The 70,881-nt window shown below is 32.0% G+C and overlaps 2 protein-coding genes and 1 non-coding gene across 5 annotated transcripts; 1 reads left to right on the top strand and 2 right to left on the bottom strand.

The window, feature by feature from the left end:
- Positions 1-23,857: 23,857 nt before the first annotated feature.
- LOC119662717 lies at positions 23,858-35,005 on the bottom strand. 2 transcript variants are annotated; one of them, XM_038072426.1, is made up of 3 exons: positions 34,689-35,005; positions 25,064-25,223; positions 23,858-25,011 (listed from the first exon to the last, which is right to left on the bottom strand). In XM_038072426.1, the coding sequence occupies exons 1-3, from the start codon at positions 34,882-34,884 to the stop codon at positions 24,288-24,290; spliced, it is 1,080 nt and encodes a 359-aa protein (XP_037928354.1). In that variant the 5' UTR covers positions 34,885-35,005; the 3' UTR covers positions 23,858-24,287. The 2 variants fall into 2 exon arrangements, with proteins under 2 accessions (XP_037928354.1, XP_037928344.1); XM_038072416.1 differs by lacking the exon at positions 34,689-35,005 and adding an exon at positions 33,334-33,896 and having other exon boundaries at positions 23,874-25,011.
- Positions 35,006-46,413: 11,408 nt separating this feature from the next.
- Positions 46,414-49,596, bottom strand: LOC119662707. Of its 2 annotated transcripts, none has more exons than XM_038072405.1 (3): positions 49,285-49,596; positions 47,259-47,418; positions 46,414-47,206 (listed from the first exon to the last, which is right to left on the bottom strand). In XM_038072405.1, the coding sequence occupies exons 1-3, from the start codon at positions 49,478-49,480 to the stop codon at positions 46,483-46,485; spliced, it is 1,080 nt and encodes a 359-aa protein (XP_037928333.1). In that variant the 5' UTR covers positions 49,481-49,596; the 3' UTR covers positions 46,414-46,482. The 2 variants fall into 2 exon arrangements, with proteins under 2 accessions (XP_037928333.1, XP_037928327.1); XM_038072399.1 differs by lacking the exon at positions 49,285-49,596 and adding an exon at positions 47,932-48,493.
- Positions 49,597-55,388: 5,792 nt separating this feature from the next.
- Trnam-cau lies at positions 55,389-55,460 on the top strand. The gene has a single exon. It is a non-coding gene; the product is annotated as a tRNA-Met (tRNA).
- The last annotated feature ends 15,421 nt before the right edge of the window (positions 55,461-70,881 follow it).

The following is a 70,881-nucleotide window of genomic DNA, read 5'->3' as shown; positions in this document are numbered from 1 at the left end:
AGGTTATCAAGTTTGTCCATTGAGGAAATATGACAATTAAAGACACAATAATGATGGATGAAATCCTGGCATTAATGGACAAAAGAAGTCGGTATAAAAATAAAGGTACTCGGAAATATAAGGATATACACAAATCTATACGTCTTCTTGTTAGACAAGTAAAAGAAGAGTTTCACAAAAAGGAATGTGAGGAGATAGAAGGGTATCAAAGCAGACACGATTTATTTAATTTACACAAGAAAATTAGAAGTAAGACAGCATTTAACAGAAAAAGGAAAAACACACTTATGGATAAGGAAGGTAAAAACATAACAGAAAAAGACGAAACAATTCACATGTGGGAAACCTATGTCCAAACTTTATTTGCGAGCAACCGATCATTAGTGCTATTCGATCTAAGAGCTGGTTCAAGTCCACATATAACTTTGGATGAATTTCAAAAATCAATAAATGGTGTAAAAGTAGAAAAAACAGTAGGTTCTGACCCAATATCAACAGAATTGGTGAAACTATTTAAGTAAATTAAATTTTAAATTTAACAAAATTTTTTTAATTAAATTTACAATACAGGACAGATACCCAACGATCGGCTCCAATCTACATTTATTAGGATTTCAAAAAAAGCCACACCAAAGAACAGTCAGCTTGATGAATCATGTGTTAAAGATATTCCTCCGAATCATGCAAAATAGAACTTTCCCGAAACTCAAGGAACAAATGAGTGATACTCAGTTTGGTTTTCACAAAGGGCTTGGTACAAGAGAAGTCTTGTATGGAATACGAGTACTAATAGTACGATGGCAAGACTATAACAGAGATGTCTTTTTATGTTTTATTGATTTCGAAAAAGCTTTCCATAGAGTTTCTGAAGCACTGTCGATATCCAAATAATAGCAAACTTATACTGAAAACTACGCAAATGTTTGCGTTGTTAGTTATTTCACAGAGGAAGTAGAAATAAAACGCGGGGTTCGCCAAGAATGCTCTCTGTCACGATTACTGTTCAATATATACTCGGAGACCATTTTCAAAGAAGTACTACACGACGAGAGCAGATGGAATTATGGTTTACGGGGTACTCATAAACAATTTGAGGTACGCCGATGATACAGTGCTTATTGCCGATTCACTAGAGGGCTTACAGAATCTTTTAGACGCTGTTGCATTGAAGTGCAGAGAATGCAGCTGAAATTAAATTGCAGTAAAACCCAATATATGGTGGTGAGCAAACGACATATTTCTTAAGGAATACTGACAGTATTTAGCTTAGCCATAAAAAGAACCGATAAGTACAAGTATTTGGGATGCTAGCTGGATGAGCAATAGGAAACAGTAAAGAAATACGCATCCGAATTGAAAAAGCAAGGTCACTTAGGATTGAACTAATATCTCGCAAAAGAAAAACATTAAAATTAAAGCATTTTAGTAATTCAATTAAAGGAAAGCTGTCTTGCTGTTACATTAAGTTAATTAAATAAAATTGTGACTTGCTACTGCAGATGCATGTCTTATACCTAAACCTGGTTTACGAAATTGTTCAGTATTAACTGATTTGGTTCTACTATGTCAAATCGTCCATCAGCTGCTTTGCTTGCCTTGTGTCTTTTGGGCCTGTGGTGTTCAATAATTCATAGTAAATATGGGTATCAACTTCTCGTCTTAAACATTTTTTGTAGGAGTTATTTAATACGAGAGTGAAGATTTAAATTATTGTAGAGTATGTATGGATTGAGTGACCTAAGGTAACTGCAACACTCTACCGGAATTAACGCCAAATTAAGTTGCTAGCGGCCAAGATGTGACCTAAAAATGTTGGTAGCAGCAAACCATTCTCTTTTTTTGCCCATTTTTGATTCTCGATCGTGTGGTCGCTTAAAAATTGGTGATACCGAAAAAACTAATATAATTTTGTATTATTTGCTATTTATCCATATCCCCTCAATGTCGATTAATCGAACAGCAAATTTTATTACTTTTTCTTTATTTCTTTCTTTATTTATATTAGAAAAAGTTTGGAGTTTATATATGTTATTACTTTGAATGTATGAAGTTCATAAAAATTTTCGTACCTTTATTCCATACCTCCACCCCCTTAGTAATTAAGCTTCAAAATAAAGCATTACTTTTGAACTACTTTTAAAAAATGGTACAAATATGAAAAGAAATAAGATATAAAAAAAGTAATTATACAGTTTTATTGCTAATAAGTTAAACTTTCCAAAAACACCGTTAGATTTTTTTATCAAATGCTTCCTTCCGTCTGCACAGATGGTTAAAGTTGAGTGTTCGTATTTATTTTTTTTATTATAGAGTGAACTATAATGCAACGTTATTATAGTCATCGAGTAATAGTTAAAGCAATAAAAGTACGGTAAATACTTATTTTATTGCATTCAGTCGTCAAAAACGAGTGATTTCCTGAATTGATTTCTTTTATTACAGTTTCGATCGCTCTAAATCATAAAAAAATTATAAAAAAAAATTAGAAATTATAAAAAAAAATGTATGTAGTTCTGTATTTGGACGGAGAAACTCTCAGTTGGTCCCATATTATGGTCGTCATTCATGCAAAATGTTTATACGTGGAAAACCAATCCGGTTTTGGCATAAGTTGTGGTGTCTTCGTTCGGAAACTGGTTACTTTTATAGTTGCATTCCATTCGTTGGGTAAGCGGTAAACTTCGATAAGAAACTTGCTTTAGGAACCAATTTGTATTGCGATTATTAGAAAATGTCAATTTCCAAATCAAACATAAAGTATACTTCGACCGGTTTTTCATATCGTTCCACCTCATGTTTGTTCTGTCCTAAAAAGGAAAATATTAAACAGTTACTGTCAGACCAAATACCGGCACATATTCATTTATAATGGAAACGAAAGATCAGAAGTCATCTACTAAAAATAAAGATAGTGGTGCCGATAACAGTGACCTTCCTTCAATTTCTATCTCTAAAATATATCCCGAGTTAGAGGTCATCATTTAATTATAAAAATAGGTGGCCGGCTTTGTCATAAACCATCTTCATATTTATGTGAAATGAAATAATGAAGTAATAATCCTTGTTTCATATTTTGACATTTTACTTTAATTTAAAAATAAAAAACGCATAAATTTTTCAAGTAATTGTTGTTTTTTTTAATGTATTATGTCAAAAACGGAGAGTAAAAAAGTGCGCTTAAGCGCCCACTGATCGATTGTTGCAACATTTTATTAAATTATTAACGTTCTTAATGGCTGTCGAGTTTAAAACCACTGTTAAGGCTTCAAAAATATTGCATTCGATTCTATCTGAAGACTCAACATCATATGCAGATCCATCATTAAACACATCTTCATTCCATCTTTCAATATCTTCAATGTAGATGCTATTGTTGAGATCTATTTCTGCTAAAAGAGATTGAGTGTTATCTGAATAACTTCATTGCATTCCTGAAATGCTTGCAGCAATTGTGCTAGCGACACATCATCATCGCTATCATACTGATTAGAGTCCTGAACAATTTTGACCAAGATTTCTTTATCATTTTTTGTGGTACCTCATCCTAATCTTTTTTCAATAGTATTATCGCATTGCGGGTTAAATGTTTAATAATGTCAAACTTTCGTATGGAAACTGTTGTCTCTGCGTGTTGGTAGTGATTGACGCACTCAAAACCTGTTCGTGGCTAGATAGGCATGCCGGTTTTGGGGAGGTTCTAGTGCCATGCCTATGTTGAATACCATAGGTCCATACTGGTTTTAGCACACTTTTTTATAAAATAAGTTTATTTTTTAGAGATACTGAAGATTTTTTATTTAGTAGATAAAATATTTTTCGGTATTGAATCCTAAGGGATTTTCTTTTGTTAAAAATGTGTGTTTTCCATGTCAGACGTCTATCTAAGTGCATGCCCAGGTATTTAGCGCTGTTTGATTGCGGAATTATTATATTATTAAGTTTAATTTCAGAGCAGGTGTTTTTCTCATTGCGAATGTAACATGAGTAGATTTTGTTCTAGATTTTGCAACCATTTTGATATACGATCAAGACCAGCTTGTAGTTTGAAAGAGGCTACAGAGGGATCGTTTGCACTCGCCAGGATAGGTGTGTCATCTGCACAATTTCTATCGTGTTCGGTAAATCATATGTGAAAAGCAGATAAAGGGTTGGACCGACTACACTGCCTTGTGTTACTCCAGCTCTAATAGAGAAAACATTTTATTCTCATTGTTGACATGAAAGAATCTTTTCAATAGATACGATTTTATGAACGTATAATAGTTAAGTGGCAGAAGCTTTTTACATTTGAAAAGAAGTTCTTGGTGCCATACTCGATCAAACGCTTGAGATATGTCCCAAAACGCTGCTGAGCAGTATTCTTTTCGCTCGAAAGTGGTCTGCATTTTTTAACAATTCTATTAATTTGCTCAATGGTTATGAGGTCAGAACCAGGTGCCTTTTGATTTTTAAGAGATTTAATAGTAGAAATTATTACTCGTTTTTTAAATTTCTAATTGGAAACTCCGTTTGGTAAGTTTCTTCCAAAAATTTGGAAACATTGACATCTATTTCTGGATCGCTAGTCATATCATGTGGAGTAAAAACATTTTTTAGATGGCTTGCAAAAAGTTGAGCTTTTTCAGACCTTTTTTTTGCCCAAGTATTATCTGTTTTTTTAAGTGGGGGTCGATAATCTATTGTATTACTTAATTTTTTATTTGCTTTTCATAGAGATTAGTGGGATAAGTGAGTCGTGTCGAGGCTATGTAAGAACTGCTACGTACTTTATTCCCTCTGTCGTTTCAGTAGAGTCTTTAGATCTTAAGTAATTTTTTAAGTTTCCTCTTGTAACATAAAATTTACACTTATAAATTTTACTACACAATAATACAAAACAAAATATATAAAATAATAAAATAAAAAAAAAAAACAACACACATCAAAAACAATAGAAAAACTTGTAAACAACGCACCGTTGCAATTACAAAAACAAATATACTGTTTGCTTCGCACATTGCAGGTATAAAAGGCGAAGCAAAAGCAGTAGACTGGGATTCAGCAAGACATCGAGCTGCGAACAGGTTGCTCCATAGTACACATGCTGAAAGCACCACAAATCGAAATTCACATCTCGATTTCTTTTTTTTTATTATTTTTTTTTTATAGAAATACACATTTCTATTAAAAATTATTATCAAAAATGAAATTAACATTTCGTTAGTAATAGAAATATAAATTTCTATTACTCATTTACCCATAACGAAACCATATTTTCGTTAATAAATTACTCGGTAAGGTGATAATAACACATGAATATTATCATCCATACCAAACCCATTGTTTAAAGAAGAAATTGGCATTTCTTCAAACCTTTTTCAGGGGCGTCGAAAGTAACATTTCTACGCCAAACCCATTGTTTAAAGAAGAAATTGACATATCTTCAAACCTTTTTCAGGGGCGTCGAAAGTAACATTTCTACGCCAAATACATTGTTTTAAAGAAGAAATTGACATTTCTTCAAACCTTTTTCAGGTGCGTCGAAAGTAACATTTTTACGCCAAACACATTGTTTTAAAGAAGAAATTCACATTTCTTCAAACCTTTTTTCTTCAGGGGCGTCGAAAGTAACATTTCTACGCCAAATACATTGTTTGAAAGAAGAAATTCACATTTCTTCAAACCTTTTTCTTCAGGGGCGTCGAAATTAACATTTCTACGCCAAATCCAGTATATAAAGAAGAAATTCACATTTCTTCAAACCTGTTGTCAGAGGCGTTGGAATTAGCTTTTCTACCAACTAACTTCACCGAGGAAGGTAACCACATCACCGCACCAACGTCACCATCCACCGTGTATTCACACGTTCCACTGTTCCTAACAAATAAATTTATTGTAGGACTGGATCTGGAATCCGGCGAGCAAAACCCCGGCCAAAAAGGTTCGTTACACTCTTGTCTTCAGGAAATCTGATGCGATGCCATATTTTTTTAGCATTCCGTTCATCCTTTAGTTTTTTTGTGATCTCCCCAGTATACATTACTAGATTCTTCCTATAGACTTTTGGAGGAGCAGTCGCTTTCCATGCTGCTTCCTGAATAGATCTGGTTAGGTATTCAGTCGCTTCAATTCTAAGGTCTTTATCTATTATGACAATCACTGGTGAATAGTCCGATGATAACTCTAAGCTGGTCTTAAATTGCACTTGTTTATAAAGGAAGCCTTTGGTAAAACAGAAATCAATTAGATCAGGAATTTTTGCTGTATCTAATGGCCTGTATGTGGGCTCTCCAGTGGAAAGAACTTTAAGTTTCAAGAGTCTTACTGCTTTGTATAATTCACGTCCCTTTGTTGTGATTAGTCGAGATTTCCTAATAAATAAAAAAGAAATCATCCCACAAACTAACTACAATTTCATAATATCCATTTCTTTCTTCCTAATAACTATATAATTCATAATAATATAATTCATAATATCCATTTCTTTCTTCCTAATAACTATATAATTATAATTACAATATTTACACTTCTTTCTTCCTAATAGCTACCTAACTATATATTCATAATTTCCACTTCATCAATATATTTTTTTTCTCCTTTCATGCAATAAAAAAAAGCATCAAAAAAGTCTTTACAACGGCAATCTACAACTACATTATGTCCTTTTAAATTTAAAAAATAGAATTCATCGTATAGAATTGGGATGCATTGATTTTCCATAATATAGATTACGGCAGCAACCGTTGAATGCCCTGATATACCATGGCTGGTACTTAACATACAAGTCTTTCCTCTGGGTAAACCTGCATGCTTCATCATCGGGATGATCTCTCTCTCTGCTTCCTAATCTACTATTGTCGCTCTTCTAGCCCGATATCTTCCACTAGGTTGGGAAAATCCGGTAACACTTCTAGCAGTGCCTGTTCGAGAATTGTGGTAACAACACTAGTACCACCCTTTATTTAAAAATCCTAATTTGCCAAATTTATTTCACTTATACATAAGAATTAACTTCAGTTCAATTCAATTAAATTCAACAAACTATTTCTCAATTTTATAAAATAACAAGTTTAATTTTTATATTCTTTAATAGTAGTGACATTTATTTTTATTTTATTCTATTATTAACACACAAAAATTCTTTTACATTATTCATGCTATAAGTTACTCAAAATACTTTAAATCCAGCAATATAAATAATAAAAAAAATTACAATTCTTAATCTTAATTAACAATAATTATATTTCATATCATATAACTTCAAAATCATTTATTTCTAATGATAGCAAAGTACATTAGATCTGATAAAAAAAAGAAACTTAGATTTAACAATAATAATACAATCTAAGCAATTTGAAAAATCACCAACAAAAAAAAGTAACAAGAAAAAAATTGTGAGGCAAGGTACCTGTTACACCAGAGAAAAATAGTCAATATATAAAAAAAATAAAGAAACATAAATGAACAAGAATGTTCATTAACAATCTTTATGTCCCTTACCACTGGTGGGGGGAAACAATAAATGATTGGTGAGACGTTGATTTACTTTCAACAACTGATTTTATTTAAATTGATTTGTTCTTTTATACAAAATAAAATGCAACCGTAATTGCAAAACATACAATAAATAAAATAACTTATTGCTTAATTCGCACAAATTGCTTAATAAGCAATAGTTGCGAATGCTTTACTTATGACCTAATTTTTACTTTTTGTTGATTCGTCAACCAAGAAATTAAGCAACAGGTGTGAGCGATTAACTCATGACCCAGTTCTTAATTTTTTGTTGATTCGTCAACAATAAATTTTTATTAAATAATACTTATCATTTTTTTCTTCTTTTTAGATTACTAGATTTAATAAATTACCTTACAGCCGCAGAAAAGACCTCACTTATGATGCTGTTGTTCTAGCTAAAATTTTTCACAATAATAAAAATATATGTACTTATAAAAAATTGAATAAATTTATATATTATCTACTTTTTCCTATGTATGGTAATTTTCTTTTTTCGTTAATTTTTCTCTTTAACATTTGATCATGTATAATTTTTCATAATATTAATATTTTGTATATTATTCAAAAAAAACACTGCGACTTAATTTGCTTATATTAATTTCATTTAACAATTAAATTTAATTTAATTTTTGAATTCCCGCGCTTATCCAATCGGTAAATTTTTTTATTTCCACGCTGGCAACACTATTATATACATTCTGCCAAAGTTTAACGCATATCGTACGATTAGTTTTTGTTTGGCGTCTATACAAAGAATTCGAAAAATTTTAGTGTGTCGATTTTTAACTGAATTTCATTCAAAAAAAGCGTCGCTGTGATGTGGCCAAAATATAATTTCCAACGCAAATAGTCACCTCACATTCATCGAACGCATGAAACATGATGAAACATGGATCTATGAATTTGACATGCCCATCAAACAACAATCGACCGAATGGTGCTTCGAAGGTGAGCCGAAACAGAAAAGAGAACGCCTAAGTCGGTCCAAAATCAAGGTTATGCTGACTGTTTTCTTCGATATTCGTGGTGTGGTGCACTATGAATTTTTTCCGGACAGTCAAATGGTTAAACGGTTAATAAGGAGTATTATTTGGCCGTTATGCGTCGTTTGCGTGAGGCCATTCGCAAAAAGAGGCCAGATTTATGAAAGGAAAACTTATGGATTTTACACCACGATAATGCACCGGCTCACACAGCGTTGGTTGTGTCGCCATGTGACTTTTTCTTCTCCCCGACTCAAATTGCCATTGCGAGGAACGTGTTTTGAGACCATAGAGGCTATAAAATAGAATTCGCTGCGTGAACTAAACGCCATACCTTCAGCGGCCTATAAAACTTATATGGAAAATTGTATCAAGCGTTGACATGCATGTATTGCTGCAGGAGGAGAGTACTTTGAAGGCGATAATAAAGAAAATTATTAAAAATTAAAATTTTAAATTGTCGTTCTTTTTTGATTATTTCTTTTTTCAAAAATTAATTGCAAATTGATTAATAAATTTAGTAACTATTTTATTATGTAACTATTATATACAAAAAAAATAATACAAATTAATTAAAAAATTAAGGTTTTTGTTCTTCGTTTAAAAACTTCTTAATGGTTCAATTTTTAAATATTAATATAGTATTAATAGAAGTATCTGTAAGTTCCTAACTTTCTTTCCCTGGAGAAATACTTGTCCGTGTCCGTCTCGCTATTCCAACGGTATATAATGTTGCCGTTGTTCACACGGTCCCACTTTTCCACGCTTAATGATGTATTGGACTACTAGAGATAAGTTATTTTTAAATTCTTTTTGTTTGCATTAATCACATAAAATGCCTTGTGGTCGTCTTGTAATTTGCAATTTTTGATTGCATAAATTAAGTGCTGAATAAAATAACATAGTAGTCTCGACAATAATTCAGCCCGAGTAAATTTAATGTTATGAATATTTCTGTATTGCATGTATTTAAAAGTTCAAAATTAGAAAAACGTTTGGTGAATTAGGAGATTAGGCAATGCTACCAACTGGGCCACATTCTTCGATTAGGAGATCAACGTTACCGACTGGGCCATGTTATTAGGTTAGGAGATCAACGTTACCGACTTGGCCACGTTGTTGGATTAGGAGATCAAAGTTCCCGCCTGGGCCACGACGTTAGGTGAGGAAATGTATTAAATCACCTTATTCAATGTTCTTGCTAATGCTCGAAATTAGCTATTGCTGCGTTGTGCCGATGTCACATGCTGTGAGTGCTGAAACGGAGTCCCCATGCAACTGTTGCGATGTGCACTGTTCTAAGTGCTGCGCATTATTCAAAGTGCTGTGACCATGTGACTCTTGTTCGATTTTTCGTCTCCTTTTATACCCTTTTTTCCTTTTTTCCTTTTTTCTTATACCCTTTTCGGTAAATCTGTTGTTGTTGTTATTTATATGATGTTTAGCTCCCCTATGCTTTTTTATTACCATCAATATCATCCTGTTGTCTGCGAATAGCGTTTGTATTTGCTTGCTCCATGCATTCGTTTGTGCGTTGGCTTTGTTGTTGTTGTTGTTGAAATACAAGCAAATACCAACAAAAATTTGACAAAACTACATTCAACCGAAAATGGGTGATATCATTAATAAAAATTTTATAGCCAAAATTTGATTGATAGTTTATATTTAAAGGAAAATTATTACAATAACTTAATTACAATAATTTAATTTTATTAATATTTAAGAGCTTAATTTTATTTTGGCGATGTTGTTGTTAAGTATAATCGTAAAAGTTTATAAAGTTTTTACAAAAAAGAAAAGGTTTGATGTTTTCGTTAGCTTCACCATTCGTTAGCTTCACCATTTTATCACCCCTCACAGTTTATTCCGGAATAATTAATATCCCGGTAAAATCGAACCTGTTACGTAAAAAAATATGCAGGGGCCTTTCACCACCATTTTCATAATGTGTTATTATTGTTTTTCTTTTTTCCCGAATTTTTCATTACTAATAGTTAGGATCACTATTTACGACTTATGATTTTATTGACTTTGACATCATCTCTTAATCAATACTTTACCTAAAGCTATTGCTGCATATTAAAAATCTAAACAAAAACGGTAAAAGCTTTTACATATTTTTCGGTTTTACAATATACGAGCAATGTAAATTGTTAATTAATTTTTAGTGATAAAAACAATAATATTAAAAAGAAATGAAATCAGTGAATAATATATGTGTATATAATCATAAAAAAAATGTGGTCTGGTGCGGGTTCAAATAATGAGGAGCACGCTTACCAAAAAAAAAAAACAAACACAGACACGAAATAGGCACCACGCGGAGTACTTTTAGACGTCGTAGGAAGTCCGTGGTAATGTCCTGAATGTTTATTTTATTCTTGTCACGCTAACTCATTATTTTTCACACAGGCCTAGATAACAAAACGTCAGGTGACACCTTACAACAATTACTGTTGTCAAGGCTCAAAATATAAATAGTGACCTCAGCAGTTGGTTATCTAGATAATACATTCTTGGTGTTATGTTTTCCATTTAAAAACAATTTTAAGATGATTATAGAAATAATTATACAACAAACAGATAAACATACGCAATTTTTGAATTGGTTAGATCCATGATATGACTAGCAATTACCCAAAATACCTCCCTAAAGTTCAGTCTGAAAAACTAAGATTTCATTAGGTAGCTTAAGAGGGTAGTTCATGTCCGCAACTAGAGCAAAATTTTCTGCTCCTAGTGGCTATATATTTTGGAGTTATCTGTAAAAATTAATAAATCATAATTGCTATAGATAGCTCGAAAATAGATATAGATGAATATAGATATATAAATGAATATAGACAGCTCGAAAATTTAGCATCACGTTTAAGATGTCCGAAGGGATCGGCCTATCTTTTAAGTTCTGCTGAATTTTTGAGTATTATAGATCTTATTCAGTGCTGGCCACTAAACTTAACTAAACTAAACTAAACTAAACTAAACTAAACTAAACTAAACTAAACTAAACTAAACTAAACTAAACTAAACTAAACTAAACTAAACTAAACTAAACTAAACTAAACTAAACTAAACTAAACTAAATTATTGTATCAGCAGTAAATATTGAACGCACAATGGGAGTGTGCAATTATTTAATGAAAGAAAATTTAACACCGTTATTTTGGTTTTAGTGTTAAACACCATTATTTCAGTTTTCCTGGGTTAACGCCTAGTCCACATCTTGTTCTATCTTATCGTAACAAAGCGCTTTGCATAATACCGCTTATTACATTAGTCAACATAACTGATGCTAGAACAACCATATTTTCTGCATATGCTACTACTTTCAAGCCAATCATGAAAATAGTAGCATATTTCAGTAGCGGTGAAATAACCAGCCTTTATGTAGTACCTGTTCTAAGTGCTTGAATAGAGTTTTACTGCCTAACTGTTAGGCATAATTTTGAGAATTGTGACTATCCTTTGCTTGAGCTCTTCTTCTAAACCAATTCTACCAAGGAAGTCACGAATAGCCATTATAGAGATATTATTGGATGTCGAGAGGCATTCGTAGAGCAAGTCAATGTATACTGTATACTGTATTTTTCAGTATTAAGAATGATCTTATGGAAAGCTTTTTTCATAGAACTACCCTTGAGGTAATCGCGTTGGGATTTTGAAATTGAAAACGCTGCACATTTGGTCTTAATTAAAACTCTATCACCATTTCTATTGTATTGAGTAAAAATGAAGTTAGTCTAATTAGCCTGTAATCTCTGGCAGACTCGTAACTGAAAACAACATTTACCATCCTCCAACTAAGTCGTATGTAAATAAATTTAAAGCATGCTTAGAATATTTCACCCAATCATGCAATTTCTATGTCCTTTAGTTTTTGCAAATTGATATGGGGAATATTATTCAAACCTAGAGATTTGTACTATGCGATACTGTTAATAGAATATCTGATTTATTCAACCGCAACTGTTGCTGCACATGCTTGAGATGACACACATATTTTCGCAGTTTAAGAAGTTTTGTGTGTCAGCAGAGATTTCAGTCCGTATGCTATCCTACGAGAGCGGTTTGATAAGAGATTGACTTTTTGAATTTCCCTCGCAGTTACTCCAAATGCAACAGTGCTGCCGTCAGCTGTAATCTACCAGTGGGCAACTTTTTAATTTTGAGCAAGCTACATCGTTCAGTTGGTGTTTGATAGCCGTTCAAAGCAAACTAACTCGTGAGTTTTTACGAAAATGGAAAAAAATGAATTTCGTGTACTGATTAAGCATTACGAATTGGGATACGAACTGCTACCCCATCCAGCATATTCTCCAGATTTAGCCCCCTGCGACTATTTTCTGTTTTCAAACCTAAAGAAATGGCTGGGCGGTAAGAGATTTGAGTCGAATGAAGAAATCATTACCGAAACAAACGCGTATTTTGAGAGCTTTGAGAAAACCTATCATTTGGAGGAAATAAGAAAATTAGAAAAACGCTGGACTAAATGTATCGAGCTAAAAGGTGATTATGTAGAAAAATGAAATGTTTATTTGCCGAAAAAAATTTGTTTTATTCAAAAAGTCACTGACTTATCAAACCGCCGTCGTACTTCTTAAGACAGTTTCATGATTTATCTAACATGGAGAGTTTGCACTCTTCTTAGAGACTACCAGAGGATGCAGTTAATTTAACAGACATCCCTGAAAGTATTACTCTTATAACTTCCATAAAACTAATTTTTTGTTCTCTGTCTGAGGTCGCATGATTTTGTATTTAACAAAGATGAAATCGATTTTTTACTTCTGATAACAGAATAACATTTTTTGTAAAGTTTGTTAAAAGAGAGCTTAAAATTATGAACGCTCTTATCTAGCTTACTCCAAATATGATTGATTAACGATTTCTTTTAGATACTCTCCAGTTACCAACTTCTAATTCTGAATTTGCGGAGGTAAATGTACATCTTCCCATTCAGCGAAACCCTGTAAAATTGGAAAAAAAGTTGATGTACCATTATAGCTATTATATATTCTTAAGGGAGATTTATTATTAAAATCAAAAGATCAATAGATGCAATACGAATAGTGACAGAGATGGCATGTGAAGCCACAAGTGGTACAACAAGCTGGTCAAAAATAATAGATGCACTAGGCGATCTTGAGGGTTCAGATTACCTACTAAGGGTCATAGTAAATAATTTTAGTAACAGAATTCTTTTCTATGACACAGATGAAGGAGTGAAGTAGTATACAGTATCCAAAGGTATACCACAAGGATCAGTGTTAGGACCAACACATGGAACACAATGTAGGATGGTGTCTTGACTTTACAGACGATCTGCAGTGGCCATACTTGCCAAAATGGCTGAAAAACTACAAGCGACATGCACTGAATCAAAAAATGTGATTACTGAATATGTGGCTGAATAAAGCAAACATTAAGCTTGCTACAGAAGAAACAGAAGCGGTTCTTATAAGCACTATAAAGGTGAAAGAAGTAATAAATTAAGGGCAGAAAGCTGTGAAATAACATTCCGATTTTACATAATATGATATTGTCTACTAATGGATACTCGGATATCTTTCAAAGATCATCTTAACATGGCCAACGAAAAAGCAATACGTGTAAATGCCACGCTATCATGTATTATTGCAAATATTAGTGAGCAAACAGCCGAAAATTACTGGCAAATGATTTATACTCTATACAGTACCAGTATGGGTTGTTGCCACAAGTAAGACACTTATTGTCAAGGATCGCCTTTGTTCACTGAGGGTCGCCAGTGCCTTTCGCACAGTCTCCAATTGATATATTGGGACATTAAGTAGAGCGCATGTACATACTAAGAGCAGCAACAAGAGATTTTAAAATGCAGCGGAGTATTCAAGATTGACAGCACAGATCAGAAAAAGAAAGAAATTCACGCTAATAAATTACATCGACCTTTGGATGCACCGAACACATGGAGAAGTTGACTATTACCTTAGCCAAATACTTAGTGGCCACGATTACTGTAATTATTACCTTCATCGCTTTAAGTATGAAAATAATGTTAATTGTCCAACCGAAATAGAGGATGCTGAACACGTGTTTTACAAATTTAACGACAAGTGCTCGTATTTTAACAAAGGACGACAAAGCATACATACTGTTTTTGAAGAAACATCAACAGTGGGAAAGTTCATCAGACAAATGTGTAGTTCAACCCAAAAATGGAAAATAGAAAACGGCGACTATAAGCATAATAACGGCACTGCGACGTATTAGTATTAGTTTTGATCGGAATATAAATGTCCTCCGGATTTTCCTCCGATTGCCCTTTAGTAGCAATATATTTTTGTACGTATTTTTTAATTTTCTGAAATCAAAAAGAATGCCGAATACGTTGAATAATTTTTTTTCAATCCGAAGTGACCCATGCGATCATGAAATAGATTAACAATACATCAGCGTATATAATAGGTGTTTTAATAAATACTCTTTCCTTAGTACAACTTCGTTGGGAGACTAGATGTTGCCCTTTTAGATCGACATAATTTTACGTAGATTTTCGTTCGGAATGTGCATCGTGTACAATCAGTCATTGAAATCGATCGAAATTTTCATAACAACACCTGCTATTTCAACTTCCTTGTCCACTAAGGCACAAATTAACACGTTAACACAACGCAACCAATCGATAGACGTACGATCTTTGACTTTAACTCTTTATCGGTACGAATCGCGACGATATAACTGATTAATTTGCCACCAACCGAAATTTCTTTCCTAAGAAATATGTTCGGAAACGTTTTATAGTCTCAATCACGGCCAAAGCTTGGAGCTGGTAACTGTGATATCTACTCTCGACCTCGGAACAATATCGGCCATAATAAGCTGCTAGCATGTTTTCGTATCGTAACATTACTTGCAGCGGGATGTACTTCGTAGCTAGCGGAAAGGTCATATAATGCCAGCTGCTTATCAGTGCATCAATAAGGTTCATAAAGGCTGTTTGTTGGGATTCGACCCAACAAAATTTATTTTTTTCGTTACAATTCTGTGAGATGTTTGGAGATAAGGGAATTGTCCAGAAACTGTCATACTTCAGTTATATTTGTCGGCGTAGAAAAATCCTTGATTGTGGAGATTTTTTCTTTACCGGCGAAGATGCTATTAGCATGTGATGCTGGGGGTCTAACCAACATGTTTAGTTATAAGGAGCCTGCGTTATCTTACCCAATGTTTGATTAAAGACGATCTCTGATTGCATTACTAGATAAGAAGAGGTGAAACTATTCGAGGTCACTGTTACTGATGATTGCGAAGAGTTCACCACTAGCAATGAAATTTTTTGTAGCATAAAACTTTCGTTGCTACCGCATTTGTTGCGGTTATACGTATGCATTCCGTTTTTTTTTATTCTAATTCTGCAATAAGTTCTTCTACGATAATTTCTTCCGATTAAAATATTTCTAATCTGCTTTATCTTCACGTGAAGAAGAGCCCCATTTTCAGTTTGTGTGATTTTAATGCGCGAAAATTTTCCGTTGTGTATGTTTATTGTGTGTTTTTTACTTCTTTGCCTGCCGTATGCTTGATATTCACAGCACTGCAGTAAGTGAAAAAACAGTATTAACGTTGACAAATTTTTTTTAGGTATTTTATTTTGTCGTTTTGTTGCTGTTTTCGATTTGAAGTTTAGCAATCAAACGAAGCTGCATGTACGTGGAACTTGCCAGCGGAGTCTCAACCGTTTGACTTGGCCCTATGCGACCAATTATCGCTTGCACTATAAGTAATTACACTTCTGCTGGATATATTTTGATTTCATTTCTATTAAATTAACTACTAAACTAGTTTTCTTTTAATTTGGAAAAAGTTTTTATGTTTTTATCTTATTTTTACTTTTTATCTTATATTTTTATAACGCAGTTCTCTTCTTTTTTTCTCTTACACTCCTCTTTTATTTTTTTTTTTTTGTTGTATGCCCCGGATTGCACTTAGTTCATGCTTGACATTAGGCCTTTTCTTTTGTAAGCATGTCACAAAAGAAAAAATATAATAGCACTACTTTCGATGGCGACTCTGTCCAAAATGGCGATTTTGTTAGGTTTTTTTTGCAAAACAATAATATTTTTTTTGCAATAATAATTCTTTGCAATTATTGGTGAGAATATTTTTTTTACGTTATTGTAAATAAAATATAATTTTTCATGCATTTTAACAGTAAAACAATACATAGAAAAAATTTGTATTTGTTACGAACAATGACGACATGAAATACGAATAATTAACGAAATCATTCGCTTAGAGTTAACTAGAAATTTCGTAGGTACTTCCAAAAGTCATTCACAATAGATAAATCTTTAGTGTTGGCAACCATGTGATTTCAGCTGCTTATAAGTTAAGCGTTTGGACTAAATTATCCAGCAGTGTTTTTGTTTCATGTTATTTTTAAAATAAGCAGTTGTTCTTTTGTGATATCCTTACAAAAAAAAACTATTATTAATGTATACGAAAACAGTTTCCTACAAGAAAATTGCATTTTTTTTAATTTGTTTTTTCTTTTATTGCAATCTGTCACTTAAGAATTGATAATGAACAATATTTAAAAGTAAGTGACTATTATAAATACTTAAAATTTTTGTGGGCTTGAATGGACTGTGTTCAGTCCATTCCATTGTTTGGGGAGACGTGTGAACTTTCTTCATTCTGCTAGAATTCTACTATTAAAATGCTTAGAATGGTTTTGGCTTTGTATAAGGTCTTTAACTACAGGGATGTTGAGATCGCGGTGTATACATTCATTTATTATATATCTAGGAGTATTTGAGATTATTCTAAGGGTTTTTGGTAGGAAACGTTGTATAATCTCTCTATTTGAAGATGCAGCAATTCCTCGGAGTCTAATGCCTAAGTACAGATTGGTTTAAGTATAGCTTTGAAGATAAGAAGTTTATTTTCGATTGAAAGCTTTGAGCTTTAGTTCATAATCCAATAGAGCTCCCGCAGCACAGCGTGACAAAACAAAAATTAGGCAATCAAAATTCGATATTTTCGAAACCAGTAGATATATTGATATGAAATTTTCCTAAAATATAGTTTTTGAGATAATCTTTCTTTTAAATATAATTTAAGCCCAATCGTAAAACACATTTTTTATTTTATAAATATTTAATTTATTTATATTTCAAATTTCAACTTATGTTCATAATGTGTTAAACTTCGTTGTTTTTTAACCGATTTAGTTGAAATTTGAATTATAAATAAATTAAATATTAATAAAATAAAAAATGTCTTTTCGTTATTACTTATTGAATTTGTTATAGAAATTGAAGGTTATATTGAAGGTTAAATTTTTTGTAATTCTTCATTTGTTTCGGAAGCCTGAAATAGGTAGAAAACATAAAGTGCTCAAGCCATTTTTTTATATAAAGTTTCACTATTTGGCTATTAGTAGGAAAAATTTTATGAAAAAACTCGGATCCATTTTTTGGGTACCTCAAATAGAAGTAAAAATGACTATAAAAAAATTCCTGACTTTTTGTGAAATTTCTTATAAAATTTTATTGATAATTAAAATTAAAACTTTTTTTACACACAAAGAATAAGATTAATCGAAGATTTAAAAAAACTCAAAAATAATTACTTTTAAATAAATAGTTAAAAAGTTACGAGTGTTTAAAGTTGGTCCAATTTTTGCAAAATCGTAATTTCGCTAAAATTGCATAAAACTGCAAATAACTTAAGAACTAATGGGCGGATCACGCCCATTATTTCCATAAAGTTGTGTTGCTATATATGTAATATATATATATAGTCCAATAAGAGTTAAAAGTTTTTTTAAGGATAATAAACGATTTTATATGAAAATTTTGTATGTGGGGTGGGTGTGGCAGTGGTCGGAAAACCATGAAAAACTTTTAGAATGTAGATAATAATGTAGGTTTTTTGGACACCAAAATTCAGCTTTCTACCTATCATAGTTTTTGAGTAGTCTTGGGACATCATTTAATGCTCTATGTTTGGGAAAAAATATTGGTAGGCCGAATTATATTTAAAAGAAAGATCATCTCAAAAACTATATTTTAGGAAAATTTTATATCATTTTTATGTTGCCACACTGTGCGCAGTCTTATACCAAGTACTTTTCTTTTTGTAAAAATATGATGTTTTCGAGTTAATTTTGTGTCAAAGCGTATCCTTATATATTTCGCTTGGGTAGATTGGGGGATTAAAATATCGTTAAGGCGTACCGGTGGGCATATATTTCTTCTCATTGTAAATTTTATTTGTAACGACTTGGACTCATTTGCTTTTATTTTCCAGGTTTTAAGCCACTGTGAAATGTCATTTAGCGTTCGCTGTAATTTATTGGATGGTAACTGGTTACATCGGCAAAATGTCAGTACCAAACTTTATAAAGTCTCTGAGATATGTCAAGCTGTTGTGCAGAACTCATTTTTGTCAAATGCTGTATGTATAATATAAACCATTCTGTGCATTTACTCTATTATAGTATGCTTTTTTCTGAAACCAAACTGATATTCCGCAATTAGTCTCCTTATATTGACAATGGGTATTAATCTGGTAAGGAATAACTTTTCCAGCAACTTGGACATAATCGGTAGAAGACTGATTGGTCTATACGACTTAACATTTTCAGCCGTTTTTCCCGGTTTGAGTATCATGCTAATTTGAGCCACCCTGAATTGAGGAGGGATATAAAGCCTCCTCAATAAATGTTTCGCAGTAGTAATATTGCTTGGTCCAGTAGCTCCTTTAATATTTTTGAAGTAATTAAGTCATAGCCGGGTGCTTTATTAATTTTTAGTTTTTTAATTTCGACTTTTATGTTGAAAATCGAGAATCATCGTACCAGAAGGTCCAGTTGGTGTGTTTGTTGTAATACCTCTCTAATCTCTTTAGTTATACTATTTGGGGCTTCATTAATGTTAGGAATAAAAACTATGGACTGATGGTCAGAGTGAGTAGTTGGTGATAGTAGTTAAGCCCAGTCATTGGAGATTTCTTTGTATTTCCAAATGTCTGGTCGCTTGCAGATGATCTTTTAGACTTTTGATCAGGGTATTGAAAAGCTTTTATCTTTTGGAGATTTGGTTTGTTGTCAGCGCCTTCTCGGTGCTTTTTTGGTTCTAATAAGTTCTTAAATCGTACTACATAATGGTGTAGCGAGCTTTTGGATATTTGGAGGCGTGGATCTCCAGGATGATTTTTGAATACTCCTTATAAGATATTCGGTTGCAAGCGCAATTTTTTCGTCTGTTTTAAGGGCCATTTTTACATTAGGTAATGTCTTAAGTGTATGCCTAAAGGTATCCCAGTTGGTTAATTTATTGTGCAGATAGCATTTTTCAACTTTAAGTTGCATCATCGATTTTAACCGTTCTAAAACTGGCGAGTGGTCTGACGAAAGATTAAAGCTAGATTTACAGAACGTGTCGTTTTTTTGCACTCTTTTAGTAATACAGAAGTCTAACAAGTATGGTCTTTTTTTTGGATCCATTGGCCAATAAGTTGGCTCTCCAGACGAGATAGTTGAAGGGTTTTCGCTTCTTATTGCCGCAAGCATATATCGCCCTTTGGATGTTGAAAGCCGAGAATGTGTTCAATGTGTTTAGGATTAAAATCGGATCCCGCAACAAATCTGTTATCTAGGGTTCTAAAGGATTTTTTATATGTTACCGTCTTAGTTGCGTGTTTTGGTGGACAGTATACTGATGTTATTATTGAGCCACGCCAATTCATTGTTAAAATGCTAGTTGCTTGAATTTTTTCAGTGCGATATTGTTGCAATTCATTGTGTAATATATTTGTTTTAAGTTAAATGCCACTTCGCCCATGAGCTGTTCCATATCTGAAACTTGTTTCAGATATTAGCATGATGTCTACTTTGAGATCTTTTAAAAATTCTTGTAGCTTTAAACAGTGTTTTAATAACATATTCGCATTCCAGAATACTATATTTAATTCACTGTCGGACATAATTTCGCTCATTGTATCCGGAGATTTTGAAATGGTAAGTGATTCAGGTGATATTTCCACTAGCACGCCTTTATAACTTCTTTTGGGAGCACTTTAGGTATATGCTTTGTCTTTTTCTTCGTCAGTTTCTTTGTTTATAGTTGATGTTGGTTTGGGTCTTTGGGCTGGAAATTTCGCAGTTTGTAGCTGTTTATAGGTCGAACAACCGTTATAGTTTGCGGGATGGTTTCCTTCGTATACGACGCATTTGACTTCATTGAGGCACATCCCGTTTAGGACGAGGAGGCTCAAACGTGAGAACGGTAGATCTACTTGTTATTTTGATGAGGCTCAAGTTCTACAATGAAGAGAGGAATTGGTTTTTTCGATTTTCTGTGCTTCATATTAAACACGTTTATAGCTTTATGACCCATTTCCGACAAAGCTGTTTTTATGTCCTAGGTGCTGACAGACGAATGCATGTTTCTCAAAATAAATTCAAAACTTCGTTCATCTTGTAGGTATAAAATTCAGTTTTTTTCGATTCGAGTTGCTTTACTATCATATCAAGACTCAATGGTTTTCGTTTGGATTTTTATTTTTTCACTGTTTAAAACTTTTAGCTCAAAATTGTTTTCTACTTGTAACAAAAGATTTATGAGAGATGCTGTGTCTCTTCTTGAGCTGTTTCTTCTTCTGTTTCTAGTACTGTTTCTAAAACGAGTTCTTTTCTAACTTTCTTTTTGAACTTTGGTTTTTTGTACTGAATAGTGGCTTAATGTAGAACTCAAGGTGTTAGATATCGAGTTTGCGGTGTTTACTGTGACGCTATTTATAGTACATGTTGATGTTGAGCAGGAATGTGCTGTTAGATTTGTTGGAAAGAATATCAGCGTGAGCGTATGAGATAAGCTTACCAGTAAAGTACGGCATTGTTCACTCTAAGAGTGAGATACACAACCTAGGTTTTGGTGTGAAAAAGTGTCGTGATTTTTTTCAATTAAGTTGGATTTTCGGCGTTAAGCTGTTTTTGACTTTGTATTGCTAATGGACATCGCTGAACACTCATTATTTGGATTTATCTTAGTTCATTATAATTCTTCGTTTAATTTATTTTGCTATACGCTGGAGCGTTCGCAAAAAGAGTGAATCGCCCATGCAGCAGAACAAGTGATTTTTAAGTGAATTTTATTTTATATATTTAAAACTTTCGAAAACAATCGATTAAATTATTGAATAACGTTAATTAACATATGAATGTACCATATCTCATTTTTAATTTTGTTTAAATTGTATTTTAAATGCATTAAAATATTGATGCAAAAAACTTTAACTTCAAATTTTTTCGTAATAATAATTATCTGAAAAAGGATCAGATATTTGAGAAATATTCAACCTAACTAGTCTTGTGTTTTGCCAATCCTAGGCTTATGAAATTTATTCCTCATATCTGAAAGTTCCATAGTTGGTAAAAAATTTAATGTGATCATGTACATTTTATAGAACACGTAAAATTTCATTGGCAGCAAATCCTTTCTTATATTCCTTGTAATGTACCTCATTCAATATGCCTTTCATGTCTTCGCATGTAAGACTTGTGTTATCATGCTACTATTAAACCTTCGACGGTATTTCTCCTCAGCATCATACGTAGCAATTCCGTCTCCTGACTCTCAGCTGCCCTAAATCGGCGTTCTATCAAACCAGTGTTGATTTGGTGTAAGCTTACTTGCAAGCTGATTCAAAAGATTATCTTAAGATACTTATCATACGACCTATTGACTTGTCATGTTAACATTACGTTCACCAACTTTGACTTTCATTGAGTAAGCTCGAAAATTAGATTCAACCAGTATCGTAGAATCTGAATTTCTGAGTTGACAGTGAAAAATATGCGATAGTAATTCGAAAAATAACTATACTGGATCTAAGTTTTTCCGTGCCGTTTGCATAAAACTATACCTCTTTGCGGGGTTTTTTTATAAGTTCGCCACCCCATTCCCAAAATGATTGGATTAGATGGGCAATCGACGTACAAAAAACTTCAAACGTGTGTGTTAGGGTCAATAGTGTAAAGAAATCTATTAAAAATTAAAATTAACACATCACTCAATATATCGTCTGACTAACTAAGAAAAATAAATTTCTTCTGCCAAAAATCGATTTTACTCATCAATATAATCTTCTTTACGGGCAATACAATCATTCCAACGCTTCTCTACCTTCTCGATGCCACTCAGATGATGATCGTTTTGATTCCGGAGTGAAGTGATGAATCCATGTTTCATCCATTGTCACATATCGACGGAAAAAATCTGATTTATTACGTGTAAACATGGCCAAACACCGCTCTGAATCACCAACATGTTGTTGTTTTTGTTGGACTGTGGGTAAACGCGGCACCCACTTTGAAAAGAGCTTTCTCATGGTGAAATGTTCATGCATAATTGTAAACACATTACCTTCTGATATCTTTACGGTCTCAGCTATCTCACGAAATTTCAATTTACGATCACATATAACCAATTTCTCGACTTTTTTGATATTTTCTGGAGTAACCATCTCAATTGGACGACCAGAACGTTCACCATCATCGGTGTCTGTACGACTACGTTTAAATTCAGCAAACCAATAACAAATGGTTCTTTTCGATGGAGCAGAGTCCGAATAACACTTTTGAAGCCATTGCTGAGTTTGTACAGTATTTTTTTTCATCAAGAAGCAATGATAATTTAACACACGAAATTGTTTTGAATCCATTGTTTTGAAAATAACAAAAGTAGCTTCACTTAAGCGCCTGTCACTTTTTCCTGACTAATCGAAATGTCATGAAATTTTACACATAGCCTTTTGAAGGTTGGTACTTCATAAACGTCATATGGATTTAACAATGGTAGCGCCATCTATGTGTCAGTCGTACGACTTATTGAGCGATGTAATATAACAATCAATTCAAAAATAAAGGATGAAGTTGAAAAAGGCAGTTTATTTTTGACTTTCATTTTCCAGGTCCTTCCGATAGCAACTTCTGAGTTTCTCTTAAGACCCATACCACTGCACATTCATATTCAACCTCAGGTTAAAAGGACTATTTTCAGGATTATTAAAATTATTATCTGCTCTGGCAAAAATTGAATATTCTTGCAAAAAAACTTTCAGATTTTTTAATACCTCTTGAAAACCATGCTCCCGTAGCTTAGTTTCATAACAACTAAATGTGTGTAAAAAATGCAAGATTGTTACGTAAAGGCTGGATTTCGTCTTCTCTCACGGTCGCTAACTATATATGTATTCCTAACTCCTATATGTTATATGTATTTTTGAAACATTTTGTTTATTTCATTTTATTTTGTATCCTGTCTCAATAGGCAATGACACATATAATATCAGACTAAGTAATTTTTTGGGTTCGACTAAAATGAAAATAAATTTAGTAGTATTTAAATCCCTTTTACATTGGTCACATTTTTGTAAAATAAATGCATACACACATAAATTGAATTATTTTCGCTTTTCAGCTGCTTAATATAATTGATGTAATTATCAATCACCACATTTAAAATTTTAATCTAAGACGATATGGAACAAAGAATTCTATCCGTTAAATATGCCGAATATTCGACGGTTTCTGCACATATGCTAACAAATTTCCGAATTTATAAAACGATTTCCATTATAAGAAACGATTTTTGCTATAGAAATGTGATGAGATTTTATAAATGTATGTGTATAGTATTTTACAAACGCCATAACATATAAATAATTTGACTGCTTAACTCATTTCTAGCATAATTAGTTAAGCACAGAATAACAATCTGATAATTCATGACTTATTAGGTAGTTAAAAAAATGTGTTTATGGAATGGCACGTGCAATAGCTGTAACAATTTCAGCTTTAATCAACATTTTTTTTGAAGGAGGCACTCGTTTTATGTCTGAAACCAAAGAGAGTAAAAACATCCGATCTTCATCTTGATTGTCTTTTTCTGCTCGCTGTTCGTTCATTTCTCTGCGCTCTAAATTGGTAAGCAACTGTAAAATCTTTGCTTGTAGTTCCGTTGATTCTTCATGTTCCAACCGAGGACGTTTCTTCTGTTGTACTGAAGTTTTATTATCGTCAACGTGTTTTTCTTCATTTATGGGGCTAGGACAAAGTACCGTGGAATTCATAAATTCACCTTCTTTATACTGCGCTACAGCGCAGTATTCGGTGTTCCAACTGTTTAAGACACTTTGGCTTGAAGTAGGATTACTACATATTACTGGTGAAGAAATTGTCGTATTTATATTTGAACTGACTGTATTTTGTGATTGGTCTAAGTCTTTATTTGTTGATTCCTTAAAAATAGCATCTGATACATTCATTTGAACTGCAGGTATAAGTGCATCTGCGAGATATATATCAGTGGATTCATCTACACTATTACCAAATGCTTCATACGATGCATCCATTTTAATATCTGGTTTAATGTCATAATCCTCAGTTAGGTCAATTAGTCTACTTGACTCTTCATCTTCGGGATCTTCGGTTTCATACGAATAATTAGCAGTATCTCGTAAACCAAGCTCTTCAGCAAGTCTAATAAAAAGAATAATTAAAAAATAAATTATTTTATACTCGAAACCGTTACCTGGCACAATGTGAACTCTTAATGTGTGGTATAAGGAACTCTAATTCAGCAATAATTGGACTCTCCTTTTTACGTATATAATTTTCAACCGTTGCGTTCTTTTTAACTTCGCGTGCTATTGAATCTCGCAACGTCTTCCAACGTCTTCGTACGCTTGATCCTGGTACAAAATGATAATTTTTAATAATATGTTATTTTTTTTAAGTCTACATTTCATTAAATATGTATAATATTATTTTAATAACAATAAAACGGAAGTAAAAACTTAACAGCATATTTGACAGAAGCATTTTGGATAATTGAGCCAAAAGACTTACAGGTCTGTAACATACAATTTTAGTAACAAAATTTTAAGTCACATTTATAAAACAATAATAATAAAATCGATAACAAAAATAATTAAAATCCACCATCAAATTGAAAACAATAACAAGAACTCAAATAACAACATAACAATAATAAAATCAGTTGCACTAACAAACAATAGTGCCGATATGAAAGGCGAGACAAAAATGCAATCGATGCATATTGCAAGGTAATGAGCTAGACGACAGGTCGCTCAAAACATACGTGCTGAAACATCAAGAATAGAAATTCCCATTTCTATTCTTTTTTTAATAGAAATATATATTTCTATTGATTTTTTATTACTAACGAAATCAACATTTCGATAGTAGATTAGTGGTATGGCGATAGTTACCAGAGATATTATTATCCATACCGATTTCACGGCTAACGAAATCAACTTTTCGTTGGTGAACATTCCCAAGGTGATAACAATTCCCATTTGCGATCACCAATATTTCGTTCCTGTGCATACAAAATACACATTTTCTTAACATCCTTGAAAGGTGTGGCAGAAATTTACTAATTACTAGAAGAAAAAAAGCGACTTGAAAATGTCATCAGATGAAATTTAAGATAAACATTTTTAATTTAGATGGTTTTTGAATAGCAAAGAAAGAAAGAAAGGACAAACACAAAAATTAATTTAATTTTATTGAAATTTTGGCTGAACATACAACGATACTTCGAATATTGCCAAGTACTCATCATCAGTGGTTTTAAGAAATAATCGAATCAACAAAAGAATCAATTTAATTTTTGTACTAGCGACGTAGCACAGAGCTCTATTGGAAATATTGAAATAAAGAAAGTTTCTATAACAGAGATTAAAAATACTATAAAATAGAATATCAAATTAAAAAAATCACCGAGATATGGTGGACAAGCACTTGTATATCTGAGAAATGTGTTTAATTGCGCTCTTAACTTTAGGTATTTTAGTAATAACTATACCCAAACCAAATGAAGACATAACTCTAACAAGCTCATACAGACCAGTTAGTCTATTACCAGTTATGTCAAAATTGTTTGAAAAAATACTTTTAAGAAGACTAGAGAGAATCTCCACAAAGATAAACTTATTCCTGACCACCATCGGTTTTTGAAAAAAATATTTGACTATACAACAAGTCCACAGAGTTGTAAATAAAATAAGTGATATTGACACAACACAATTTTCCTCTGCGGTATATCTAGACATTGTAAAGGCCTTTGACAGCGTTTGGCATGAAGGTCTCCTAACCAAATTGTCCCAGCTAGTTCCAACAAACTTTTACCTCGTAATAAAGAGCTATCTCCAAAATACATATGGTACTTTTATGTAAAGTACAAAGACTCAATCTCCAAACTTAAACAAATGAAAGCTGGTGTGCCTCAAGGAAGCGTATAAGGTCCATTACTCTACCTGCTATACACTGCTAATATCCCGATACCTTCTGATCCTCAAAGTTTGATAGCAACTTTTGCAGACGATACAGCTTTAATTGCAGCTGATATAAACTTTAACAAATCCACAAACAACTTGCAGAATTACTTAAACGCAACGCTGGAATGGTTCGACAAATGGGGAGTTCAAATAAATACAACTAAAACAGTACATATCATCTACACGAACTAAGCGTCGCTTTGGACAATTATACTGGCTACTCTGCTAAAATCAAAACTGACAGTGGAAAACAAACTTCTAATATATATAAAATGATAATGGCTCCAATTTGGAAATATGGAGCCAAAATATGGGGCACAGCATGCAAATCTAACCTACAAATACGAAAAAATAGTAAAAATCACTCGGATAGATTACTTTCCCATCCTAACCCAGCAATGAGGCAGCTACCAAATAACGAAGCCACATATAATAGATGATTGAAACGCTTATATCAATCAGAACTAGCAATAAAATAATTCATAACTATTTACTATGTTCATAGTACAGTACTAATCTATTAATTGACTCATCTACTTCTACTAAAACTTATATTTATCTAATACTATTAAACTAAAACAAGTTTTTATTATTTATTTTTAATAGTTTATACATGTAATTCTTAATATTGATTTGAATTATTATTTTAATTTTCACTATGTAAAAATATATACTACATGCCAAATCTTGGCAGTTGTATAAATAAAGGGAAGATTTAAAAAAAAAAACAAAAAATATATTCTAAATATATGTACATTGTGCATTCATTATCTACAATATTTTATTTGACTTGTACATTAAGTATCTATCGCTAACGGTGAGAGACATGAACTTATAGATTAAGTACTACTCAAATATAGGTATATTTTGGAATTATTTTTATCTGGTGTCCATTGCATAACCATTTATTTAAGTTTGCCAAAAAGTCTCCTTTCCAAAAAAAAAAAACTATTATATCCGTACTTAAAATTAATTTCATAGTACACAGTATTTTCTCAGCCTAAGTGAGTCTTCTCTGCAAGCATTAAAATATCATATAAATAACATATAGTTTGCCAAAATGTATAGTAAAAATATTTTACAATTTTTTGAAAAATATAATAATTTATAATTAAGGTATATCTCGCTGTGGACAGCAACTCAATTTAATATATTGAATCCTTTAAATCCTAGGAAAAGCATAGGGCCGCAACATAAATCTTCCATTCGGTACGATTGTTGACTAGTAGCTTCAACTGTCCCCAGCTTTTCCATGTGTGTGCAGATCTGCCCCTTCTTTTGCTACCCATCGGTTTCCACTCAATCGCCATTCTTGTGGTGTCACCAGTCGGTCTACGCAAAGTGAAACCGACGCAGTCCCAGTTGTATTTTTTGATTTCGGTTCTTATAGGTGTTTGTTGAGTTAAAGACCATTAACGTTCATTTGGAATTGTATTTGGCCAAAATATATCAACAATTTTGCGTAAGGACTGATTTACGAAACTTGTAGTGCATTGATGCGGTTTGCCTCAGCATTCCAAGATTGACAACTATATAGGAAACAAGATTTTATGTTGGAGTTAAATATTCGTATTTTAGTTCGGCGCGATAACTGAGATGATCTCCAGACTTCATTTAAACGACCAAACGTTTGTTTTGCCTTCTTAATACGGTTCTTTATATCAGCACTGGATCAACCATTTGTTAATATGATGCTTCCAAGATAGCAGAAAGACTACATCCTCAAGACAGCAGTTGTTAATAATAAAATGATCTTGGACGATGGCATTAATGCGCATAACTTTTGTTTTGGCAACATTGATTTTAAGTCACGCTCTGTATACCGTAGTTACTAAACGATTTAGGTTACAAGACATGTCACTATATCTGTGTGAAAACAGACACAAGCCATCGGCGTAATCGAGATCATTCAAGATATCTTGAAGACCCCATGTTATTCCGCCACCTTGACCCAATGCCTCTGCCAAGACTACGTCCAGGACAATGTTGAACAGCATCGGCGACATTACGCAACCCTGTCGAACGTCTGATTTTATGAGTATTGTGTCGCCTAGACATTTCTCTTACAGTATCCGGCAACTGGCATCCTCGTGTCTTTTGCGACACACCCTTATGAGAATCACGTTTCATCTGATATCCATTGTTGGCGTGAACGATTATAGAACCCAATTTGGTCCTTAGCGGCATCAGTGAAGATGTTCTTGACAGTTTGCCATTTCATTGCGCTCTTCGGTACTTGTTGACTTTAGTAACGATTTTAACTGATCGGTATATCCCGTAATAATGCTGGGATTTTCAGGGTTTTGGACATTAATTTTCTTTGGTGTTTTGGTTTTGTTATCACATTTTTAGTCGGATGTCGGCGGTGATTAGGTGATGATTGCTGAAAATATCCGCTCCTCTGCAATTCCGTACATCCAGTAGAAATCAACGCTATTTCTTAGATGGTGATGTAGTCTATTTGATTTTCAGTTCTATGGTCTGGCAATACCCATGTGATTTTATGATGCGCTTGTGCGAAAATATTGTCCCTCATATACCTAAGTTGTTCGTTGCGCACATTCCAGTAAATCTTGAACCGTTTTCTGTTTTTCTGCCGATGCCATGTTTGCCCATACAGCCTTCTAGGCCCGTGTTTTCAACGTCAACTTGGGCGTTGAAGTAACCCATGACAATTAGTATATCGTCTCGCTGAACATATGAAGTAGCTTTTTCAAGAATGTTGAAAAATTTCACCTTAATGGAAAAAGTGCATTTTCGGCAGGTGCGTAGCATTGTATGCAAGATAGATTTCTAGCTCGGGTTTGTAATCTTATGAAAATCACCCTCTCTGAGAAAGCGAAAACTCATTTAAATATTAAGATTTCACTATATAATATAGAAAGGCGTTTTTCTTTTCAGCCTTGTAAAAACTTAGAGGACGTTAAAAGCTCGAAGCAAGAGTGTTGGGATGAATCAGTATTTGTTCATGGAATTATTTGGCTATGTTTTAAGTTCTGTCGGAAATATCTCACGATGGATTTGAATGTTAGTTTCGTACCATTTAGCATATAGTCTTAGACTGAAATCTTTGAAGAATATTGGTGTTGAATGTTGAGGCTGTTCTTCATAGTAAGGTGTCGTAGGTCTATACCGGTTTTAGCGCACTTTTGTATAAAAGAAGTATATTTTCTAACGATACTAAAGCCAAAACCGGCAACAATATTGTATCCTAATGGATTTTTTTTTTGTTCAAAATGTGCATTTTCCATGTACATTTTCCAAATACAGGCCCAGAAATTTTGCATTGCTTGATTGGTCAAATATTATTTTAGGCGTTTTCAGTGGCTCGCACGTATGGCAATAAACAACAAGTTGCGGGTCTATACTTGCTTATACTGACCGAAATGTACGCAAAACAACAACATTATTTTGTATATCTAGGCTAGTAGTTGTTTACTGGGCACACACTTCGGCCAGTAAAGAAAATAGTATTGACAACGCAATAAGCTAACTATTGTGAAATTTCATTGGAAATTCCAAATAACATTGCAATCATATGTATTCAGTGTTTTATTTTAAAATTTCCAACATTTTTACCATTCCTATTAATTCTGTATTCATTTTAATTTTCAATTTATATTATTTATTTATTTTTATAAGAAATGTAATTTGCTTGCATTATGTGTACATATGCAAGATTTACTATTTGCCAAAACATAACACTTGACAGATTGCAACACTGATGCCAATGTCCCGCTAAGCGAATATAGGCTAGCACACTTGCTAGCCACACTTCTCAGCCACCAAAAACGCCTATTGATTTTCGAGTACAAACTTTTGCTTCTCGCTTGACTTTTACCTTTTTTCATTTTTAAAACCTGTGAAAAAATAATACAAAATTTCCTATTTTTTAAAAAACTCACTGCCAAATTGACATTGAATCAAACTTGACAAAAGTATATACTTTTTGAAAGATAAACTCAATATTCAGAGTCGAAGAATAGCAAATCAAAATATAACCAAATTTTTGTGTACACTTCAGTTTGCACAGTTGAGAAATAGACCCCGGATTCTAAATAACATGTATTGTTAAAATTAAGCGTAAGTGTTGAAAAGAGAAGAGAAAAAAGAGTGTTGCCAACAAAAAACATTTCGACAATCCCTTTAAGCCAACTTTTTAAATGGTCGATTAAAGGTACTTTCTTGACAGAATGTATAGTAGTCAACAACATAATTGTAATTTTAGCATGGTTACCATACATACCAACATGGTTGTTGTTGTATTAGTAAAACAAAGGTTTACTATTTAACAATTTTTAACAATTAAGGCAACATTCTTTATTTAATAACAGAATGCAATCCTTATTAATTTCCTTATTAAACTAATTTATAAGGATACTAAAAATTTTATTGTATAATATGTAACCCATTTATTATAAATATTTATTTAATTTGAAACTAATGTTGAAATACTTTTAATTTATATTTCAAAATAAAAATAATTTTTTCTAGTCTTATTATATAAAAATATTTTAGTAAATTCACGTACACGCTAATATGTGAATTCACTTAACCAATTTCAATAAAATTATATGAAGTTGTATGATTGGTTCCCGCTAGAAAGATGGGAACCAAGTTCTTCGATGAATTTTTATTCTAACTTTACCAAATTTCTAAGTTGAACTTAATTCAAACAAAGGAAACGATACAATTACAAAAACCTGATTTTCGAGACTTTTGATTTTGAATGTCTTCTCTTACGTACACGATAATCTTTGCATCTCTCTGGTCAACATGCAAAATTAATAGTTTTTTTGCTATTCCCCCTTCAAATCAATTCAAGCTTATAAAATTAGTGTGTCGAGCAAAATCTGGAAACTTTATTTAAGCACACTAGGGCGAATATATAAGCTCAGTTCCTTATTCTTAGTTAACTTTAAAATTAATTTTAGTGTTAACTCACAAATAATAAATAAATATTTAAGTAGAAATAATAAAAAGATAGGAAATCAAAATGATTCAGTCATGTCTTGTTAACGTTAATTATGTTTTTACTTAATTTACATTTTTGTTAATATGTGCATATGTATATGCTGTGCCATTTTGTGTAATGTTTCGCTGCGTGTTTATTTTATACACTTAATAATAAATTTAATAATTTAATAACATTGTTGGAAAACGTATTTGCACTTAAGCAATGCTTAAGTTTTTTAAGAATCTAGATGTTTCAAATCATTTCGAGAGAGCTTTAAATAAATCCACTATTTAATTTGATAAATTTGGAACAAAACCGAAAATTAAAAATTTTTTATATTAAATTTAGATTGATATTTAGTAATTCTTTAAATTCCATAAATGGTTACTTTCGTGCAGTTCTTTCAAATTTAAATAGAATTTTGAATGGTTTGTGGTGTAGCTTCTTCTCAAAATATTCCTGAACGTTGTTGCAAAGAATCGTTGCATTTGTTTTGGGAATTTTTGGTACTAACCACCGCTCATTCGCTTTACAAAACTACTAATTTTCGACTGACTTTGTTTTTTCCACTTTTTAATAATATATTGAACAGTAGTTCTTGGTCTATTTACTATTTTGCATTATTGCATTTCGTGTTCCTTGCCAGAGAGAGTGAATACCCCTAATACCCCTAATATTTATAATTATTTTAATTTCATCAGAAACCTTTTTCCGCTTACGGTTCATTTTGAAAACGTTAAAATTTCAACGCACAAAACACTTCATATCAAGGAGTCAAACCCTGCTTTCTTCATAGAAAATAAAAAATGGGACTTTCCTGTTTTATCTTACCAAAATTGTAGTCTGCTTATAAATGACGAATACTTTTTTTGCTTCATATTTTGTTGTTCCGCAATAGAATTGATATTTTGTTATTTTAAGTTTAAATTTTCGCAGTAAAAACAATATAAACAAAAAACAGAGCACAATAGTTGAAAATTCCATTATTTTTTTTTTTTTACATTTTTCTGTTGCGTTTTGTCGTTGTTGCAACATTTTATAAAAATTAAGTTAATGACGAATTATTTTTTTTAACCGCTGAAAGTATGTACATACGTCATAAACGTAAAAACTCATTTTTGAAAAATAAACGTTATGCAGGAACGTAGAAAACTTTTAAGAAAAGTAATTATTTCTGATAACTAAAATAAATATGTTAAAAAAATATTAGCAAACTAAAATTTTTCCATAAATCAGCTCAATTCTTATATTTAGATATTTATATATGATGTTATAAGCTCCGCATTTTAGTAAAATAATGCAACTTAATATACATTGTTTTCTCAGAATATTCCAAGAGCAGTGAAACCTAATTTACCCCCATATTTACGCGTATGCGTTAATTAAATGTTTTCACATAAAATGCAAACCTACGCTTTGCAAAAAGCATATAAAACTTAAGCAATAACCTGGGATTAGTTACGGAGATCTACTTCTACCATTAATTGGTTAAATATATTGTCTTGATAGTCTCACATCAATAATGAAGCAAAATCTACTCACCAACAATTTCCTTCGTTTTTTCGTCCATTGAAGAATATTTTGGAAACAAAGTAGCATAGATACGTTCCCATACTTTTTCTCTATAAATTTTATCGTTGTACAAGCTATTGTCACTTTTATAAAGAACTTCATTGCTACGTACTAACTGAATTAATTTCACACAATTTACTTCTAAGAACTCAGTTTTGGAACCAGATTTACTTTTATTTTTCATTTTGTAGTCAATACTCCTTACAGAGCTAGAAAATTACACACCAATACACAAAACGCTACTACACTTTAATACCAGCGACCAGCAACCAGCAACCAAAATAAACGCGTACACTACAAATCTTCCTTCACCACAGCACAATTTACAGCGAAGACTGCAAAAAACTATATGCATCTCATTTTCACAAGCAGCATTCGCCAATGCTCACTGCGCACCGCGGCCATTGTAGCGAACATCAATACTTGCTGCCTCAACAAAAATTTTCGCCAGTGCGGGCGAACTAACAAGCGTTGAAAATAAAATGACAAATACACGGAAAAAATATAAGCAAATGTTAACTAAATTTCAACATTTCATCCCATTTAGTTATAATTTAGTAGAATTCTTCCAATAATAGTTAAAATAATAGAATTGTATTTTTTTAATGATTTATGTTAAAAAATTATTATTATAAAAATTATTATGAAATTATTATTTCAGATTGATTTCGTTTTAAATGCATAGTAAGAGCTCCAATCGGCCTTAATCGAAGTGCAACTGTAATATATCGATAAATTTATGCGTACGACTGTTTGTTGATATATCAAACTATATCGAGAGAAATTTAGGTACGTGTGCACATCTGATCAGCTAAACTAATTTGTTGAAGGCTATGTGCCGTGACTTACGCTGTATTTTCTGTCTTGATTTATAAAAGAGTTTTATAAAAATAAAATAAAGTATATAGCTAGGTTATATCAAAACACGGTCGACTATTTATTTGCACGAAGCATCTTCAATCAACCCCTAACATGAAACGGTACAAAACACACGAAATACATTTTAAATTTGCGAGCTGTGTAATACAAGTAAATTGTGATGAAAAATTGTAAAATTTGTATTGCCTTTTATTGAAATTATTCCAAATTTACTACAGCACGTCAAAAAGTGATATAATTAATAATAATAATTCTTTAATATCGAGATATTTATTTATTTTATTTGACTATATATAGTAAATGTTTAATACAATAGAGTTGCATATAAAAATGCATTTAACAAATATAATTAATAACTTACATCGTTCATTGAAGGTTTATAAGCATAAATGTTTCTCATTACACAATCAGTTATTAATGAAGTTTTTGTATGCAAATGTACTCACCAATTGCTTTTTTCTGATAATCACTTGATGATAAATAATCTGGGAAAAACTCTTGATATATTTGTACCCATGCGGCATCTTTTTTATTTTTGTCAGTGTAGCCTTCAACATAAAGTACTGGGTAAGAACGCACCAGTCGAATTAATTTAATAGAACTTAAAATATTCGGATGTGCTAATTCAGGTTTAAAATTCATTTTAAACTATTCAGATTTTAATTTACTTCACTAAATCAACTCAAGTTTCTTCGAAAAAAGTCTTGCACACAAAAAGTATTTTTTGTTACGACTGTTTGTTGATCTTTATTAGATGGAAAATCAAATAGAAACTGCGGATAAAAACAAAAGAGACTTGAAAGGCAACTGTCAAAGATAGTTTTACTGCTGGTATTCGCCGCAAATTTTATTAGCGGCAGCCGATTAGTGCCGCGGTGTCTTGCTATCCTTTTCATTCATTCGGTATGCTGAAGCTGCCACTACTTGCGACACTCGTCGAAAAAGATTATAACATATATTTTGATACAATGAATATTAATAGTTAGAATTGGGAGCAGTTGCCCGCAAAATGTTTATTCGAAGTACATATTCGATATATTTATGCTCTATTTTTTCTCGCATTAATAAAATAAAATATGAATATTAGAATATTATATTCTATGTATCGTAATACGCAGCATGAATATTTTTTCTCCCTTTTGGCTGCAGGCACACTGTCTAAATTGTAAATTGATTTTTTAGAGTTCGCATTTAGAAAAAGACTTAATTTTGTTGAACTGGTGGAATAAAGAAATACTCGTTTGTTATCATAGTTCTGGGACGCAGTTTAAATAGAGTATATATATGTATATATAAAAAAAGTGTATATCTTGTCTTATTTATATATGTATGTCTTATATATACAATAAATTAACGCATATGCATTATTCGCCACTGCGTAACATTCTAATTGTAGTTTATGATTGGACTTAAAGAAACATATGTTAACATTTTAATATAAGATTTCGTATATTATTTTTTTTTGATTTTTTTTGGTTTTATATATTGTTTGTTAAAAATATATATCTTCAAGCCAGTGACGACGCGTGCCCTACCTGAATGGGTGTGCGGCTTCTGCACAATTTTGTTTTTACATGTACCGATAAAATTAAAAATGATAAAATGAAATAGATTAGATGTTTTACTAACAATAACTATATTACATTAGGCAACAATTTATTCACAATATAACATTTAACAGTTAATTTAAAAAAAAACAGTAAATAAATTAAGTCTTTAATTTATATATATAAACACAACTTTTCACATACTTTTCATAACATCAAACCAACTTTTTTCAAGAAAAGTGTCTGTACTCAAAATCATATACATTTACGCAGTGATCAAAGTCTAACAAAAAAATTATTCTCGTAATTTCATAGCAGCCAGCTAAAAGCACATATGAGATTTGGATTGTAGAACAATCAAGGCGTACAAAAGCCGCGTATAACACAATGATCTTAAGTGTTCGAAACACACAAAAGAGCTGTTTAATGTGCGTATAAAGATGTGTGTGATATAGTATAGAAATTGTTGCTATGGCGACGATTTTTTGTTTTGCCTTCTTCTGCTTGATTAGTTTTGCTGCATCAGTGAAGTGCAATTTTTTATTTTAATATTTACAGAATTTTAATGATTAAATGAAATTTTGTAAATATTCAATTTAAAATAATTTATATAATTGATAATTATAACAACTTAAACATATATTTAATTATATATATATTAAAGTATAAAACATAATTAGGTATAAATTATCATTGCTACTGTAGGGCATAGTACTCTCTTTACTATCGAACATATTAATACCATTTACACTAACAATAGCTATGGTTGCGCTACAGCCGGTGCTTACTGACCTCAAAGTTCATATATTTGTATGAAACCAGTATAGAATTTGATTAAAAATCAAATTTATAATAATTTAGAAAAATTTCTACATTGAATGCACACAAAGTCAAATTTTTATATTTTACGGAAAGTATAACTTAATGAACATTAATTTTAATGATCATACAAAATTATATCAAAACAATATCCCGTAGGTAATGTGTGTTTGGATACAATTTTGTCAAAACAAGTTGCAGTAATTAAATATTTGAAACACAATATGTTTGTTAATAATATTGTTAAAATAAGTTACCATAACTAAATTTGTATAAACCAATATCCCGTAATGGATATTGTTCAAGGGTTATTGTTATTGTCAAAATATTTTTTTAATAGTTTAGACTATGCATTAAATAGTTAAGACTATGCATTAAATTCAGAAATATTACCTTAATATTGCGAAATCATTTAGTAAGTGTGCAATAAGAATGAAGAATAGAAGAAGTGTTGGTGGTGTTTGTCCGTCCACTCAGCACCAAACAACTCTTCTGCGTCTCTGACTACTATCGAACGCCATTTTCTCTCTATTCCCTCATTATCAACAAAAAAAAAAAAATCAAAATTAAAGTAAAAAATTGCACTTCATTGATTGCCCTTTCGTCCGATGCAGCAAAACTAATTAAGCAGAAGAAAGCAAAAAAAAAATCGTCGCCCTATAAATCACCCAAAAACCCAAACTAATAACATGAATAGAAAATATATCAACCATTTCTATATTAGCCCTTTTCTTTTGAAAGTATGTATATCACAAAATAACAAGCGCTTATTTTGGAAATAACATGTGAAACAACAACACTGCTGGGTTATTTAGTCCAACCTTTTTGAAACCGCTTAACTAAAAAGCAGTTCAAATCGCACGATTTTTGAAAGTACTTACAAAATTTTCCAACTTTCGGAAATTAATGGCACCCTAATGTACATATATTAATACAAGCTGTACAATGCAAGTGATTGCGTCGTTACGGAAAGAACGCTACCATAAGGCCTATTTATACTATCATGAACGTGAGATGAACTTGATGACAACATGAACTGACAGTACAGTTTACAATATCATGAACTGCCATGCAGTGTGAAATTTGTTTTGTTTTGTATAGCACATAAATTTAAAACATTCAGCAGTAAAATTACTTAAAAGGTGTTCGGAGCTTCAGCAATGGATCTAAATAAAGAAATACTTTTAATGCAAGATCACTATGCGACATACTATAAGATTGACAGAACCCTGGGCATAAATTCCACCAACATATATAAAATATTGCACTTTTCTCCATCATATGAAAAAATTTCAAATAGATGCTCGTGTTGATTGCTGCACACAAATGCTCAAAAGTTACAATGGCGGTGCTTCAAAAGACGTTTTAGTATAAAAGATTATAACAGGTGACGAATCATGAATATATAGGTATGAGCCTGAACGTAAACAGCAGTCGACTTCATGGGTGTTTCAAGATGAATTAAATACAATAAAAGTTGTTCGCGTGCGAAGCACTTCGAAACAAATTATCGCTTATTTTTTCGGAAAAATTGGTTATGTGGCAACTATACGAGTACCATTACAGGAACGTAAAACGGTCAATTTCAAATGGCATATAACCATTTGTTTACCGAAAGTCTTCAGTGAAATTCGGAAAACAAACACACGCCACAGTCCTGATTTGGTATCCAATGACTTCTTGTTCCCGAAAGTCAAGAATAAACTGCTCATGGTTTTTATCGGCGAAAGAAGTAGAAACCGTTGTTGCATTTAAAAAGCATGTTTTGGCGGTGTCTGAAGAAAATTGGAAAAAAAGCTCTGACAAATAGTTCGAACGCATGCAAAACTGTATTAATCATAAAGGAGAATACTTCGAGAAACAATAAAGCAATTTTCAGCGACAAGTTAATATTTTTTCAATATTAGGCTTAAAATATAAATAGTGACCCTCGTATAATATACCTATTCACTTATATTATTCATTATACATTATACCAGAAATGCATACGTACTTCGTGGTCTCTATTAAAAACAAAAATGTCATAGTTGTCCTTAGTCAAAAAAAGGTTAGAAACCACTGATTTAACGCATCGAATGCGCTGTGTAGAATACGGCGACACAAGATGCAATCATTGTATTTCACATTTAAAAGCATTAAAATACAAGTGCGTAAAATTGGTTTACAATCTTAACAACAGACACAAGCGTAGCAAATCGAACAGGGCCTTCAATGACAGAAACAAGATAAAGGCCGCAATAACAATTATACAGTGACCGTAGTAGGACCAAAACCAATAGAAGAAAAAAATGTATGAGCCTGTAGCTAGTATTTTATTTCGGAGTCTATCAAATAATTTTTATCTTATTATTTCACAAGCTATTATAACATAAAAATAAATTTAATATAATTCCATTTCGATGCGATCCTATTAAAAAATATTTTATTAAAAGTATATGTCAAACAATTTCATTTGTATAAGCAATTTATTTAGGTTTAATACGACATTTACACTACACAGTGTTTACATTCGTTGTAATTCATTTATTCCCATTTCAAACAGCTGATTTTTCAACTTGCCTGTTGATTTGATTTTTGGTCTGTGCGAAACAAATGTTGCATGAAGGTTAAATACACCTTCAAACCTTACAATATAAACTGAAAACATATTTTTAACTTCGATTAAGTACTTTTTGGAAAGTAAAAGAAGAAAGGTTCTAAAAAGAGGTACATCGTTTTCAAGGAAAAGCAACCACTAAAAATTTGTTTTCCTTTTTTTTGTAAATATGTCAAAAATAGCCTTCTCAAATTGTCAAAATGCCATGAGCTTTTATTTAGGGTATGTTCAATGTATTCCTTTGCATTTGAAACATATTTGGAACACATTCGACCCTCGTTGGAATGCATTCATACAAAATGCAATCCAATGGATCTCATTCGCGCTTGAAATTTTGTATGCAAGAATGAGCCATTTGCTTTTCATTTTCGATATTTGACCACAATGAGCCCGATTGTTAGAAACTTTACCTTCAAGAAAAATATTTAGTATAGCAAAAATAGTAAGTGAGGTGGAAGTCGAAGAAAAAAACTGCTGTTGATGTATTTGTTCACCATAATTGCTATACTTACAGCAAACTGTTTATTTAAATTGTATTGTATACATTGAAAGGTGACGAAAAAAAATTTTACAAGAACTGCATCTGTAACTAATATAAGTTAGAGATTTTTAGATCTCTAAAAAGAAATATTAGCAAATTTATTTATGTTGAGTTTTAAACCATAAAGTGAAATTCTTTTAATATTTGAAATAATTTACAAAAAAAAATATTCAAACTATTTCAAAAAACCGCTTTATATCCTTGTTTTGGAAACAGAAATGCTATAAATGCTTTCTTTACTCTTTACTTTATCAATTGTCAAATGGAAGGAATGTATTAAAGACTCTGAGAGATAAGATCCGAATATGGCACAATCAGCAGTTCTGTGTATAAAGACATAGTCACAACTAAAATCAGAACGATGGCAGTGGTAACAACTTTCAACGTTTCCGTGTTAGTTTAGATATGGTCAACTAGTTAAAAAGAGAATACGATAGATTGACAGTGACACTGTTAAAGATCAAAATAAGACTATTACTATTCGGTTGATAAGCAATTAACCAATAGACCTAAGTGGAATCCCTAGATATTGTTGGTATAACTCAACCTAATCTATTCGGGTGATAATAGAGCACCTATTAAGTAACTTCAAAAGAGAATCGATGGCAGTACTAAAGAATATTGGTTAATGCCTAAATTCAGAAAAAGAATAAGACAGCTATCCAGTATACTAAACAAGTTGAACAGCCAGCCAAAGCTATTAAAAAAGGAATTCCAAACATTTATATACTTTCTGGTGAATTTCACCATTAGTGGCTATAAAATATCCAGCCAAATCGTCTGTGAATATAATTATGAAATTGTGCTGGAACAGATAATTTGGCACTTACCAGATTATCTGCCACAACAAATAGCAATAATAATAGTAAAATAATAAAACAATAAAAACAAAACAAAAAATAATTAAAATAACAATAAAATAATAAAAAATAATAAAATAATTTACATTTCTTCAACAAAGCAATTTTCAAGCGTGTTATTTCTAGCCACATTTCTAGCCCAAGATCAATTATACTGCGAAGAAGTTCAAATTTCTTCAGCAGTCATTCTCAAGACAGTCAGCACCACAGCAAGCTTGTGTTCACATCGCAATCTTAAGTGCTGCGCAAAGTTAGAAGAAATATACATTTCTTCAACACATTGTCAAGTACGTTAGAAATTTACATTTCTACGCCAAATCCATTTCACGGAGAAAAAATATACATATCTTCAACACATTGTCGGTTGCATTAGAAATTTACATTTCTACGCCAAATCCATTTCACGGAGAAAAAATATGCATATCTTCAACACATTGTCGGGTGCGTTAGAAATTAACATTTCTACGCCAAATTCATTTCACGAAGAAGAAATATACCTTTCTTCCACACATTACCGGGTGCGTTAGAAATTAACATTTCTACGCCAAATCCATTTCACGAAAAAGAAATTCATATTTCTTCAACACATTGTCGGGTGCGTTAGAATTAACATTTCTACGCCAAATTTATTTCACGGAGAAGAAATTTACCTTTCTTCTAACGACACATTGTCGGGTGCGTCGGAATTCACATTTCTACGCCAAATTCATTTCACGAAGAAGAAATATACCTTTCTTCCACACATTACCGGGTGCGTTAGAAATTAACATTTCTACGCCAAATCTATTTCACGGAGAAGAAATTCACATTTCTTCTAACGACACATTGTCGGGTGCGTCGGAATTCACATTTCTACGCCAAATTCATTTCACGAAGAAGAAATATACCTTTCTTCCACACATTACCGGGTGCGTTAGAATTAACATTTCTACGCCAAATTCATTTCACGAAGAAGAAATATACGTTTCTTCCACACATTACCGGGTGCGTTAGAAATTAACATTTCTACGCCAAATCTATTTCACGGAGAAGAAATTCACATTTCTTCAAACGACACATTGTCGGGTGCGTCGGAATTCACATTTCTACGCCAAATTCATTTCACGAAGAAGAAATATACCTTTCTTCCACACATTACCGGGTGCGTTAGAAATTAACATTTCTACGCCAAATCCATATCACGAAAAAGAAATTCACATTTCTTCAACACATTGTCGGGTGCGTTAGAAATTAACATTTCTACTTCAAATCAACTAACGGTGAAAAAAATCACAACTCTGTGGCAAAGTAGCCGCTCGTAGGCTTGATTATTGTAGGACTGAACCTGGAATCCGGCGAGCGAAACCTTGGCGAAAAAGTTTCGTTACAGTGCCCTTCAAGAAATCAGAATCATACTGAAAACAGGAAAATAGTGAATCATTAATTTCGCGTTTTTATTTTCTTAATAATATAATAGATAGATACAGAAGTAGATGTATCTCTCCTCAAAATATCAAATTTTACCTACAGTGCTATTAGCTACAGTAAAATCCATTGGGTCGTTTGCAAATGGGTCTTAGGAGTGGAAACATTCTCGTTACACATAAATTTTTTACTGTACAGAATAATTATTATAATTATTTGTCACAACGAAGACAAATGTGAATTGGTTGCAGAAGGATTCAACCGAAAGGTCAAAATTGTCATAATGGTATGAAATATATATTTTTATCAATGCTTGTAAGGTTGTTGCCTGATTTGGTATTAATACGTAAATGCATTTTAGTTAGCTGATTTAATATTAATACTTTAATACATTTTATAAAAATGTAAACAAATTTCAAAAACAACACGATTTAACTGATGCTGATAAGAACTGGGTTCATTGGAGTGAAAGACTTGTTGCCACATTGCCAAATATCTGTATATTTAATTTAAAAAATGTCCGATTTAAATATAGTGTAAAAAAAGACAAAATGATCAAGTTTAGTTAATGGACATGTCATAAAAAATTTTCAAGCCGTGAATTAAGGTTATTGGGTATATTTAGTACGAAATATTTTTGGAACGTGCTCTGAAGTCTTAGACAAACAAACATTTTGGTAAGAAGAAGTAAGAAGAAATCTTTTAACAAGATTTCGAGTCGTAACAAAAAATTCGCGCCAATCGTCAATCGGTGAAAGAGCTTAGTTGCTTATGTTCAACAAGCTACGGTAATATTAGCGTTTCAGAAATCAACGATCTGAATCCAGTAAACATACGAATCATAAATGAATGTAGCTGATTACGCAGATGATTTATCAGATGTTTATTTATTTGCAAAATTTTGTCTTATTTCTTTAACGACTCCATGTTATTTTTTTTTTTTGTGTCTTCTAAGAGAAGACAACAGTATCTGGGACGTCAAATAACAGTTTTCTCATGAATTCGATATAAAACTTCCAGCAGTTTAATAGAAGTATTATTCTTAATAGTTAAAATATATTACTATGACAATTTTATCCAAATTACTCACAAATAACGCCGTAAAGATTAATCTTTTTATACCCCAATTATCGAGCAAAATGACACCTTGCTGCTGATGCATGGCTATACGTAGATGACGCCATATTTTCTCACATTTTGGTCAATAGTTCTGAAAAACCAATTGCTTCAGCGGCAAAAACATTGGATCAGCATCAGGTGAAGTATAGTCAAATTCAAAAAGACGCCGTTGCTACAGTTTTTACAGTTTAACATTTTTATCAGTATAATTATGCCCAAAAATTTATTTTAGTAACCACAAATTATTGGTAAGTCCTTTTCATAAATAGGACTTATTATTTAAATATAAAACAAGATTAAGTGTCGTGATATTAAAGAACATGCAAATACTAATTCACTATCTCGGCTTCCACTGGATTTTAGTAATTACGAGTATTGTAAAAATATTGGAAAAAGTTAAAATATCGCTAGTAAGTGCCTTACTTTACTAACTATAACTGTGTATTGTTTATATACAAAACACTTTTATATATACACAATATATATATGCATGTATATTGTTCTAAAACTTTTGAATAAGTGTGCTAAAAGTGAATCAATTTTACATCAGCATTACTGGTATGTTAACGAAGATAAAGACAGCAAACTTGTCTATTTGGTATATATATAATGCTAGCTTAAAAATTGGCAATGCATCCTAGTTAATACCTGACCCACTTTGGGATCGTATCCATATAGATTTTACTAGAATCTACGCTAAGTTGATATGCTACTGCTTTAAAACAAATTTTTGCAATGAAGGTCATCCGGAACGCATCGTCAGTGGTGATTGCTCACAATTAACATTATAATTGTATCAAACACATCACGACAGCTACTTTCCACCCAGCTTCAAATAGACTGTCAGAGTATTTCGTATGCAACTACAAAGGATTACTAAAGACGAATATAGTCGATAACTAGTGAAGCTATGACAAAATATTAGTTTCGATCACAAAAGGCAAATCTTTAGTCGAAATTTTACATGGCCGTTCCATTCACACAGCATTAAACCAAATATTCAAACTTTCGAGCTTTTCGAAAACCCCAATTCGGAAAGCAATAAATACAATCTCTTCGATATTGTTTACTTACGAAACTACTCGAAAGTAGTCAGTCAGACATCTGTTAGTTGCTTCAAACCCCATCAAGACCAATTAAAGCGATGTGTAGTCAATAATCACAAGATTTATAATGAACAACGGAAGTATTACAAGTCTTCGAGACCCTAAAAAATCTGTTGGGCAAACTCCAACGGATCACATTCGAAGAGCTACGCCATTGTGCGCGTCCTCGAACTCAAATAGAAGGGTATTAAGCTGACAATTTATGTAAGCATTACAAATTAAATATTGTTGATATTAAAAATAATTGTATGTATTTACATACTTAATATGATGTTAACCATCTTTATCAAAGTATCCAATGATACTTGTCAAGGCACAAAACCAGCTATTGTCAAAATAATTTCTCAACCCTTCATACTGCAAGTATCATCTTCAATATCACGGTTTTAAAAACGTAGTACTTAACAAGCTTTCACCTGTTGTGCATCAAGATCTAGGCTTGCAAATTAAGAACACACTGAACAGTTGCTTGTCACGCATAAATACTAACATGTGAGGTCAGTTGCAACTCTGCGCTACACGATGTCGCCCATCTATTGTCATGTACAAAATGTGCACACAAATTATAGTTCTCTTGATTCATATCTCCTCCACGTTTCGGGGAAAACATTCCTTCACTGGACTCACATTATATTCAACATATTTATATATTTCCATCTTACACCATGTTATTCTATTATACAATGTCTTTCAACCTTCTATACACCTACTTTCAGATCTGTGTATATTCAAAAAGGTCAATAGTCTATTCTGATTTTAAAGCAATGCAAAACGCTAAGAATACACTTACTCCAATTTAAAACAGTGCTTTCATAGAGCAGTTTTCCTGCCAACACAATTAGATTGATTGATCTAAATTATAGGTTTTCTTGACTATTTTAAAAATTGACAGCTTTCTTTCTTTAAGAAGAGGAAATGTTGACCAAAGAAACTCTAAAACTTTTGTGTTTTGACACTTAATTTGTAAATTTATTAACGAAATCGTCTTATTCCTTAACCAGTATTTGAATATATTTTTCCTAATCCTTTCGATATAAATTTGTTGGATGATTGAAACAAAAAAGCTGCATGCTTGTTATTAATAATACTTTAATAAATAATTATAAATTCAGTAATTATGCTTTTTAAAACTTTATTATGCATACAGATAACAATTATACAAAAATACAAACAGTACAAGAGCAATTTTCATTCTGGCAATTTATCAAGAAAAGATCTTTATATTTATAGTGTAGAATACCAAAACCTTGAGAAATTGTCAATCTTGACACAAAAACACAAAAAAATTTCCTTAGATCACATTTTGTAGAGAATCTCAAGTGTAATGAAAATTAAAGTTAAGTTAATTAAATATTAATTTGTTTGAGTAAATTATGATGAAAGAACCTATGTCATTAATATAAAGATTTTTGAATAATGATGAATTATAGCAAACATTTATTTTTTAATTAATTAAAAACATCACTTGACTAAGCTTATTCTATCATAGTTTTGATAATTTTGTAAAATTTTATTACGTTATATTGAAACAAGATTATAAAGTAGCTATAAAATAATTGATATTATTTTCTTTAATTTTATATCTTATACATGCTTATTATTGTATTGTTCAAATACTTAAAATGTTAAATCAAATTTAAATTTTGTGCAACGTTTTACAATAAAAATTAGCCGATATTTTACTGAATATCGGAAAAATTATGACAACTGATGCCTCGGTAATTCGGCAAAAACAATTATACACAAAGCTTTACCTTTTACGGGACACTTTTGAACACTCCTATAATAATACCGGTTTCACTACAGACTACATCAATTACGTGTATGTACATATTAAATGGAATATCTTGAACCAATACGCATTGTCATTCCAATATAAACTCACTTTAAAAATTAGTTCCATAACACAGCACTTGGATCTGAAATTATTCTTTGCTATCATCTATTTCAGTCTAAGTTTACTGGTTCAATCCCTTGCATATTGCTAAAAGTTTCGTAAAATAATTGTTATTCTCTATCTTATTAATGCAAATCATATATACGGTAAATAAATTAAAATCTATACATAACATTCGTCGTCTCACACACTAAAATTGCATCATTTATCAAAATAAAGCCCATTTATATTAGAAATGGGACAAGATATTACAATATTATAACTCTACTACTGTGCTAATGATTGGTTATAAAATATATATATTTGGTGCTGGGTTTCTAATAGTTATCTTAAGAAATTAAAAATACATTTCTATGGAATGGCACGTGCAATAGCTGTAACAATTTCAGCTTTAATCAACATTTTTTTTGAGGGAGGCACTCGTTTTATGTCTGAAACCAAAGAGAGTAAAAACATCCGATCTTCATCTTGATTGTCTTTTTCTGCTCGCTGTTCGTTCATTTCTCTGCGCTCTAAATTGGTAAGCAACTGTAAAATCTTTGCTTGTAGTTCCGTTGATTCTTCATGTTCCAACCGAGGACGTTTCTTCTGTTGTACTGAAGTTTTATTATCGTCAACGTGTTTTTCTTCATTTATGGGGCTAGGACAAAGTACCGTGGAATTCATAAATTCACCTTCTTTATACTGCGCTACAGCGCAGTATTCGGTGTTCCAACTGTTTAAGACACTTTGGCTTGAAGTAGGATTACTACATATTACTGGTGAAGAAATCGTCGTATTTATATTTGAACTGACTGTATTTTGTGATTGGTCTAAGTCTTTATTTGTTGATTCCTTAAAAATAGCATCTGATACATTCATTTGAACTGCAGGTATAAGTGCATCTGCGAGATATATATCAGTGGATTCATCTACACTATTACCAAATGCTTCATACGATGCATCCATTTTAATATCTGGTTTAATGTCATAATCCTCAGTTAGGTCAATTAGTCTACTTGACTCTTCATCTTCGGGATCTTCGGTTTCATACGAATAATTAGCAGTATCTCGTAAACCAAGCTCTTCAGCAAGTCTAATAAAAAGAATAATTAAAAAATAAATTATTTTATACTCGAAACCGTTACCTGGCACAATGTGAACTCTTAATGTGTGGTATAAGGAACTCTAATTCAGCAATAATTGGACTCTCCTTTTTACGTATATAATTTTCAACCGTTGCGTTCTTTTTAACTTCGCGTGCTATTGAATCTCGCAACGTCTTCCAACGTCTTCGTACGCTTGATCCTGGTACAAAATGATAATTTTTAATAAAATGTTATTTTTTTTAAGTCTACATTTCATTAAATATGTATAATATTATTTTAATAACAATGTAACGTATGTACAAACCTAAGAGAGCAATAAAGAAATAAAACTTTAAAACACTATATTGTACTCCAAATGTAAACATACATATAATGGGTTTGCTAAATCAAAACGCTTCGTTTTGTCTTCTGACATGCAAAAGAACCATCAATCAAACATTTTTTAAGTCTCATATTCAGTCTATTTGATAAAGTTGGTGCGTTAGTTATACCCTGTTATTGCCAAACTTATTTTAGAAAATAACAATTTTAAGTAAGTTCTCGTATGGTATTTATAATAATTTAGGTGTGTATTAACTGAACTCGCATAATAACAGAATAATAGGACGGCGAATATTGCGTACACAAAACAATGGAAGCATAACATAGTTTAAATTCTTGGTTACTCTGAAATAACTTAAAAAATTAAGCAACGGCCAACAAAGTAACTCACCAACAATTTCCTTCGTTTTTTCGTCCATTGAAGAATATTTTGGAAACAAAGTAGCATAGATACGTTCCCATACTTTTTCTCTATAAATTTTATCGTTGTACAAGCTATTGTCACTTTTATAAAGAACTTCATTGCTACGTACTAACTGAATTAATTTCACACAATTTACTTCTAAGAACTCAGTTTTGGAACCAGATTTACTTTTATTTTTCATTTTGTAGTCAATACTCCTTACAGAGCTAGAAAATTACACACCAATACACAAAACGCTACTACACTTTAATACCAGCGACCAGCAACCAGCAACCAAAATAAACGCGTACACTACAAATATTCCTTCACCACAGCACAATTTACAGCGAAGACTGCAAAAAACTATATGCATCTCATTTTCACAAGCAGCATTCGCCAATGCTCACTGCGCACCGCGGCCATTGTAGCGAACATCAATACTTGCTGCCTCAACAAAAATTTTCGCCAGTGCGGGCGAACTAACAAGCGTTGAAAATAAAATGACAAATACACGGAAAAAATATAAGCAAATGTTAACTAAATTTCAACATTTCATCCCATTTAGTTATAATTTAGTAGAATTCTTCCAATAATAGTAAAAATAATAGAATTGTATTTTTTTAATGATTTATGTTAAAAAATTATTATTATAAAAATTATTATGAAATTATTATTTCAGATTGATTTCGTTTTAAATGCATAGTAAGAGCTCCAATCGGCCTTAATCGAAGTGCAACTGTAATATATCGATAAATTTATGCGTACGACTGTTTGTTGATATATCAAACTATATCGAGAGAAATTTAGGTACGTGTGCACATCTGATCAGCTAAACTAATTTGTTGAAGGCTATGTGCCGTGACTTACGCTGTATTTTCTGTCTTGATTTATAAGAGTTTTATAAAAATAAAATAAAGTATATAGCTAGGTTATATCAAAACACGGTCGACTATTTATTTGCACGAAGCATCTTCAATCAACCCCTAACATGAAACGGTACAAAACACACGAAATACATTTTAAATTTGCGAGCTGTGTAATACAAGTAAATTGTGATGAAAAATTGTAAAATTTGTATTGCCTTTTATTGAAATTATTCCAAATTTACTACAGCACGTCAAAAAGTGATATAATTAATAATAATAATTCTTTAATATCGAGATATTTATTTATTTTATTTGACTATATATAGTAAATGTTTAATACAATAGAGTTGCATATAAAAATGCATTTAACAAATATAATTAATAACTTACATCGTTCATTGAAGGTTTATAAGCATAAATGTTTCTCATTACACAATCAGTTATTAATGAAGTTTTTGTATGCAAATGTACTCACCAATTGCTTTTTTCTGATAATCACTTGATGATAAATAATCTGGGAAAAACTCTTGATATATTTGTACCCATGCGGCATCTTTTTTATTTTTGTCAGTGTAGCCTTCAACATAAAGTACTGGGTAAGAACGCACCAGTCGAATTAATTTAATAGAACTTAAAATATTCGGATGTGCTAATTCAGGTTTAAAATTCATTTTAAACTATTCAGATTTTAATTTACTTCACTAAATCAACTCAAGTTTCTTCGAAAAAAGTCTTGCACACAAAAAGTATTTTTTGTTACGACTGTTTGTTGATCTTTATTAGATGGAAAATCAAATAGAAACTGCGGATAAAAACAAAAGAGACTTGAAAGGCAACTGTCAAAGATAGTTTTACTGCTGGTATTCGCCGCAAATTTTATTAGCGGCAGCCGATTAGTGCCGCGGTGTCTTGCCATCCTTTTCATTCATTCGGTATGCTGAAGCTGCCACTACTTGCGACACTCGTCGAAAAAGATTATAACATATATTTTGATACAATGAATATTAATAGTTAGAATTGGGAGCAGTTGCCCGCAAAATGTTTATTCGAAGTACATATTCGATATATTTATGCTCTATTTTTTCTCACATTAATAAAATAAAATATGAATATTAGAATATTATATTCTATGTATCGTAATACGCAGCATGAATATTTTTTCTCCCCTTTGGCTGCAGGCACACTGCCTAAATTGTAAATTGATTTTTTAGAGTTTGCATTTAGAAAAAGACTTAATTTTGTTGAACTGGTGGAATAAAGAAATACTCGTTTGTTATCATAGTTCTGGGACGCAGTTTAAATAGAGTATATATGTGTATATATAAAAAAGTGTATATCTTGTCTTATTTATATATGTATGTCTTATATATACATTAAATTAACGCATATGCATTATTCGCCACTGCGTAACATTCTAATTGTAGTTTATGATTGGACTTAAAGAAACATATGTTAACATTTTAATATACGATTTCGTATATTATTTTTTATTGATTTTTTTTTTGGTTTTATTATTATTATTAAGGATATAGTAACGATATAGTTTCAATTGTACTCTATATCAGTGCTGTCTAGACCAGGCGGTATTTTGGACAGCCCTGCTCTACACAATTTCTGCAATAGCATATCAAGTTTTTGTATATAATTGAACAAGTATAAAATTTTCTAGCTCTGATTTTTTAATTTGAAAATCAAAATTAAAATCAATAGGGGTCTTTAAAATGATGTTTATTTTAAAATTATATTCATAAAATAAATGTAATAATATATATGGAGTAACATTAGCATGATTTTTTAGGTATTGCGTTTCTAGATTAGGTCTTATACACAAGAAAGAATAATATGAAAGCGTGCAACAAATAATGCCTCTACAAACAGAATAGTATTGAAATTTAACCATTAAAAATAAAAATATATTTGATTAATTCAATTATTCTACAGCTGGTTTATGATTTTGTTCTAACATAAACACAGCAAGTGAATTTGTTAATAAAACTTTCGCAGCAAAGTAACAAAACTCCAGAAAAATATGCGAATATAAAAGTCAAGTACGGCTTTGGGTCAGTGGGTTAAGGTGCGCTGACTCTGAACTTTAATTGCAGTCTCAAAAAATTATTTACGAATAATTAAATATAAGAATTATTTCCAGGACCATTGATGATGGGTATTTGGCAATACTCAAAACAGCTGTATGGTTAGCCAAAAATTCAATTAAATAAAATAATATAAAAAATTTTATTCTTGCAGTTTACTACTTTTCAAAAAACCTCATTATTAAATTATTTATTGAATTACAACAAAAATGAATTTATTTAGTATAAAAACAAGAACAAAAAAATAAAACGTATTCGAAAATATAAGTGTCAGCAAAGTGTTTTTTATAAATACAAAAAAAAAAAAAATAAATTAATATATACTATGCATTAGTTAATTTAAATAAATATTATATTAAGGTTCAAAAATCTGTTAATTAAATTTGTTAGCTTGGGCATATTAAAGATGGTCAGTAGTTTAACCCACTCCTCCAATATTTCTGTCTGGCTCAGGAAGAATTTTTCGATGTTTTTAGCGACTTTTTTCTTTAAAAGAAATGGCTAAAAATCGCTTATTATAGTATCAAAATACTTTCGAAGATATTACATCAGAGAAATCATTAACTGATAACTGAATAAAAATATTGTCTTCAAAACTTTAAAAATTATAAAAGTAAAAATAAAATAAAAATATTATCTTCAAAACTTTAAAAATTATAAAGTAAATCACTAAAAATCGTGATTTTCAACTCCAAAAAAAAACCCTTATCACCTATAAACGAACAAGATCGACCGTAATTATAACAAATCCTAAATAGTAGACCCATAAAATTCTATCCTATAACCCCAATATTAACTTACACCCAAAACAGCAGTCAATAAAAATGCAACAAATACTGATTCAATGTACAAAAGAAGGACTAGCTGAACTTAGGACATCATAAAACAATTAATCTGGCAGATGACTAACATAGCTAATATAACATTATCACATTATTAGTAACTGAACTGAATGGATAACAAAAATAACTTTAATATTATTTTTTAAAATGCGAATCCGATATACACATACATCAATATTATTCATTTGTCAAAATTTCATTGACGTGACAATAGTTTCGGAGACACTTTAAAAAAGAACTTAATAAAAACCCCAAATTACCAGAGTTTTCGCACCAATCATCCAAATGATAAAGCTTATGGTGGCACTTGTATAGGAATAGGAATAAATAGGGTACCAGCTCCCAACGGAGCGGAGCACTGCGAACATGGTTGATCTTTTGTGCTGTTACAGACCCTAACCAAACAGAAGACATTCCGCTTTCCGAATGAAAGCCAGAATGTCAGCCATTGAGGATCTCCTAATGTCAGAAAGGGAGAGTAGTTTTCGACCCAGTGACCTCCTCCTCACCCAGATCAAGGCTAGGCAGTCAAAGAGAATTTGACTGAAAGTCTTGTCTGCTTCTAATCAGAGTCGATAATCTATCTTTTTCGACAGACCGATTTTATTAAAGTGATAACTCAGTTCATGGTGACCAGTTAAATATCCCACCAGCAACCTTAACTCTGTTCTGCTGAAGAAGAATACCTTACCATAAGGTATATCTATAGATAAAAATATGAAATGTGCTGCACTGCAAGTCACATAGAGGAACACTTTCAATTAACTATGATTCAACTTGAAGACATTTATAATACTTTAGTTCTCTCAGGAATTTACTACACACCTAAACAGAATAGTCAAAATCAAAGCCAAGTTTTTCAAAAAATATTTGAAACTCTTGGAACTGGAATAATTGCTGAGAGTGACTTTATAGTCCCAATTATAGTCCAATTGGTAGGACCTTTTGAGTGCTCAAAAATTCTATTTGAACTAGTGTGTTGGATATTGCATTGTTGTGATGGAGGATGATTCCTTCGACTGTTGGTTTTCCTCAATTTTCTGAAGGTTGTGTATCACTCAGAATTCAACGTGAATTTGCTCCGCCTGCAAACAATTTTTGTCGTGTTCGGGTCATGGGAACTCAACAAGTAACTGGCTATTTTGTTACGGGCACATCGGCGTAGATCGATGATTTACCGTCTGTCACGATGTTATGTAAAATGAAACAGGCAAATAAAAATCAAAATTGTTGCTGTTTTCAATACAAATTAAAAAACTGGGAGTAAGTGAAAAAACAAATGTTGGTATAATTTCGGTTATGTGCCTCATCACTCAGCCGTGTATGTATATATTTCCTTTCAAATTTGGACACAAGCAGAAACTATGAAAGTAATAATCAAAATATGAAATTGACAAACTTATGTGACACTCTGCACAACATGCATTTTCTTCATAAAATGCGAAATTTTAACGTACCCGTTAGCCTTTACATAACATGGGACTAGAACTGTTGAAATACAATTCATCGCAAAGAGACGCCCACAGAAAGCTCAAAGCGCAGCTTAAGTACCAATCGCCAGTCTTATAATAATAAAAAAGTTATACAAAATATTTATTTAAATTACTTAATAGTTTTAGTGTTTGGCAATTTATCTATTTAATTTCAAAACTTTTTGTTGATTTAAATTTCTGTTATTTCGATTTAGAAATGTATAATCAATATCTTATCTTACTGCTCTAAATGCAGTAGTACATGATCGCAGAAATATGCTTCCTGGTGTTATAGGTGCTGTTGATTTTACGGAACTTAAACTAAAAATCTCACATGGAAGTAGAGCATTGCTACAGAAATAGAAATTTTTCGAAAATTTTTCGCAATTGCATTGAACGGTTAAATAGAGTTCGAAAAGGTTCTCGCATGCTTGTCATTTGAGTGTGATCTGATGGTTAGCCCTAAGTTTATTTAAGAATTTAACTGAAACAGATGGGTTGCCAAACACTAAAACTATTAAATAATTAAAATAATTATTATGTGTAACTTTATTATTATTATAAGATATTAAATGACTTCAAAGAGATTGAAAGATATTAACGAGAAGTAATACGAGATGATTAATGAAACAAAGCCCTTGTGTCTCTGTTTTATTTTTAAATTAAATTAATAAACTCCATATTGTAAAAGTAATAACAAATAACAAGAGCAATTTATATTCACATGAAACATAAGTCATTGCTACTCGTATGACCTACTGCTACCTGCATAACTTTTTAATGCGCAAAAATCAACATTACATTAGGGAAAGTGTCGATATAGAAAATATCCAGACAGCAGAGGGCAACCGATATATTGGTGAAACTGTACTCTATTACCAAAGTTATAAGCATTAAGAGGAGGAAACTCATCAAATGCGGAGAAAGATGTTCGTAATATGTACAAAAACTACTTCAATGGAGAACAAGTAGTATCTTGGCAATATGAGTTTGTTAGAAGCTTGAATCGGTCTATATATAAACCTGCAAACTCCGAAATTTAATATCCTACTTCAATGTATACTTAAATTTTGTTATATACATTAGGTACATCGTTAGTAATATATCATATTTCATATTTTGATCATATTTTGATTATAACAAGAAAGAAACACAAAAAATAAAAAATTAAAAATGAAAGATCATTTTCTAATATCATTCACCTTATCTTCCAGTTCCTCTAAATCCTAAATGATTAGATCTGTGACTAGGTACTCATGCTCCTGTTAAAATTCAAAATCTGTATAATATCATAATGATGACACACACAAATCTTCCGCACCAGCACCAGACTTTTCACTTTTTTTACTTTATTTAGTTATCGCCTATAGCAGTTCCGCATACTATTAATTTTTTTTTTTTAAATTTCTTAATGGTCTTTGTATTTTTGCAATAACTTATTCCAAGTTTGCGATTTTAAATATTTATTTTTATAAGCTTCATTTTTCACTTCCCATAAACAACGTTCACTTTTGTACTGTTCAATTAGTTCTTTAAAAATATTGGTATTCTTTAATAATTGTTTTTAGCACTCTTTTTTTAAATTTTACTTTCAAACAAAATAAATTACCATCATTTTTATTTTTTTTTTTCTGTTACTATTTTATAAATTTTTCCGCGATCTTCGTTCGTCCGACGCTCACCAAAATTCTTAAATTATGAGAAGTCTGCAGATTTCGATATACACAAGCAGACATGTCTGTAGACTTAACAAATTATTGAAAAGATTTAATTTTATCGTGTATATGTCTACAGACCGAAATTTGGTATGCATACTTGAATATACACAATACGATTTAGTAGCACGTATACTTGATTTACATACATGTACCATCGCCTATATCATGTTTAAATGAGCATGCTGTGATTTTGGTGCGTTTCTAAAATACTTTCTACATTAAATATTATTTCATTTTTCTTCATTTTTATTGCAGTAAATTTAACTTTCACAGCCATACTTATATGGCTGTAAAAGAATATATGTATACTCTGTTATATTTAACAGAATTACATTTTTATACTACTAATAACTATAATTATGGTTTTGTTTACTGGGTTTTTCTACAAAATAGAAAAATCACATATTAAATTAAATTTATGAAGTTAATTTATATATATGAACGCATACACATAAGCAGAGTGGCGCAGTGGAAGCGTGCTGGGCCCATAACCCAGAGGTCCGAGGATCGAAACCTTGCTCTGCTAAACTGGAGCGGTCGTTTTTTTAATTCAAAACTTATATATTTTTTTTTTAATTCCTAATTTACTGTAAACTGTTGTAAATTTTAAGCGAAAATTTAAATATTAATTAGTAAATTGATAGCTGTATTTTTATCATATACGTGCCTCCGCGTTTAGTGCTTGAAAATAATCACGTAGTGCATTTTGTAGAATACTTTGAAATTGCCTACAAATCCATACAAAATAAATTCTGCATATTTTGCTGTCAATACAAAAATAAATGAACTTATAATTTGTAAACATTTTAACAATTCAGCTGGCTTCTTTATATGTTTATTATTTGAATTATGTGTTCTGGTGTCTTAGTTTCAATAATCTTGCAAACAAAAATAACATAGAATCAAAGTGAAAAAAATTATTTAATGAAACAATTAACTTTAAAAATTAATATAATAAAATTATTTACTTACGTTTTTAGTTTTCTAACAATTTTACCAAGCAACCCACTAATTCCGAAATATGTTACTGCAGCTCGCACGTTTGAAGCTGATTGAATTTAATCTGTTTAATAGGCAATTAATAGTTTCCGTGATTTATCCATGATTTTCATTGCGGAATTGATTAATAAGTAATTGTTGCTTATTTGAAGGATATGAATTAATTTTGAGTATTTTAAATATTATACTTGAATTTTATTTTAAAAAAATAATAAAATCTAATTGTATATATTCTATTTACAAAAATTCATAAGTATATGAATTTAATCATAATGTAATATGTATATGTATGCTAGAATAATAAATATTTAGCTATTTTTTCATACCTAAAATAATAATTATGAATATTAGTACATTAATGTTATTTTAATAATATTGACTATACATGTTATGTTTTTCTTCATACGAATTATAAAGCATTTTTATTTAATTTCAACTTTGCACTAATTTGAAATAATTTATTTTTTCTTTAATAATTTTAAGTTTTATTGCATCAAAAATTTAAATTTTTAATAAAACGTGGCGAACACATTAACCAGCGTAACACTATCCGTAGTGATGTAAAAGCAAAAGTACAAACAGGAATTAACGTAATGCCTTTTCTCAGAAGCAAGAGAAAAAAAAGTAATTACGTGTAAAATAATAAATGCTTGCACAATAATACACATTTGTAACATACATTTAGAAGTGTTTTAATTAATAAAAAAGTGGTAATACAGAAAAAACTAACAAACGAACCAGCAACTTGAATACAAGCAGAACGTAGAGCAGTCGGCATAATTCACTGCGGATGCGTCAAAGTTTTACACGGTAAAAACTGCGGTAGATATAGACACTTTACATAGAGTCGCAGACATTGCGAAGTGTTCTCCTACAGCAGGAAAATATGTAACTTTAAAAAAGGAGTTAGTCAAGAGATTTGGTGAGTTGAAACAAAAGCAGCTTGTAAAATTATTGACGAACTTAAAGTCATCAAACAAACGGCTATCGCAACTACTCAGAGAAATGTGAAACGTAGCCGGTACAGCAGAGTTGGCCGGTTGCATTATGGACAACATATTATGTGACGTGACAATATTTCACGTCACAGTACACTGATGCGACAGTTAGCCATGAAAGCAAAACGGTTTCATCTCTAGAATCAAGAGTGCTAATACTTGAAACTTCAGACCAGTAGCTAATAGCAAATGTCAGCAAGTTGGCATCAGAAATCAGATCAGGTCGCCGTAGTCGAAGGAACAGCAGGCTGCGCAAATGTAAAGTTGCCCAACATAATTCGCAAGTATATTAACCTATCCATTTGCAACAACTACGAACTGCCAACAAATTCACAAATAAGCCATCACATTGAAACAGAGTGCCGACCGTTTGCAGAAAAGCCAAGAAGATACTCTGATGAGAAATCAACAACAATTCGTAATGAATTTCGCTCACTAAAGGAGCAAGGGATTGTACGATCGTCAAACAGTCCATGGTTGAGCCTCATCTATCTTGTTAAAAAGAAGACGGTAGATGGAGCAGCATGTAGACATTGTGTTACATATACTTTTCAAAGTGCGAGTTTGGCGTTTCATCTTTGCAATTCCTTGGTTATCAGATTACTTCAGACGGGAAAGAATTTCTTGGCGGTTTAAATTTTTATCGAAAGTGCTTTCCAAAAGCTGCAGCAATACAAGCACCATTGTAACATAAAATTTATAGCTCTTAAATTTTACAACACAAAATATTATAAAACACTAACAAAATTGATAAAGCAAGTATTGAAACTCACCACCAAATTTAATACAAAATATAAACACCAGAACAATAATAAAAACTTGTAAACCACACACCGTTGTAGTTACAAAAACAAAACTACTGTATGCTTCACACCTCGCGGATATAAAAGGCAAAGCAAAAGCGCAAGAAAGACATTCAGCGAGGTATCGAGCTAGAGAACAAATCGCTCCAAACATACGTGCTGAAACATCAAGAATCGAAATTTACATCTCGATTCCCATTTTTTTTATATAATAGAAATACACATTTCTATTACAATAATTATTAATAACGAAATCAACATTTCGTTAGTAGCAATAGAAATATACATTTCTATTACTTATTTGTTCATAACGAAATCAACATTTCGTTAATAGATTAATCGATAAGGTGATAATTACAGATGAATATTATCACCCATACCAAATCCACGGCTAAAGAAATCAACATTTCACTAGTAGCCCCGTAGAATAGAAATATACATTTGTATTATTTACTTGTTTATAAGAACACATTTCGCTAGTAGCCCGAAGAATAGAAATATACATTTCTATTAGTTACTGGTTTATAAGACAACGTTTCGCTAGTGGTCCGTAGAATAGAAATATACATTTCTATTATTTACTTGTTTGTAAAGCAACATTCCGCTAGCAGTCCCGTAGAATAGAAATATACATTTCTATTATTTACTTGTTTGTAAAGCAACATTCCGCTAGCAGTCCCGTAGAATAGAAATATACATTTCTATTATTTACTTGTTTGTAAAGCAACATTCCGCTAGCAGTCCCGTAGAATAGAAATATACATTTCTATTACTTATTGATAACGAAATCAACATTTCGTTAGTAGCAATAGAAATAGAGGAACCTAGACTTGAGTAATAAAACCTTTATCTACGTCATACGTCCTACCATAGCAAACTTTCCTCTGCTCCTAACAAATAAATTTATTGAAGGACTGGACCTGGAATCCGGTGAGCAACACCTCGGCCAGAAAGGTTCGTTACACCATTGAAGGATCTCCTAAAAGACTAAGAGGAATGATAACGATCGAAGCTTAATGCACTATTTGAACAATGTAGCATGAACATTACCATTACGATTGTCGACGGACGCATCTATTTCTGCAATTGCTTTATATTCAATCATAAGGCATGCCTAAAAGTAGGCAAAGTCGTTTGCGTCTTGCACAATAGCAGTAACCAAGATCAGCTCGTCAGCTTGACGGTAAGAAATGCTGATTTTCGGTTTTCTGTTAATTGTGTCAAGCTGAAAGTGACATTGAAAATAAATAATTAAAAGTTGCAATAATATTGAGTGCAACTAAAGTTAATGACGTTTTTGCGAATTACACAAAAACTATTAAATTATAATTAAAGTAAAGTAATTTGTGTACTTTGAAATTATGGCATCTACCATAGGCATTTTTATTTAAAAGACGGTAAACAGTAGTCGAAAATAAAATTGTGTTTTGGAAGTGAGCTTGAGCTCTGTTGAGAGTTGGGCTCTGTAGAACCGGTGGCTCGTCAGTGAATAATACAAATTATATTGAAAATGAATAAGGAATAATAACAAATTAAATTGAACTGATTAAGGAATAAAATAGATCACACATTAACTGATTAAGTTTTTTTTTTTTTTTTTTTTATTTATATTTAAACAAAATGAAGAGTTTAAATTTACAACAACTAGTCATATTGACTAACAAGAGGTTTTTTTTATTACAAGTAAGTTTATCTAAGTCTATCTAGGGTGAGCATATAGATACGAACTAGTCATCTCCTTGCTAGTTGAAACGCCTCAAAAGGTCATTAGGTTTGAAGCGGCATAAGCGTCTGTGAGTGACATCACAAAGTAGCGCTGGAATGGTGCTGTTTAAGTGTTGTCTCAGCCTGTCATAGTGTTTTTTAGCAGCCTTCTGAATTTCTTGCTTGACAGTAGGTATTTCAAGGTCACGATGTAGATCAGAATTTCGCACGTACCATGGAGCGTTAACTGCATCTCTGATTGCTTTGTTTTGAAATCTTTGCATCATATCTATTATACATATGTTTCTTCGCACAACCCCAGATTTGGACGCCATAGAGCCAGACCGGCTTGAAGACTTGTTTATAGATCATAAGCTTGTTTTGCTGAGATAATTTAGATCTCCTTCCAATAAGCCAAGTTAACTTTTTGTATCTTATTTTTAGCTCATTTAATTTTTTCTTGACGTGTACCTTCCATCTCAGTTTGGCATCTAGAGTCATACCTAGATATTTCGCAGAATTTGCAACTGGAATTTTAACGCTATTTAGAAATAATGCAATTTGATTTTCTCTTTTGTTAGTAAAGTCTACATGATTAGATTTTGAACTGTTTACTATCAGCTTCCATTTATTTGTCCATTGTTCAATTTCTTGAAGAGCGATTTGAAGCTTAGTGGTAGACACCTTGTTGTTTGGACCTGTAGCCATTAATACCGTGTCGTCTGCAAAAGTTCCAACAATACATCTTGGATTCACTGGCAAATCATATGTGTACAGCAGGTACAGCAATGGGCCTAGTATACTCCCCTGAGGGACCCCGCGATTTATAGGATATAATTTCGAATACGCGTCAAGTAGTTTAACTCGATAGTACCTTTCGCCAATATACGATTCCAGTAGTTTACAATATTGCTGTGGCAGGATAGTGTTTAACTTATATATCAGGCCAGAGTGCCAAACCCCATCAAAAGCCTTTGATATATCCAGAAACACAGCTGAACAAGTTTCTTTGTTTTCTAATGCCTTTTCTATTTCGTGCGTAACTCTGTGTACTTGTTCGATTGTTGAGTGTTTTTTCCGAAATCCAAACTGATGATTTGGGATAAGATTTCTTTGACAAACTACTTTTTCAAGTCTTTTACAGATAAGCTTTTCGAACAGTTTTCCTATGGTTGGCAGGAGAGAGATTGGTCTATATGAAGTTGGAGAATGTTGGTCCTTATCTGGTTTTAGTACCATCACCACTTCAGCAACTTTCCAATAGCTAGGGACATGATTTAATTTTATACTCGCATTAAATATCTGTGCAAGTTTGGCTACTCCTTTTGGAGGTAGCTTTTTCAACACTTCACTAGTTATGAGGTCATATCCTGGTGATTTCTTTAATTTCAATTTTTTGATTTCCCCAGTTACTTCTTTACTTTTAATCCGCAAAATAGCTTCATCATCTATGTTGTTATTTGGCTCTATATGATGGGTTTCTTCTTGATTGAAGGTATTACTTAAATATTCAGCCAAAACGTGTGCCTTTTCAATATTGCTTTTCGCCCATTCATTATTATCTTTTTTTAATGGAGGATTATGAGTGATCGGTCTTTTATATTTTTTCATAGCTTTCCAGAGAGAATAGTTAGTTTTGCTATCATATGTCAAGTTTGTAAGATATTTCTTAACATTTTCATTTTTAAAGTTACTGATTTCTCTTCTTAATTTTTGAGTGGCATTATTAAGGTTTCTTTTATCTTGTATTAATCGTGATTGTTGCCATTTTTTACGTAGTTTTCTTTTATTATAGACTAGATTTAAAATTTCGACCGGATAGTTTTTATCAAATTGCTTACTATTCTGCAGTGGAGAACTGCGCCATGCCGATGTTTGAATCAAGCTTGTAAAGCAATGCGTTTCACTCTCTAGGTCATTTATACTTCGTATTTTGCAGGATAGGTCAATATTTTCATTTATCTGGGCCTTAAAATAATTCCAGTCTGTTAGACGGTTTGTTAGTGTCGGTTTAGGTATCATAGATAGAATATTACATCCATAAGTAAGCAATATTGGAGAATGATCAGAATTTAAGTCAAGTCCTGCTTTAACTTCAATGTCTCTTTTTTGAATTTTATTTACAATAAAGAAATCAATGACATCTGGTAATTTATTTCTATCAGTTGGCCAGTATGTTGGAGAGCCAGTGGAGAGAACTTCAAAACCTGTGGCCCGACATGCTTTAAGTAATTCCTTACCCTTTGTGGTATTTAGTCTTGACCCCCATTGAACATTTTTTGCGTTAAAATCACCACCAATTATTGCTTTATGATTGTGTAATTTTAATAGATCTACGTATTGTTCATATTTTACGTTATGTCTTGGTGGACTATAGATGGACGTTATTTGTATTTTGGAACCACTCTCTTCAACTGCAACGGTTGTTGCCTGGAACTCTTCATTAGAGAGTTTATTATCTTGATAATGCTTAATGTTGGATTTAATTATAACAGCACTTCCGCCTCTAGCATTATTGCTTGGATGAATAGTATGATAAATATTATAGTTTTTAAAATTGATATACGTTTCTTTTGTAAAATGAGTTTCGCTTATTAGGCATATGTCTATATTTTCTGTTAGCAGAAGTAATTCTAATTCGTTTTTGTGTTGAAGCAAACCATTTGCGTTCCATTCCATAATTTTAAGAGCAATCATACAGATGTGCAATTATGTTTTTGTTCTAAGTTGTCTAGGCGATTTTCTATTGCCATTAGTTTTTCAAGAATAACAGAGAGGACATTTTGTGATTCATCAGATATATTTATTTTTTGGGCTACGGAGGTTGTTGGCTTAATAGCGTCTGCATATGATACTTTAGCGATTCTTCGACTTGAGTATATTATTGGTCTTTCGATATTATCTGTTTGAACTGGGACAGGAACTTTTTTTGTTTTTTGGTCTCTTAATTTTTGAAGCTCTTTTGCGACTACACAACCGCGATATGACGCTGGGTGTTGCTCCCCACAGTTGCAACATTTTGGGTGACTATCATCGGGTTTTTCACAATTTATGGTTTCATGCTTACCTGCACATTTCACACACCTTGGCTGCTTTTGACAGTAGTTTTTGGTATGGTTGAAAGATTGGCATTTGGTGCACTGCGGGATAATTTTAGAGGGTTTTATTGTTTCTATAGATACTATCGTATTTAAGATTTCTTTGATTTCATGGATTTTGTTCGTATCTTCTACTGCCTCAAAGGATAATATGAACATATCCAGTGGTTTCTTAGTTTTAAATTGTAGCTTATTAATTGCGCTGACAATTTTAAAACCCTTTTCTGCAAGGTCGCCAACAATATCTGTAGGGTCGCATGAGTGATGCAGGTTTTTTGCTATAACTCTTATTGGTCTAAGCTGTTTATGTTCATAAGAGTGCCATGAGAGATTTGCATCATTTAGAGCTCGAGTTACTTCCCGATAATCGTTACCATCGAAAGTGCTAATTTTACATAAGTCGTTATTCATTAGTTTCAGCAAAAATTTATTTTTGCTTTCCTTTGTAATAATTTTTCTTATGTGATTGTAATTATCAGAGACAGAGACTGATTAAGTGAATGAAACAAGATATATTTTAAAACGGAATAAGGAATAATAATAAATTATATTAAACTGATTAAGGAGTAAAAAAAATTACATATGAACTGATTAAGTGAATGAAACGAGATATATATTGAAACTGAATAAGGAATAATTTAAATTATTTAGAACTGATTAAGTGAAAAATTATTATTAATTAATTATTAATTAATAATTATTATTATTATTAAAACTGATTAAGAGAACAATACTCGTACAAGTAGATTAAAATCGAACAAGTGGATTTTAAAACAAATGAAATAGAGTTTTACTTTAAAATAGTTAATTTAGCAATAATAATAAATATTTAAAAGAAAAAGAATAACAGCGGTGTTTTTTAATTTCCAAGTACCTGCGGGTATACAACACAATATTTTGGACTCGTATAACGCAATCCACAACCCAGCTAGGACATCCAACACAATTTAGCGGAGTTGAAACCGCAACTTATACACAACATTATTGAGACCCCAAGATATACGCAACATTATTTTCGCAGCCGGCCTTCGTCCAAGTATACACAACAAAAGTTAAGAGCATATTAACTCAATTACATTGTTTACGATAGGGCGCTCTTGGCAGTTTACCTTTCGATCAATCACTTTTAACACATGCTAAATGCGCGACAATTTACAATTCAAACTGATCACAAATCACTTACTTTTGCATTCAGACAGAAAGTGGAAAAACTATCACCTCGCCAAACGCGACAATTTTCAACTTATATAACACACGTATCTGGTTCTAAGAACATAGTAGATGACGTTCTGTCTCGGATAGGTGCAATTACAATGACTCAATCATTTGATCACGTTCATATTTACCTAATCACTCTTCCAGAATGCAAGCTTATAGGTATGCATTGACAATGATCGATAGACTCAATTTATAGCCGGAAGTAACAACTCACAAAGACATGACAGCAGATACAATGGCAGGAAAATACTTTGCCACCTGGATTTCGCGCTTCGGTGCACCTAAGCTAATTACAACCGATTAAGACGCCCAAATTGAAGCAAATTTGTTTCGAGCTCTACTAGGAACCGAACGCATTCGAACTATCCAGCAGCAAACCGCATGATAGAGCGATTTTATCGTACGCTGAAAACACTCATAGACAGACCTTAACAAACATGGTTGCAGTTATTTTCATCAGTTCTACTGGACTTGTGGTCAGCATTAAAAGAAGACATAGGCAAATCAGCAGCAGAACAAGTTTATGGCACCGTGTTACGATTATCGATTACAACGGCTCACCATTCAACCAGAAAAAGTTCTGGAACTAGTTTCGTACAGAATTACAATACAAAGCGCAACATATTTCTAATGTCGAAATTTGACATATTTGACACATGAAACAAAATGTAAACATAAGCAAACAATCAAAATTCAAAACAAACAAGAGATAAGAATTTTTTTAAACATATGTTTTTTTATAAATAAATATATAATTAATACAAACATTTATTTACATATATACACTACGGCAGCAGAGCAGGCCATATAATAGACCTTGGCATGTTCAACCTAGATTATACCGTGCTTGTGGAAGTTTTGCAAGAGCTAGACTCCGATCATAAACCGGTTCTATTCATTTTTGAAAACTACCCCATGAATAACCACCGACTGGAATGCGTTTAAGAACTTGGTAGACACCAGCTGTATCAATAACCATCCAGAAACCTCAGAAGAATTGGATAACTGTATACAGAACCTGACTCATCTATTAAAACAGGCCTTGGATAGCTGCTCCACCCTCAAAGATCGAAAACCATGCAGTTATTTTAACTTACCGCAGCATATTAAAAACATGATTAGAAATCGAAATAGAGTCCGGAAATTTTCTCAAATAACGGTTGAACCAGAGAGCAGAAGAGAGGCCAATCCTCTTTCAAATTAAATCAGGAGGATCTATGCATTTAAAAATGTGAAATGGGGTGAATTTCTGATGGGTCTTGAAACAGGAGATAAAACCTTCTGGGCCATGAATAAGTACTTCAGGCTAAAGCGTAAACCAGTAATACCACTCATCCATGGAGTGACAGGTTTGGTATAAACAGATTTAGAAAAAGCTGAGGTCTTGAACTTTAATTCCAACCCAATGAAGACTTAGAACATTACTCAGAGGAGGAACAACGCATCTCCGAGGAGGCAAATAATATTCTGGATCAGGGGCCAAATGATAGCATTGCACAATGCACTGACCAAGAAATCTCCCAAATTATAGCAAGATTAAAGATAAGATCGGCACCTGGTCATGATATAATTAACAACAGATGCATACGTAATCTGCCCGAGAATGTAATCCAGCTTATCACTAACATAATAAATTGCATGTTCAAGCTAGGTAAATTTCCTAAGTTCTTGAAGCTGGCCACAGTCTGGCTTCTCGCCATATACTTCGTGACGAACAATTTGGCTTTAAGAATGACCTGTCCACGTGAGAGGACCTTTCACACGAAAATCAACAGCGCTCTTTCGTCAGTCCGATCTATAGAAGCGGGAGTTCCTTAAGGATCGCCACTTTCCCCCACTTACTACAACATTTATAAATCTGATATTCTAATGTTAGATCCCTTGACTCTGGCGTTATATGCTGACGATACGTGTATGCTATACTCAGATAAATGTGGTCTCAACATAACGAACACACTTTAAGAGCATATAAACTTGATTCTGGAGTATTTTCAGAAATGGAAAATAAAAATCAATAATGAAAAAACTAAGGCTCTGTTTATAACGCGTAAGACAGAATCCGTCGAGAGTGAGAGTGGGTGATTTGGTGATAAACTGGAAGGATAGCGTTAAATATCTCGGCATCACGTTGGACAAATGATTCACAATGCTTAAACACGTTCAACTGAAAAGAATTAGCTGAGCCAAAATGCTTTATTGCCTCCAACCGCTATTTAGAAATGAAAATCTCAATGTTACGAACAGGAAACTGATATATAACCAAATAATTCGTCCGTCACTTCTATATGGTTGTGTAGCGTTTAGCAAAGCTTCAAATACTACTATTCACTAGCTAGAAATTGCACAAAGCCAGGCTCTGAGAAGACTTTTCAAAGTTCCTTGGTACATTAGGATGAATGACATTCTCAGAGACATCAAGATTGATCCCATCAAAAAAACATAAAGGATAGAGCCCTGAAATTATTTGCGAAATCTGACAGACCTACCAACACCGCGTTATCAAATCTCAAAATGGTTACAGGCTCCTCGGGGAGGTATGCAGATCTGAGGTCAATTATTGCTTAGTCTGATGAAATGATAAATAATAATCTAGTCAAGGCGCAAAGAGGGGTTTTGAAGAAACCTCGAGTTAAAAAAAATGTATAAGTGCTTGAGTGCACTAGCTCAAAACAGCTTCAACATAATATACATAAGTTTATTTATCAAAAATATATTTGATATTATTATAAAATATCATATATTATCCAACTGCTGCTTCAGTGACGAGTTTTTATATATATAAGAATCATTAACTCCTCTAGAAAAACCGCAAGTGATGTAAAGGAAATGGTATCTGTAAATAAGTATTCATATTTATACATTCACTAAATTTTGTTCATTTTATACATAAAATTAATATAATACTTGCCTAAAATCGTCCAGAGAGACAGAACGGTTGAATACCACCCTTAGTAATTGTAGTAGTCAACAGCAGTTTTGGACTTCGGTTTTACTTCAATGTAACACCCGTCTTAAACATTGACCATAATTGCACTGAACTGTAACCAGTGCATTGTCTTTCCAACGTATGGCTAATACCTCATCTTTACAATCAAAGGCAGCTAGACTCTTACCTTTAGCATTTGTATCAGATATGCTGTGTAATACTGATCAAACAAATAAAATACCCACCTAACTTTTCATTAATTGCTTGTAATCTTTCACTTCAATATTTTCTGATAATTTACCATAAGAGGGGATTCTTTTTGTTCACTTTAGAACACCAAACTCTTTTAAGCTCATTTTCGTCTCATCGACTGACTGATACTGAAGCTCAAGCTAACCAGCAATATCTAATGAAACTGGAGCATGTTCCTCTATGACATCGTCATCAGTTTGCTCGGCATCACTAACTTCGCCGACAGTATGCAGCATATAAACAGCATTGAATTCAGAGAATAATTGTATTCTCCTAGCTACTTCATCATTACTATTTTCTGCTTTTAAAATAGATATCACCTCTTTAAGTGTTAAGCAATTTTCTTTCAGCATTTTTCACAACAACATCCACATATATTACGAACAATTTCTGAACTAAAAGTTTAGCACACGTCAGTGCGGTAGCAAAAATTATTAGCTCTAATATCCTCGTTTACATGAAGAATTACTATACGTATCGGCCCATTGGTAAGTAAAATTACTAGTGTAGTTCACTCATAAATTTTAAGCATTTTGGGTCAATGTATTCGAATGAAAGGTATGGATATATAAAACAGGGTTTATTGATTATTGAAATTAACAATTATTTTTTCAAATATTTTATTTCATTTTTTTTTATTTAATTGTAAATTTATCATATTATGGAATTCAGGAAAAATGTCTCCCATTTGGATCCAATTAATTGGAATAGAATTTCCTTTGAATTGTTTTCTCACAATAAACTATATATTCATACAAAAAATAATAACTAAGATAACTATTATATGCGAAGATATATACTCGACTAAAGTGTTGGTAAGTGAAATTACCAGCGGGACCGAAATGGGTTAATATCTTCTTATGTTTTATATTTTAATATATATAATTAAATACATGTTCAAGTTCTTCTTATATTAATTAAATAAATCATATAAAATTGAATTATTAACGATATTTCATTTAATCATATAAAACAGATTGATCTGTATATATAACGAACCTTTTTCGCCGAGGTTTCGCTCACCGGATTCCAGGTTCAGTCCTACAACAAAATTATTTGTTAGGAACAGTGGAACGCTTGTAATGATGGCTCGACAGACCACCCGTACGACGCGAGCGGCGACTGTGCCACAGAGTTGTGATTTTCTTAACCGTTAGTTGATTTGACGTAGAAATGTGAATTCCGACGTACCCGACAATATGTCGTTTGAAAAAATGTGAATTTCATCTCCGTGAAATGTATTTGGCGTAGAAATGTTAATTTCTAACGCACCCGACAATGTATTGTTTTAAAACAACACTAAACGGTATTTCCTCTCTTCTCCCTCTTAATCAAAAAGAACCAAATTTTGTAAATATAATAACAAAAATTTGCACTTTCGTCTTGATATAGCAAAACTCAGAAAGCATCTACAAACAGATATTTTACAATTAATTTCTGTCATACATAATTTTAATAAAACTAGAGTCCGTCTGTCAATATATTACCCAACACCATCATGGATACAGATAGCACAAGAGATTACTCCAGAAACAAATAGCACTAAAGTTATCTGGAAAATATGGAAATTGTTTTTTTTTGTCAATTTATAAATCATTTACTGTATCTTTCATTTAAAAACTAACAATAAGGCAATCAAATCGTAAAACTAAGTTTATTTTTTACCTAGGCCATTGCTTTTGAAAAAACTATTGATGTTATTTGTATCCGTCTTTTTAAAACGTTTGTGGCCTTTGTTCAGTAGGAGCTTATAATTTGGTTAGTGTGATTTTTTTAACTTTAAAAGGTACTGACGGCTACATCGAGCAGCTTCTTCTATACTGTTGGTACGCCCATGTCTCTATGAAGGTTAGCATTTTTTATAAACCACGGTGCACCTGTTATCATTCTTAAGATGTTACATTGCAGCCTTTGCAGTTTTCGAATATTTGATGGCATCGCTGTACCCCACAGTTGAATTTCGTAACTCCATATAGGTTTTATTATCGACTTGTATAGCAGAATTTTGTATTCAAGTTGTAGCTTAGAACGCCGAGCGTCGACTAGACTGCTCGAAAGATACGGTAATATTTCGGTTACATTCGAATCTATGAAGGCCAGGATTGCCTGGACTAAGCAGGTCCTCGATACCTCAAAGGACAAGCAGGAACCTGCTACGAAGCGATAGCGCTCATTAGATGAGTCAGCTTCAAAACCCGATGCCAAAAAGGCAAAATTTCGTGGCAACGCCACAAATGCAAAATCCTTTAGCGAAGGGTTCTTTAATAATGGGAGTCATTGATGAAAATGACCCGGATGGCACAATTATACCTGCTAAGTGGGACCTAATTGTGCTCAAGCTCCTTGACATTTATGTCGATCTCCTGAAGGACTTTCCTGGAGACGGTCCCACTTGTCGCGATAGTGGATGGCATCAGGGCCATGTGTCACCTGCTTTCTTCCTGTCCGGCACATGCGCGGCGTCGCCTTAAATTTTTGGGGGCTTTCTTTTTTGAGGATCCTGACTAACTTCGAGACCTTCTTCTATATAGCATCATAAGCTTTATTAAAGGTTCTGGATGGTTTTAGCCCATGGGTTCTAAATAATACGGTATCACAATGGGCCTATAGGCCTAAGTGGATCCCCCTGGGATCGCCGGTATAACCTAACCTAACCTAACCTGTAGCTTAGATAACGTGTACATAAGCCAATGCAATTAACTTAGTTTTATATTTATTTATGTCTTTTTAGTCTCTGTGTTTATTCCAGGTTAAACGTCTAAATAGATGTATCCCTAAATATTTTACATAGTCGCTAGAAATGGATAAATATAAGTTAAACTCAAGTTACGTTGACATTACCTGCGACTCTCAGGTTTGGTAAGCCGTGGACAAGGATAACCCAACTCATAAAAGGAACCTGAAAACATGAATTGAATTATTAAACAAAAAAAAAATTTGGCACTTAAATATTATAAATTTGAATACAAGAATCACAGAACAGTAAATAAAACATTTATTGTACAAACATAGATTGAATAAATAAGCATTCAACAAATCACATACTCACTGTTTATATATGTACCTATTCTAAACAAACAAAAATACTTCATGAAACAACATTTTGTTAAGTTTAAAAATAATAATTGCTTCCAGTACTCAATCGTAATAATTAAATTTTATTAATTATCTGCAATATAAATTGGAGAACATATTTAATATATTTTTATTGTAAATACCACAATATAAACAAAGCCACCATCGAAAAACAAATTACGGCACACAAATTGACACACATACATAGGTCAGCTAGATTTAAAATATTACAAGTAGTCCTACCAATTAGTAAAATATTTCTGATAGCTTCGGCACATTTTTTCCCCAAATGGCAGCTATAATACCTGGACTGTTCGAGTCCAAAAGATAACGTTTCATCTTACATTTGAAATATTGATATTTTAGTTATTGAAGTGAAGAAATTAGAACACAATAACTAAATAAGTATCAACATCTCAAATAAGAATCAACGCAAGGCGCCAATTACGGTAAATTTACCGCACATCCTTTAAATAAATCCTTTAAATGCAAAATAATGGCAAAACACAATTTGTGTAAACAGTTACTTGACAGTCTAAAAATGATGTAGGATTTGTTTTTGTTGTAGATTTCGTTTATTTTACAGAAGTTTTTTTTATTTACATTCTTAATATAATAATTGAATATCGATTATCAAAAATTTTAATATATTTAAAATAAAAAGCAGTGTTTTTGCGACTATAAGTTAAAAAGTGAATTTTATTTCAATGTGAAAACTCATTATTGACATACTGTAGATATAAAAATTTCAATCCCAGTTGTTTTCTGTTTGTATCTTACGATACTTGATTTAAAGTGGGATCGGGTGGTTTTCATGATTATTTTCCTCAGGTTCTTCTGAGCATGTTGTGTAAAATGTGACATGCTCTTATAA

The sequence above is a fragment of the Teleopsis dalmanni genome, chromosome 1 (assembly GCF_002237135.1).
Source record: "Teleopsis dalmanni isolate 2A chromosome 1, ASM223713v2, whole genome shotgun sequence".
NCBI classification, from domain to species: domain Eukaryota; kingdom Metazoa; phylum Arthropoda; class Insecta; order Diptera; family Diopsidae; genus Teleopsis; species Teleopsis dalmanni.
This window is presented reverse-complemented; position numbering and strand designations above follow the sequence as displayed.

Bases quoted from the DNA above. Each gene is read 5' to 3' on its own strand.
- LOC119662717 (XM_038072416.1), bottom strand. From the start codon at position 33,547: ATGAAAAATAAAAGTAAATCTGGTTCCAAAACTGAGTTCTTAGAAGTA. The intron at 25,224-33,333 runs GTGAGTAGATTT...ATTTTGTACCAG, and splicing joins AAAAACGAAGGAAATTGTTG to GATCAAGCGTACGAAGACGT. The intron at 25,012-25,063 runs GTAACGGTTTCG...TCTTTTTATTAG, and splicing joins AAGAGTTCACATTGTGCCAG to ACTTGCTGAAGAGCTTGGTT.
- LOC119662707 (XM_038072399.1), bottom strand. From the start codon at position 48,145: ATGAAAAATAAAAGTAAATCTGGTTCCAAAACTGAGTTCTTAGAAGTA. The intron at 47,419-47,931 runs GTGAGTTACTTT...ATTTTGTACCAG, and splicing joins AAAAACGAAGGAAATTGTTG to GATCAAGCGTACGAAGACGT. The intron at 47,207-47,258 runs GTAACGGTTTCG...TCTTTTTATTAG, and splicing joins AAGAGTTCACATTGTGCCAG to ACTTGCTGAAGAGCTTGGTT.